At 39.5% G+C, this 62,933-nt stretch overlaps 1 protein-coding gene across 1 annotated transcript; it reads left to right on the top strand.

Annotated features, from left to right (window-relative positions):
- Positions 1-27,846: 27,846 nt before the first annotated feature.
- Positions 27,847-58,119, top strand: TMEM236 (transmembrane protein 236). The gene is made up of 4 exons (XM_004425449.3): positions 27,847-28,294; positions 40,663-40,735; positions 44,131-44,272; positions 57,517-58,119. The coding sequence occupies exons 1-4, from the start codon at positions 28,038-28,040 to the stop codon at positions 58,098-58,100; spliced, it is 1,056 nt and encodes a 351-aa protein (XP_004425506.1). The 5' UTR covers positions 27,847-28,037; the 3' UTR covers positions 58,101-58,119.
- The last annotated feature ends 4,814 nt before the right edge of the window (positions 58,120-62,933 follow it).

The following is a 62,933-nucleotide window of genomic DNA, read 5'->3' as shown; positions in this document are numbered from 1 at the left end:
ATCTACACTCTGGGTAGAAGTGCTTTCATTTAATAGTACTTTCACTTTCATTGGTGCTGATTTGGGGGAAAAAAGTAATTACTGCTCTGGGGGCATATACTATATTGGTATATTGCTTCAAACTAAAGGATATAGGTAGCATTGGACTGTATGAAATTTTATTGTTCTCAATGGTCTTGTAGGCAAAGTAGTACCCTTGTTCTTACTGACCTGAAAATCATGATGGAGGCAATGTACTACACTTGCCATCCTTGAGCTGTTTTGTTCACTAAGTAAGCAGATTGCCTGAGACGTTAGAGAACTATCCAAACTAGTTGTGTCCATCTTTGGTGCTGGCTAAGAGAGTCTTTTTCTAATATTCCAAATAAGGTGTAAAATCAGCAATAGCATATTTTTACATCACAAGTATTTGGTCTAGAAAAATGTCATATATTGTTTAGTTACAAGTTATTAATATAAAGAGACATTAGCTAGCCATTAATTTATAGAGAAGTTGGTGTTTTGCTAATCAACATGTTTTTGTGTCAGTCACATGTATCTATTATTTTATATAGTTATATAAAACAATTCCAAGAATAAAATATATTTGTTTTTGGTTTTTTTCTGCACTTTAGAAGATTAGATACCTTGCTGTCATTAAAAAACAAATTCTTTCCTATATTAGTTTATTTAGTGGAATCTGATATAGAAGGCTTATGTCAAGTATTGAATAAAGTAGATAAGCTTCTTATAGTTCTTTTTTGTAGAGGAAGACAAACTGTTTTCCAGTTGTTTATCACTTATTGTGTTCTATTCTGCCTTTGTAAGCAAGAATAGTCACTGCCTTTTTGCTGTCTCATTTAATTTTTTTAAGAGTGGTCCTAGGAGTGAATACTGGTTGGGTTTTACCAAAAAAAAAAAGAAAGTTCTTTATTTGTGTCATAGTAAAGACCAATTTTGGTTTGTACAGTTAATGCTTTTTTCTTCTTTTTAAAAGATTACTTAGATTCTAATTGGTCTTACTGAAATGTTTTAATATCAAGACATCAGGACAATTTCATTTCATTCGTATGGTTGCCAAATATTAATTTACATGGGGGGCAGGTAGGCCAATGGATTCTCTTCAGGTTAAGTTAAATACGTATTTGAAATAGGAATCTGGAATGGAATTACATTAGGCTGCAAGTTAAATTGTTGTGGATTTGCTTACTCCATTAAGCTAAGGAGTTATTTCCTTTCTGCATGCCTTTCATGTATTTGAAAGAGAGTAATTTCCTTAAGGTTTTTAGCATGATAGGATTTTATTTTAACTTTCATCCATCATTTGTATATATTTAACTATGCTGACTTGTATATTTGAAAGGCAAAAATACTCCCCAAATTTTTTTTTTTTTTTTTTTGCTGAAGAATACATATTGGAACATGATTCTATCTGTTCTTTCAGTGAGGAACATTAAAATTGAATAAGTGTCCGGTTTATACTAAATGTTTTATGTATAGTTCAAAACGGTCTACTGTACTGCATGTGTTCTAAAATTCACTGTGTTGTGCATAATTGTGCAATAAAAAAGCCTTAGGATTTATGGGGAAAGCAGGGTTAGAGGCACAACACTCCAAAACTTCAGCAATGACACCCTTAGGAATAAAACCAGGAACCTAATAAAAACAGTAGCCCAGCTTTACACATGTTAAATGGTTAATAAATACATGAATATTACAATAAGTATAGCACTTTATCTTGAAAAAAAACCTGAAGTGTGCCTATTTGGAAGTGGGTGTCGGAAGGGCTGTAGCTTGTAACTTAGCTGTGAAGGTGGAAGGAGGGCTGCTGAAATTGGAGGGCAAGTTGTGATACCAGATGTGGGTGAATGTGACTCAGCCCTGGTGGTGAACTGAGGGTGTGGGTGGTGGTGTGAGGCATGCACCTGTGTGTGGTGTCTGTGCTCCTGCACGGCTCAGTTCAGCTGGGTACAGTTTTCTGCATTTCACCTAATGTTTCTCCTGGATGAAATCATGCATAAGCAAACTGAAATTTCCATTTTGCACATATTGTTCCCTAGTGTATCAATCTCCTGCGACAAGTTTGTGTTTTCCAAACCGTCGTTATATCAAAACTGACTCTAAAAGTCGTATAAAGTGGCTAGTCACCATTTATTTCTAACTTTAGAAATGCCTTTTATAGAAAAATACTTTTTTATAGAGAAATGCCTTTTATACTTTTAAGTGATTATTAAGGATTGTGGACATCTAGGATACAAAACTCTTCCACTGCACAAGATCAGAAAGTATCCCAATTGAACATGTGAGCACGTTCAAATTCAAGAACTATGTGTTTTGCTTAAATATAGTCTATGAGAAATTATATGCCCTACAATCCTGCCCTCTCCCCCCAAAAAGGGGAAAGAAAAGAGAAAAATTAAGGATAACCATCATTTTCTGAGTTAAGTGGGCATAGCCATTATGTCATTATTTTTACTGATTTTTGTTTAACTTTTGTCCATCATTTGGTTGACTTTTGAGTGTGCACCAGGTTTTCAAGGTTTACTATCTCAATTTTTACATTTCATAGCACTAAATATGGTAGGTATTTAAATACCTTTACAAATCAGAAAATATGAATGTAGGTTTACACGTTCATTTTGATATCAACAGATAAATTTACTAAAAAATAAACAATAAAGAAACATAGAAATGGGTCCACTCTAGTGTCAAAATTTGATTGTTACACGGTATGTTATGAGGTCTTTTATACATGTCATTCCTAATTCACGTGTTCCCCGAGCTCATTTGTAACCTAGTACTGGGTAGCGTTTGAGGAACAATGTTGAGGCTGGTGATTAGGACGCCAGGCTAGGATCTAAAGCCAGTTTAATCCATGATGTAACCAAAGGGTAGCATTGTGTTATTGGAGTCGATACACCACAGACGCTTTTGTAGGAAGACACTCTCAAGAGTCCAGACTCAGGTTGCCGGGACCATATCTCCTAGTTCTGACCAGAGGGTTCTGTGACTTCCATCTGCCCATAGGCAGTGGGGCTTATCTCATTTCAACCCTGAGAACACCTCACGGAGGCCGGTAGTCCTGTCGCTTGTGTGAGCTCCAGAGAGTCTACCCTGTCTTCTTTCCTGCTGTCACAGCTTGAGCTTGATACCACGTTTTCTCTTGAGCTGATCCACTGGGGGACTAAAGACAGTCTCACAGCTCCTCCCTGTCTCTCCCCAAAGCAACTCTTTGTGCTTTTCCAACCACAGTTGGAAGCACCAAGGATGAACTGAAACAGATAGAGCTCCCAGGCAGGCTAGTTTGATGTCTGTTCAACATGATAATGTTAACTCTTTTTGCCTTTATTTTACAGAGAAGCTATAACTTGTATACTCACCCAGGGAAGTCCCAAGCCCTCTCCCGGTCTGTAGAAGGCAGTTTATCAACCATCTGTTGTTGGAGCATGGCCCTTGGTCAGGGAGCAGGGGAGTGGAAGGGGGTGGTCTTTCTCCTCAACCCCAAGCACCTTACCAAGCAGTCTTCCCATAAAACCCTCTGAGGGTTTCAAAATAAATATTATATTTTCATTTCCTTATGATTCCAGAAACTTTAGGACACGTTACATCTTTTTTTTTTTCCTTTTTTTTTTGTGAGGAAGATCAGCCCTGAGCTAACATCTGATGCCAATCCTCCTCTTTTTGCCGAGGAAGACTGGCCCTGGGCTAACATCCATGCTCATCTTCCTCTACTTTATAAGGGACGCCACCACAGCACGGCTTGACAAGCGGTGCGTTGGTGCGCGCCCGGGATCCGAATCTGCGAACCTCGGGCCGCCGCAGTGGAGCGTGCGCACTTAACCGCTAGGCCACCGAGCCGGCCCCAGGACATGTTACATCTTAATTCAGCTCTAGGAAGCACCAAAGTGAATTAGTTCCCATCTTTGCCCTTTCTTGCTTTTCATTCGTATTTGGGGAAAATGGCAAGTGATGTAGCTCCCCAAAACTTTGGAAGTAAAGGAAATAAGATTATTGGTTGCGATTAAAACTGAAAAATTAACAAGAATAAACCACAGTAGAAAGATAGGTGCCTTAAACAGAGGTTAAACATTGGTGGCTCAGCTGGATGCAGTCTGACATGTTTTATTTGCCCTGCATAGAGTTAAAAAAATTTTTAAAAATAGAGGTTATTTTATGACTAGGTGATTTCTCATGGAAAATATAGATTTTTGGCTTCCACACACAAAAAAAATCAGATGATCTAACAATGTGAGGCCTGCATTTCCACAGCTGGCCATGCCGTCTCTAGTTTGCCACTGAGCCCTCCATTTCTTCTAACTTTTCATGCTCCCACTGTCAAAGAGAAGCAGAGCCAGACGCTAGTTAATGCAATCAAGAGAGATTTTATTCAGAAACCATTGCAATGGAGGAAAAGAGACCTCAGTATGGAACTGGGCTCAATTCCGAATACAATACAGAACGGGATTTATAGCCAAGGAGCAGAGTAGGGAGGGTGGATGGAAAATTACTAAGAGGAGACATCACGGGCAGGGGGGTTTCCTGCTGAGGGCAGGCCAAGGAGGGGTAGATTCTCTCAAAACTGACTTAGCAGGATTCTCGCTAAAGCTGGATTATGCATGCCTGGCAAGGACGGGGGCCAGGTCAAGGCCTAGCTATGAAGAAGGCTAGAGAAGCCTGATTAAAGTTTGTTCAAGGACAGTGTCTTGTCACCACTTCATTCATCTTTGCCTGACCCCTGGAGATATTTGAGTCTTTGATTCCTGCTTTAAAGAGACAGTGGAGCTAAGGCTGTAGGTGTCCAGTTGGACTGTTGAGCACTTGTAATGAACTAGTGCAATTGAGAAACTGAATTTTAAATCTTATTTAATTTGAATTACTTTAAAACCCGTAGCAGTGTAAAATATTTTCCATTTAAACATAACTTTATTGTTTTAGTAGGACTATATTTCACTGGAACCGTTGCATCACTTCAAGTAGTATTGCAGTGTGTTCATGTACTTTTTCTTTTCTTCTTTTTTCAGTGAGGAAGATTGGCCCTGAGCTAACATCTGTTGCCAATCTTCCTCTATTTGTATGTAGGACGCTGCCACAGCATGGCTTGATGAGCAGTGTGTAGGTCTGTGCCCGGGATCCGAACCTGCAAACCCTGGGCCACCGAAGCAGAGCACGCAAACTTAACCACTGCGCCACTGGGCTGGCCCCACTTTTTTTTTTTTTTTAATGTAGCTACTAGAAAACATTACATACGTGGCTCACATTCTATTTCTATCGGGCAGTGCTGATCTAAAGCTTCTAGGACCTGACCATGTAATCCTCAAGAATGTGTTTAGGGTGATGTGGCAGATAGACTCTAGAGTGGATCCCCCATGGTCCCTTCCTCATGACGTTCATGCCTTTGTTTAATCCCCTCCCTTTGAGTGTGGGCAAGACTGTGACTTGCTGGTAACGGATAGACTGTGACAGAGGTGATATTATGTTATGTTAGACTCCATCTTGCTAGCGGCCTAAGCTTGGAAGCAGACCTTTCCCAAGTCGAGTCTCCAGACAAGAACCCAGCCCTGGCCAACATCTTGCATGCAGCCTTGAAGAGGACCCAACTAAGCCATGCCAGGCTCTTGACCCACAGAAACTGTGAGATAATAAGTGTGTGTTGTCCTAAGCCACTAAATGTGTGGTAAGTTGTTTTTTTTTTCAGCAATAGAAAACTGGGGAAAAGTATACAGCCTGGGGAAAAGGTGGGGAGGTAGGGGGGTGGGGGTTGGGCAGTGTAGAACTGTGGACCTCTAGGAAAAGGGGATCCCTGGGGAAAGTGAATCTTGGCCAGCGTTGTTTTGGGTGTCCCTGCCCCTTGAGTAAGCTGCTCTCCAGGTGGTAGTGCATAAGCCTTTGGTGCTGATTAGCCTAACTGCCCCTGTTTTGGTTTCATGCTCACAGAACAACTTGGTGATTATTGCATGCTTCCTTTGTAGGTCCACTTCAGGGAGAGGAAGTTCAGGTCCATCTGACGTTGGAAGGTGAACTCTGATGGCCTGTGGGACTCGTTTAACTGGCTGGGTCCTGGCCCTGGCACATGGTTGAAATCGCCCTCATCCTACTTCTTGGAGTCCTGTTGGCTGTTGGTTTAGTTAAATGCTGTATGAGACAAATTAAACAGATTTGATCCCAGCCACTGTCAGACAGGTTCATCAGACTGACTGACAGAATGTCGTATTCATGAAAATTTGCCGAAAACTAAGATGGTGTAGAAACGATGGCGTAGAAATTTTGGGGAGATAATTCTCCATAGCTCTTTCATGTTTCTGCATATCTTGCAAGCAGAGGCCCTGACTGTGCTTTTTCTAGACTATCTTTTCAAGGATGTTTGTATAGTGAACAGTCTTGAAAGAGAGAGATGGTGTCTCCCTTTAGAGCAGGGAGCAGGTTTGCTTACAGCCGTGGAAGACAGAGTCAGTGTCTCCCTTCGGAGCAATGGGCAGGTAGGCTTACCATTATAAAAGGTTGGAGTTCCCTAAACACAGAGTTCCTCTTTTGTTCTGCAGCTCACTGCATGCGCAGGTGTCACCTGACCCTCCTTTTATCTCCCTGTGCTCAGGGATCTGGCACAAGAAAATGCTGATATCTGGCTACTGCTACTGCTGTAAATAATATAGTCCTTTTTCTTGGACCCCTGCGTCTTGTGTCTTCTGTCAGCATTCATGAAATGATGCAGGCTAACTTGTTAGCTTGAAAGTAAGGTAAAATTTCAGAGCCTTCATAGGTCTTGACAGTTGTTGGATAATAATAATAAAATCAAGATGTTTCTTGTGGAACAGAAATTAATCCAATCATGACTAAACCTTTTTCAGCATAGATTGGATGCCTGCATGTTTTTGTACTCCCTGGAAAAAAACATTTTTATTTGTTTTGTTGGATAAAATTACTCCATTTATTTCTAAAGCATGCTGTACCAGTGAGTGGATCTTCCTAGGAGTGAGGTTATCTGGGACACTCAAATCATCTACACTAGCTTATTGCATTAACTTTTCCGGGGCCTCAGTTTTATCATCTGTAAAATGAGAGAATTATCTCTGTTAAGGTCCCTTCCAGCTACCATACCTCCAGGCAATATAAAAAACAGCATCACTTTAATTTTATTTATTTAACAAGCACTTACATTGTTCTTACTACGGGACAGGTACCATTCTAAGTGCTTTTTAAATAACTCATTTACACTAGAGTGATGTTATAGGTGAAGAAACTGAGGCAGAGAGTTTGGTGATTTACTCAAGGTCATCCAGCTAGAAGGTGGCATAGCTGGGTTCAAACCTGGGTAAAGTTTGTACTCTTATCCACCATGCTGAGCTGTCCCCTGCTCGTCATTGAAAAATTGATTCACTCTCTACTGTGTGAGAATTCTGGAAGCCACAGGGGAAAATGAGGCAGGTCCCAGCTCTCCAGAATCTTCACACTAAGGGAGAATATTGTTCTCTTCTGTGTGTGTGTGTGTGTGTGTGTGTGTGTGTGTGTGTATCCCACAGAACTCCAAGATAAGCATTTGTATCTGAGAATACCTCATTAGAATGTAAAAGTATACACTTTCAGACTAAGTAATTTGTTCCAGGTTTTTAACTGGCTTATTTAAGATTGTTGCTATAAACCTCAGGGTTCTAATTAGATGGTGGTAAACTAGATGAGACTCCTTTCAGGGAGCTATGGAGACATAATTGGCTAAAAGTCCTACTTATTCTATACCTAAGATTAATACAATTATATATAGAAATTAAAATAGTTATGTTGAATTTTTTTCCTTAAAAATTTTTAGTCAACCCAAATCCCCTTTATGTATGTTAATATGAGCTTCTTGAGGATAATAAGGCAATCTTTTTCATCTTTGTAGCTGTATGGTACCTTGTTACTGTTAGTGCCGTTAAGTCTATTCTGACACTTAGTGCCCTGTGGACAGCAGAGCAGAACCCTGCCCAGCCTTTCTGTGCCATCCTATCACCTTCCAGCGCTATATCAGACCATGCTCAGCTGCTATTCATAGGGTTTTCATGGCCAACTTTTTTGGAAGTGGGTGGCCAGTTCCTTCTTCCTCTTCTGTCTTAGTCTAGAAGCTCTGCTGAAACCTGTCCACCATGGGTGACCCTGCTGGTATTTGAAATCCTGGTGACAGAGCTTTCAGCATCCCAGCAACACACAGCCACCACAGTATGACACCCGACAGACAGGTGGTGGGGTTCCCTGACCAGGAAACGAACCTTGGCCTCAGTGGTGAGAGCACTGAATCTTATCCACTAGACCACCAGGGCTGGCTGCATTGTACCTAGCACAATATTTTTTTGCTGTATTAAGTGTTGAGTGAATGATCAATTCAATTTTACAGTATACAGGATCAGGATTCTCCAGAGAGTATCTGTCAGGGCCCTGGGAGGAAGTAGAATTACACTCGGGAGGTCAACTGAACAAGCTTTCGTGCAGGAGCTACTTACTGAAGACCAAGGGAACAAACAGGGATGCTGAGACACCCTCTGCTCTCAAGACCCCTAGGCCAAAAGGGGCGAGTATTATACAGCAACTGCATGGAGCCCAATGAGAGCTGGACTTATAGAGGAGGGACAGACTGACAGAGCTGTGACGCACAGCAGGCAGGAAAGAGGGACGCGGGGAATCAATACCCTCGCATCTCCTGCCAGTCCTCTCATTGAACCCAGCTGGAATACAGAATGATGGGGACTATGTCTTGGGGAGGGGGACAAGTGGAGAATAACCACGTGCTAGAAACATATCTGGATTTGTCTTAGTCCCTTCAGGCTGCTGTAACAGAATACCATAGACTGGGTGACTTATAAACAACAGACGTTTATTTCCCACAGTTCTGGAGGCTGGGAACTCCAAAGTTAAGACGCTGGCAGATTCAGTTTGTGAGGGCCACTTCCTGGTTCACAGAAGAACGTCTTACTATAACCTCACATGGTGGAAGGATGCGGGTACACAGCTCTCTAGGGTCTCTTGTATAAGGGTGCTAATCCCATTCATGAAAGCTCCACTCTCATGAACTAATCACCTCCTGAAGTCCCCACCATTACACTAGACGTTAGGGTTTCAACATGTGAATTTTGGGGGGACATAAACATTCAGTCTGTAGCATAATTGCAACAGGCATTGTTATGTATGCAATTTAATTCACCACTTGCAAAAATATTAAATTTTTCCTCTATCAATTATATTATCCTGCATATTTTATAAAAAGCCAAACATGTCCTAGGTGTTTTCCAGTTAATTGTTTAATATTCATCTTGCTAGGGATTTACATAAAGTACTAAATTTAAATTATCAGTAGGTGGTGCTGCTGAGGTTGAACCCTGAAAAATCTAACATAGACATTTAACTGAAGATTACCTAGGATTCAGACAGGTTATTTGGGAAGGAATTTTACGGGGCAGTCAATTTCCGACTCGTTTTTCATGACATCTGTAAAACATTGATTTTTAGAATTTTGATTTACTTAATATGTGGAATATTCTGGATTTGGTCAATAATCAAAGGAGCAGCAATGGATGTATCTGCAGAATCTGAAGGATGGGCATGTTCTAGAACATATATGATTGATAATTTTCTCGCATGCTGGACTGGGGGAGTAACTTTTGTCTTCTGGTTCTAATTTACTTTTAGAGATATAAGCAATGAATCATAATGTATATCAAGATTTAAATAATGATCCAGTTTGAATTTCCTGGAGAAGACAGTTACATACAAGGAACTTCACAGCTTCATCTTCTGACAGCATCATCTCGTGAGACAAATATGAGCAATGATTTGGTGACCGTCTAAGGTACCGTTTTCCTTTCATCCCTGAGGAAACAGAGCACTACAGGTCTTTACCAAGAGGAATAGATAACAGTCATGGAGTTGAAAATGTCTAGCCTGGCGTGGATTTCAAAGATGCTAAAGTCTTCCCCAAAGTACATCATGAGGATACTGGAGATCCTGTGTTAACCGATCTGGGGTAGGACTGAAAATCTTTAATTTAACAAGTGCCCCAAGTGATCCTCATGGTCACATTGGTTTGGGAAACACTGATACTATGCAGCCTTCTCTTTTGACCTAAGTTTCCTTAGACGCTTGGCCTGAGGCTTCACAAACATTCTGGGGTCATAATCACCTTTGAAAAGTTGAAGAAAGCAATGGACTCTTTCAGAATGAATGATCCTACCCAGAGTTTTACATATAATTTCAGGTTCTTCAGAGTCCCTTAGAGTCCATCTATGTAGCCTATCTTATGTCTTATGAACTCCCATCCTCTGAAATCATTTAAAGCTCCCCAGCCTTAGATTTCAAGGCTTCTCATAATCTTGGCCCACCCTGATTGAGCCTTTTGCCCCATTATTCTCATCATAGTCAAGAGCTGTGAAGATGAACAGATTTTATAGATTATATTCCCAAACACATGGAAAAATTAAAATCAAAGAAACCTGTATGGTTTCCTTAAGGCCTATATGAGTTCTTCAAAGTACAGAATATAGTCTATTAAGGAAATACTCTAGGCAGGATTTCATATCTGCAGTCATTGACATCTTCCAGAAAACAAAATTATAAAGGAGACTGTTGATCTGTCAAGCCACTTTCTTCTTTTCTCAAAGACAAGCCTCTTGTTTGGAGCACGACCTTAGGGCCCTGGTGTACCACAGCTGAATCACTCTGGCAACACGGTGGTGAAGCATGGGGGCTCACAGCAGACTTCGCCAATCTTTTACCAAAACGTCCTTTAGCATAACCAGGCCTGGATTCTACCAGCAGTCAGAGTTGTCAAGTCACTCACAGTTTTTTAATTATTGAGACGAATAGGTTTGTTACTAGTCTGAGTTAATTTATCAGCAGTCTGATACTGACTGTAATGTAAGTTTAAAGTAGTATTATCATTACAGAGGAAGGTCATATAGGTCAATTTAAATACCTTAGATCAGATCCCAAATAGACGTTAAAAACAGAAATCATGTCTGGGCCATTACCTCTGTGGTGGTGATTTAACCACAACATGTTGTTAACTTCCATATTTATTATAGTGGTTAGCTAGCTGTTTACATGAAATTGGTTTATCCAAGCTTAAGTAATATAGGAAAAAAATACAACTCATATAAAGTGGCAAGACACACAGTTTTTAAAGACACATGCAGGCATTTTTTTTTTTTTTTTTTTTGCTGAGGAAGATTAGCCCTGAGCTGACATCTGTGCCCGTCTTCCTCCACTTCATATGTGGGTCGCCACCACAGCATAGCTGATGAGTGGCATAGGTCCTTGCCTGGGGATCTGAACCTGCAAACTAGGGCTGCCAAAGGGGAGCACGCCAAACTAAACCACTATGCCATGGGGCTGGCCCCCGCATGCAGGTGTTTTTAAAATATAAACATAATTCTTTGTATGTGTGATGTTTTCATTTCTTTAATTCCCATTGTCTCATTTAAGCAAGGGTGTAACGTTGAAGGAGGAATTCAGCAGATGTTCGAGCACTAGTGGGATCTCATGATGACTAAGTGGGTGGAAAAGAGTTAGCATAGCAGGCCTGACTGCTATCTTCTGAAAGTCCTGTTTACAAGGCTGGCCCTTGGCTGGCATTTGGGAATCGGGTTTTGGGAGGATTCCCATCATTCACAGAACTGATAAGAGTGGCTCACTGTGCCCAAACTATTTGCACAAACGATGTGGTTTATGCTGAACACCTGCTTTCCTTCTGGGAGTCTGGAATTTGGGTACATGCCAGGCAGAGAGTGCTACACAATCAGCTCCTAATAAAAGCCCCAGGCACTGAGTCTAATGAGCTCTCCTGGTTGGCAGCATTTCACGAATGTTGTCACAAGTTGTTGACGGGGGAGTTAAACTCATTCTGTCTGATTCTATGGGAAAAGGACTCTTGCAAGCTTGTGCCTGGTTTTCCTCAGACTTTACCCCACACACCTTCTCCCTTGGCTGATATTTGCTTCACATCTTTTCGATGTAATAAATCATAGCCATGAGCACAGTATGCTGAGCCCTGTGAGTTCTCCTAGTGGATCATGGAAATGGGGTGGTATTGGGGTCCCTGCAACACAGCAAGATACAGTCGTTGCCTTTAAGGAGGTCGTAAATGTGTAAGGAAATAAAACATATACATTTAGAACTACAGCACAAGGTAGAATTGAGTAATGCATTAAGTACTACAAGAAGAGATACTGGCTAATATTGCTTGCAACTGGAAGTTAGATAAAGGCTTTATTCATTTCAGTGTTTTGAAGTAAAATTTTTTCCCTTCAGCTTTATTGAGGTAATTGGTATACAAAAAATTGCACATAATGTATAGCACTTTGTGAGTTTGGACATATGTATACATTTGTGTTACCATCACCACAATCAAGGTAATATACATCCATTACCTCCAAAAGTTTCCCTGTGTCCCTATGTTTTGTTTTTGTGGTATGAACACTTAACATGAGATTTACCCTCTTAAATTTTTAAGTGTGCAATACCTTATTGTTAACTATTGGCATAGTGTTGTACAGCAGATCTTTGGAACTTACTCATCTTGAATAACTGTAACTTTATACCTGTAACTCCCTGTATCTCCATCAGTCCCTTGGTAACCACCATTCTATTGTCTACGTCTTTATGATTGACTATTTTAGATGCGTCATATAAGAGGAATCATGCAGTGTTTGTCCTTCTGTGACTGACTTATTTCACTTAGCATCTCTTCCAGGTCCACCCGTGTTGTTGCAAAGAGTAGGATTTCCTTCTTTTTTAAGGCTGAATAATATTCCATTCAATGTATATACCACAATTTCCATATCCATTCATCTGTTAATAGACATCTGTGTTATCTTCATATTCGGTAGTTGTGAGTAATGCTGCAGTGAACACGGGAGTGCAGCTATCTCTTCGAGATCTTGATTTCAATTCATTTGGATGTAGACCAAATGAAGTGGGATTGCTGGGTCATATGGTAGTTCTATTTTTAATATTTTGAGGAACCTCAATACTATTTTCTATAGAGACTACACCATTTTACATTCCCACCAACAGTGTACAACAAAGGTTTCAATTTCTCCATATCATCACCATTTTTTATTTTTATTTTTGATAATAGCTATCTCAACAGGTGTTGCCTTTTTCCAGATTTTAGAGGAAAATATTTCAGTTTTTCACCATTGAGTATGATGTTAGCTGCGGGCTTTTCGTATGTGGCCTTTATTGTGTTGAAGCAAGTTCCTTCTATACTTTTTTTTTTTAGAGTATCATTAAAAGGTGTTGAATTTTGTCAAATACTTTTTTCTGCATTTATTGAAATGATCATGTAATTTTTGTCCTCCATTCCGTTAATGTGATGTGTCACATTGATTGATTTGCATATGTTGAATCAGCCTTACATCCCGTGGATAAATCCCACTTAGTCATAGTGTACGGTCCTTTTAATGTGCTGTTGAATTAAGTTTGCTAAACTTTGTTGAGGATTTTTACATCCATGTTCATCCAGGTTATTGGCCTGAAATTTTCTTTTCTTGTGGTGTTTTTGTCTGGCTTTGACATCAGGGTGACGCTGGCCTAATAAAAAGAGTTTGGAAGTGTTCCCTTTTCTAATTTTTGGAAGAGTTTGAGAAGGATTGGTATTAATTCTTCTTAAATGTTTGATAGAATTCACCTATGAAGCCATCTGGTCCTGAGGTTTTCTTTGTTGGGACCTTCTTGATTATTGATTCAATATTATTTGTTATTGATCTGTTCAGTCTTTCTATTTCTTCTTGATTCATCAGTCCTGGCAGGTTTTAAGTTTCTGCTAAGTTGTCCAGTTTGTTGATGTATGATTATTCATAATAGTCCCTTATGGTCTTTTTTATTTCTGTGGCATCGGTGGTAACGTCTCCTCTTTCATTTCTGATTTTATTTGTTTTCTCTCTTTTTTTCAGTTAGTCTAGCTAAGAGTTTGTCAATTTTGTTTGTTTTTTCAAAAAACCAACTCTTAGTTTTGTCTATTTTTTTGTATCATTTTTCTATTCTTTATTTCATCGATTTCTTTGTGAATTTCTTATTTTGATCTTTTTTCAGCTTTATTGAGACACAATTTTTTCCAGCTTTATTGAGTTACAATATAACATTGTGTAAGTTTAAGGTATACAATGTGATGATTTGATACATGTGTATGTTGCAAAAAGAACGATTACCATAATAAGTTTAGTTAGCACCTCCATCACCTCACATTATCACCATATTTTTTTGTGGTGATAACATTTAAGATCTACACTCTTAGCAACTTTCAAATATGTAATATGGTATTGTTTACTATAGTCACCACGCTGTCCATTAGATCTCCAGAGTTTATTCATCTTAACTAGAAGTTTGTACCCTTTGATCAACATCTGCCCATTTCTCACAACCCTCAGCATCTGGAAACTACCATTCTACTCTCTGTTTCTATGAGTTAGGCATTTTTAGATTCCAGAGATAAGAGAGAACATACTTTGTCTTTCTCTGTCTGACTCATTTCACTTGGCGTAATGCCCTCAAAGTCCATCTGTGTTGTTACAAAAGGCAGAATTTCCTTCTTTTTTATGATTGAATAATATTCTGTTGTACACATATATACCACATGTTCTTTATCCATTCATCCATCTGTGGGTGGAGACACTTAGGTTTTTCCATGTCTTGGCTATTGTGAATAATGCTGCGATGAACATGGAGGTGCAGATATCTCTTTGAGGTAATGATTTCATTTCCTTTGAATATATATCCAGAAGTGAGATTGCTGGATCATATGCTAGTTCTGTTTTTAATTTGTTGAGGAAATTCCGTATTGTTTTGTGTAGTGACTGTACCAATTTACATTCCCATCAACAGTGCACAAAAATTCCCTTTTCTCCACTTCCTTGCCAGCACTTATCTGTCTCTTTGATAATAGGCATTCTAATAAATGTGAGGTGATATCTCACTGTGGTTTTGATGTTAGGTGCATATATTTACCGTTGTTATATTTTCTTGTTGAATGACACCTTTATCATTATACAATGACCTTCTTTGTCTCTTGTTACAGTTTTTGACTTAAAGTCGATTTTTTCTGATATAAATATAGCTACCCCTCCTGTCTTTTAGTTTCCATTTGCATGGAATATCTTTTTTCCCTCTCTTTACTTTGAACCCATGTGTTTTCTTAAAGCTGAATTGAGTCTCTTGTAAATAGCATATAATTGGGTCTGGTTTTTTATCTATTCACCCACTCTATACCTTTTGATTGGAGAATTAAACCATTGACATTTAAAGTAATTATTATAGGTAAGGACTTATTAATGCTATCTTATTAATTGATTTCTTCCTGTTTTTTAGGTCTCTTGTTCCTTTCTTCTTATTTTGCTGTATTTTTTTGTGAATTGATGATTTTCCATAGTGGTATGATTGATTCCGTCTTCTTAATCTTTTGTGTATCTACTGTGGGATTTTGCTTTGTGGTTACCATGATGCTTATGTAAAACAATCTATTGTATATCTGACTGCTTATAGAAATTCTACCCTTTCACTGCTCCCCATTTTATATTTTTGATGTCACAATTTACCTCTTTTTATAGAATGTATACATTAACAAATTATTATAGCTATAGATATTTTTAATACTCTTGTCCTTTAACCTTTATACTAGAGTAAGTGATTAACTGGTGGTCTAGTGGTTAAGATTTGATGGTCTCACTGCCCCAGCCCAGCTTCGTTTCCTGGACAGGGAACCATACCACTTGTCTGTCGGTTGTCATACTGTGGTGGCTCTGTGTTGCTGTGATGCTGGAAGCTATGCCACAGGTATTTCAGATAGCAGCAGGGTCACTCATGGTGGTCAGGTTTCAGCAGAGCTTCCAGACTAAGACAGACTAGGAAGAAGGACCTGGCCACCACTTCCACAAAGATTGGCCACACAAACCCTATGAATAGCAGCGGAGCATTGTCTGATAGAGCACCAGAAGGTGAGAGGATGGCGCAAAGAGACGGAACAGTGTTCTGCTTTGCTGTACGCAAGGTGCTAGGAGTTGGAATCGACTTGATGGTACTAACAACAAAGTGAATAACACACCACCATATTACAGTACTGGGTATTTAGAATTTGACTATATGCTTATTTTTACCAGTATGTTTTGTATTTTCATGTTACTAATCAGCATCATTTTCTTGATGAAGGAAACTTGAAAAACTACTTTCAGTATTTTTTGTAAGGCAGGTCTAGTGGTGATGAACTCCTTCAGATTTTGGTTTTTGGGGAAAGTCTTTATCTCTCCTTTATTTCTGAAAGACAGTTTTGTTGAGTTAAGTATTCTTGTTTGGCGATTTTTTTCTTTCAGCGCTTTGAATATACCATCACACTCTCTTGGCTGACAAAGTTTCTGTTGAGAAATCTGCTGATTGCCTTATGTGGGTTCTCTTATATGTGAGGATTTTTTTTCTCTTGCTGCTTTTAAAATTGTCTTTGTCTTTGATTTTAGACAGGTTTATTATAATGTGTCATGGGAAAGATCTTTTTGGATTGAAATTTTGGGGTGACCTATTAGCTTCATGAACTTGGATGTCCAAATCTCTCTCTAGATTTGGGAAGTTCTCAGCCATTTGTTCTTATAATAAGCTTTCTACCCCTTTCTCCCTTTCTTCTCTTTCTGAGACTCCAATTAATGCTATCCAATAGTTCATGGAGACTTTGTTTACTCTTTTTCATCCCCCCCCCCTTTTTTTTTTTGCTCCTCTGATTGAAGGATTTCAAATGACCTGTATTCTAGTTCACTAATTCTTTCTTCTGTGTGGTTGAGTCTGTTGTTGAAACTCTCAATTGAATTCTTCAGTTCAGTCATTTTATTCTTCAACTCTAGGAATTTTTCAGTGGTCACCGTTTCTTTGTTGAACTTCTCATATTGTTCATACATTGTCTTCCTAATGTCATTTAGTTGTCTGTCTGTTTTCTTGTAATTTACTGAATTTTTTCAAGACGATTGTTCTAAATTCTTCGTCAGACAGTTCACAGACCTCCAATTTTTTAGGGTCAGGCATTGGAGCTTGTCTTGTTTCCTGGATTATTAATGATCCTTGTGGCTTTGTGTTGACTCTTATACCTTTGAGGAATTAGGCACCTCTTCCAATATTTACAGATTGGCTTCAGCAGGGAAAGCCCTTCACCAATCAGCCTGTCCAGACATTCTGGGTTTGCTGTCTGGTAGTGTCTATGGTCAGCCTTGCTGATGGAGTCCTTGGGCTGGTGGGTCTGGTGCCTGGGTCAGCAGATGGGCAGCCTTGGTGCTTGGGTTCATGGGGACCAGCTTGGTGCCTGAGTCCACAGGTTTGGGGCCAGAGCCTGGGTTCACTGAGGTAAGCCTGTTTCTCAACTCTGCAGTGATGGGCCTGAGATCTGGGTCTATCTGGGCAGGCCTGGGTCCTGTTCCACAGGGCTGACCAGGTGCTGGGCACCAGGGGCAGGCCTGGTGTCTGGGTCTGCGAGGGCTGGCCTGGTGCAGGGCTGGGAGCCTGGGTTCACGGGAGCCTAGCCGGAGCCTGGGTCCATGCTGGCCACTTTGGTGCCTGGGTCTGTGGGAGCCAGCAGTGCTGGGGTGGGCCAGGGGCCTGGGTTTGCAGGAGCCCGCCAGGAGCCTGGTAACACGGGAGCCATCTGGGGCTTTGAGAGCCGGCAGGTGCTGGGGTGAGGTGAGGCATGTGTTTGCAGGATCCCACTGGGAGCCCAGGGCTGTGGAAGCTGGTCTGGTGCTGGAGCAGGCCAGTGCTAGGGTCTACAGTGAAGTTGGGTGCTCACTTCACTTCTCCCATGGGGAGGGTATCTCTTTCTGTGCTGGGATGCCTGGGTTTGAAGGAGGGGGTCAGGGGGCATAATGTGAAGTTATATTTCCTACCCTCTTCAATGCCTGTTTTCTTATTTCTGTACTCCACCCAAGTGCTATAATCTCTCACCCAGAATCCTTAGCTTTTGTGAAGGTATTTTTGTGTGCGGATAGTTGTTCCAATTGATATTTCTGGGAAAGGATGGGCACTGGGGATCCTATACTGCCGTCTTGCTGATATTACTTCTTCTCATTTTGTTCATGTGTTGTTTTCCTGATTTTGTTTAGTTGTTTATCTGTGTTCTCTTGGCCACTGAGCTTCTTTAAGATGATTATTATTTTGAATTCTTTGTCAGGCAGTTTGTAAATCTCCATGTCTTTAAGGTCACTTACTAGAACTTTATTAGTTTCCTTTGGTGGTGTCATGTTTCCCTGATTCTTCGGGATCTTTGTATCCTCGCATTGGTGTCTGTGCATTTCAAGAAGTGGTCATGTCTTACAGTCTTAACAGGCTGGCTTCGGCAGGCAAAGACCCTCATCAGTCAGCCTGGCTTGGGCTCCCAGGATTCTGGATTCCGGTGGCATCCACAGGCAGGCAGGGTCCCCTGCCAGGGTGTTATGAGAGGTTCGGAGATTCGATCGGAGACGTAAAAGACACTCTCCACTCCAAACAAATGAACTGAAAGTATATTTTATTATATAGAGGATAGTAAAGGTGATAGTCTCCAAACAGATCCGAATAGGTCAAATATTAAGAGGGAAAAAACATCAGCTCGACTGGAAAGGGAAAACATCCACATCGACTGAAAAGAAATGACACAAATCAACCGGAAAGAGAAACACCAGGTTGACCGAAAAGAGAACACATCAGATCAATTACTTCACATCAAATCAATTACTCACAACATCCACGCCCCACTGCCGGGAGAGTCCTGTCAATCGACGCGGCTGGGCAAGGATCACACGTCCTGGGCAAGGTGTCCCTTCCACAGGTGGAACTCTCACCAGGTCTCAGTTTCCAGCAGTTTTTATACCATCAATAATTTTCAGAGTAAGCAATTACAGAGTTTGCAGCGCAAGAATTTAGTGTTTCCGTGCACAAATGGTTATCAGTGGCGTACGTGCACTGAGCCCCCTGGCTAACGTCCCAGCCCAGTAATTGTGTATGTGCATTGTTCTCTCTGGTTATCGTCCTAGCCCAGCACAGATGGCCAGTCCATCCCGTGCTACGACGCTCCAAGAGCCTTGAAATTTTTACACATTGCAACTATCTCCGTGGGAGAAGGGCCAGTTCCCACCAGGCAGAAAGCAGCTTTTATATTTCTTTTTGTGCTGGTGGCTGTAGGTCAATGGAGCAGCCAAACATGGCTGTACTCACGTCAAGACATAGGGTCCTTGTGGTCAGTAGCCCGACAGTGTCTGTGGGAGTCACAGTTGGGCAGGACTGGCTGGTGGGGTCCATGGTTGGGTTGGGCTGGCTGGTGGAGGTCTGTGGTCAGGTGGGGTTATTGGCAGGAGCTGCAGGGCTACCTCTGCGAACTGGGTGGACTGTTTGTGCACTGACCACTATGAAGCCCCTCACCAGTTTTTGTTCTTAATTGTCCCCAGGTGGTCTAGCTGTGCCAATTTCTTCAGTTTTCTGCATGAGGCAAATCAGAAGTGGGCCTCTTGAGCAGTGCCCTAAAATGCTAGGGAAGTTGGATGTCTGTCTCTGTCTCTCTTTCCTCCACTAGAGAAATCATGGGCCAAGGGGCTCCTTCTCAATGCTGTGCTGTGCCTGCTTGGGGGAGGGGCAGTGCCAACAAAGTGAAACTGTTCTTCTTATCATTTTTAACGTGATTTTCTCAGTTTTCATACTCTACTGGGACGCTGAACCTCTTTCCTGGGTTCTGGATTTCTCACAAAGGCATTCTTGCCCGTGGATAGTTGCTAAATAGGTGTTTCTGTTGGAGGTCTAGAGATGGGGACCTCCTGTTCTACCATCTTGCTCATGTCACACCTTGCAGCAAATTTAAAAGTGTTTTCAGTTAAGACCTTCGAAAGAGTATTGTATTTCTCAGGCTAGACTAATTTCTTGAGCTAGAGAATGTGCCTGATTTTATTCACGAAACTTTGCTGAACCTCTGGGTTGACCATGTCTCTCCTGTTTGCTCCTGTAATGGGCATACATCTCTCATTGCACTTCTGTTGAAATTACCCAGGGATATGTCTGTGTTTTCAACCAGACTGTAAGCCTGTAAAGGCAGAGTGATGTCTTGGTCATTTTTGTACCTCGGCATTAGCACAGTAGCCAGCATAGAGAGTCCACTCAGTGCATTTGTGAATTCATTCGGTCACTCACTCATTCAACACATATTTATTGAGATCTCACTATGTGCTAAGCACTGGTTTAGGTATGAGTATAAAACAGAGATTAAAACTGGTAAAAATTCCTGCCCTAAAGAAACTTATCTTCTAGTCGGGGGGGGGGGGGCAGAAAATTAATGTAATAAATAAGTCAAATAAACAGTATGTTATTGTTAAGTAATAAGAAGAAAAATAAATCAAGGAGAAAGATAGGAGATTGAGAAGGGGGATGTGTTGAAATCTGGATAAGCAGTCTCATTGAGAAAGTGTCATTTACGTAAAAACCTAAAGAAAGTGAGGAAGTTGATGTTTTGGATGGATCTGGAGGAAAAAGCAGCCAGGGCAAACACTAGGGTGAACCTTCATGCCTGATATGTTTGAAAAATATTGAGGAGGACAAATATCCACTTAAAAAAATCCACTTAAAAACTCTGATTAAAATAAAACAATAAACCTGCGCCACCCAGTGGAGCTAGGGAGCACTGGACGTAGACAAGCTCCTCGGAAATTTTATCTACATTAACCAAAATAACTGGATAATTGTCATTTTTGTACACTTTGTGAGGATATGGGCGTGTCTACTAACATTGCTTTCAAGTTATTTTATCTTAAGTAAGGAAAAGTTGGAGAGCTGTAAACTTATAAATCCTTAACAGTGAGGATTTGGGATATTTAGGTTGAATTATTCTTGTGAACTTTGGAATGAATATACACTATACTACATAATTAGGACTGCATCTATATTTGAATAGATTTGATTTCTTTGCTTAAATTTATTACTTTGGAATACTGAAAGGCCAACTAGATTATTGTAGTCCCTTGAAAAATAAAATCTGAGAAGCATCGTAAAGAATGAAACGACTTCCTGTTTGCTTTAATATTCTAAGTCTTAGCTCTCATTTATACACCACTATACACAATTTGTGTGATGGTTACATAGTGGGGTGGGAAATCTTAATTCATTTCTTTTCTTTCTTTTTTTTTTGACATCTGGACAATTATAATAGAAAAAACATATTACAAGGGAGCATCATTATTTTTAAAAAGTAAGGACATTCTATACCTTTTGTTAATTTCAAGAATAGAGTCACTAGATAAATACTGGATCTTAAGGGTTATAAAAGTGAATATGCTGTTGTCTTTGCCCTTGTGAAGTTATTTATTTAATAGCCACAGAGATGAAATTATTCTTTTTCCTATAATATAAATTTAGTGTAGTCTGGACTACGGTAGCATAATGTTGGTAAAAGGGGCACATAGAAGATGGTAATATAATCTCACTGAATTCACTTCAAGTGATTTTTTTGGTGACACCTGCTTAGGAGGATCAGTAGTGTATTTTGGAAATATTCTCTGGAAATTATAAATAATCAGTAAATTGGGCCCAGGGACACACTTTCACCTCTTCCCTAGGCTCTCCATGGATCCAGCTTGATCCTGACAGCCGTGTCACTGCCACTGGCTCCTGCCTTTTTGCACATCAACACCACACGATCACAGGAAACAAACCACGGATGTGCCAGAACATTCCTGGCAGTTTGTACATTTTGTTTCACAGACCCTACGCTGAAAACAATGAACAAACCTTGAGATTACAAATGATCTTACCAACAATTTAAAAGACTTTCAGTTTTTGACTTCCTGCCTTCAGGAAGGAAATGACAGTTGGAAGTGCAGGGAACAGGTGTTGCCCTGGACAGCGTGATATCTTCTGCTTACTAAAATAAAAAACACTGCATCAACACTCCTACATGGAAGTGAGTTCTAACCGCAAGGCTCAGTCTTTCCACCACAGACCCAGCTTCAGAAAACCAAATCTGTTTCCTACCAGGAAGTTGTTAAGCCCAGCATTAAAGAGCAGACTAAGGGACAGAGTTCTTCCAATCAGATTTGGATGAATCCAAGTAGAGAATTTAGGTGGTTTGAAAATGTCCCCCTCTGTGTCCTTCCAGTTACTGGCAGTGCAATTGCATTGCAAACTCATCAGGAGACTTAGAAGGGAAAGAAGCAGGATTGGAGTAAGCTGGTCCCAGCTGAAGGGTAGGTGATTTTAAACCCTCTGTCATCTCCCTTTTTCTTTGTTTCCAAGTCAGGGATCTGGCATTATTTCCTCCCAGTAGCTTACTGTTGGCAAGATGGCATAATGGCATTCTTTTTCTTTGCCAAACTAGCTAGTCGCTCTATCCCTCGTGAAAGAACCTTCCCTGCTTCCCAATCTGTTATGGAAAATTTAGGCGAGTGACACCTTAGAAGGGCTGTAGACTGAAATAATTGAAGCCTGTGCCTTGGACCAAATACTAGACAGTCTTCTCCAACCATCTTTGTTAATGGTTTGAATCCATTATGGAATATACGTTGTTGAGGGTGCACGGGTTGGAAAAAGTTGGGAAAGATATTGTAACACTGGACCTATAAAGTCTTTGTGAATGCTTGCAAAGGGCTGTAGTCTTTTCCTAACATGCATCCCAAGGCTACGAAGCTCTGCGATCCCCAGGGGTTTTGTCTTTTCTCTCTTACTTAGAATCCTTAAGGAGCCATGGCTGTGGAGGAAGGAGACCTGGTGGCTGTAATTGGGACCATGCAAGGAAACTGAAGCTTGTGGGCTGAGTGAACAGATTGTATTGGGACAGATAGTACATGATTTCTCCTTCTGAGAGGTCAGTATGAGGGACAACATTCCCTTGGAATGAAAGATGAGTTAGCCATTTTCAAAGTGTAGCACATTCCCTCTGCTGCTCACCACTTCTCTTACCCTTTATCCAGTCATTGATTCCTTCCACAAATATGTCTTAAGGGCCTAGTATGTGCTAGGCGCTGTGCTGAGAAATGATGAGACAGAGATGCAAGTAGACGTTCTCTGCCTTCAAGCAGCTTACGTTTCGTAGGGGACCCCGTGTGCAAACAGCATAGGGACAGAAGTGCGCCAGCAGAAGTAGTCAAAAGGTGTTTTGGCACAAAAGAGGAAAAGCTCACTTCTGCTTGGAGAAGGAGAGTAATGAAGGGTTTCACGGAGGAGAAAACCTTTAATCTGGGGGCAGAAGGATGAAGGCTACACTTTTTCATACCCTCCTATGAGATCAGGAGAATGCAATCAAGATCAACCCAAAATGCCTGGCCAGGAAACAGCTTTTCAGGGCTTTCCCCATCTCTGCTTTCCTCTTGGTTATTTCACTGCTGTTTAGTATTATCGATAAAGGGGTAAGGGAAGTGGAATTATTTTGTTTCTGCTGAGAAAAGAGGGAAAAAAATTGGTGGAGGAAAGATTAAAAAAATAGAGCACAAAATTTTTTTTAAGCCGGAGTTGCTTTGTTTAATTGATTTTTATTAGTCCCAAATTATTTTCTAACTTTTATGCTTCTGAAATATTACAACTATGCAAATTTTAATAAATAAAAAGTGAAAATCCTTTCCATTCCACCTCATCCATTCCCCAGGGACAGCACTGTTAATAGTTTGATGAGCATCTTTCTAGATTTTTAATTTACATTTAAATCTACAACTACTATACATATATATATTTTGTTTGTTTGTTTGTTTGTTTGTTTTTTTGTGAGGAAGATCAGCCCTGAGCTAACATCCATGCTAGTCCTCCTCTTTTTGCTGAGGAAGACCGACTCTGAGCTAACATCTATTGCCAATCCTCCTCCTTTTTTTCCCCAAAGCCCCAGTAGAGAGTTGTATGTCATAGTTGCACATCCTTCTAGTTGCTGTATGTGGGACGCCGCCTCAGCATGGCCGGAGAAGCGGTGCGTCGGTGCGCGCCCAGGATCTGAACCCGGGCCGCTAGTAGCGGAGCGCGAGCACTTAACCGCTAAACCACAGGGCCGGCCCGTACAACTACAATATTTTAAGACATAAATGAGATTGTGCCATCCATATTGTGATACACAGCATCTGCAACTTGCTTCTCTCTCCCACCCCTCCCCCCAACTCTCTACATCATGAACGTTCTTAGAACTATTCTTCAAAGAAAATGTCATTATGTGATACAGAGAAGATTGCTGTAGCAATAGAAAGATATTGCTTTGAGTCAATAGAAAAATTCGTACAGGCAAAAACTCACCTCCTCCGAGAAGTCTTCTCTGATCAACTCTGCTTTGATTCTTTTCAGTCCTCTCCTCTGAATCATCCAATAGTTTTATGTATTGTTTCTATATAATATTTGGCCCCTGCTCGTAAACATGTTCCTTTGTCTTATACTCAGGCCCTTTTGGTTGCAAAGAACAAAGACCCCGTTTTGTAAGAATATGCATGAACTGGAAAGTTCAGCAACAAAAGGACTGGTCTTTCTTGGTGTGCTTGCATCTTCCTTTAATCTGTTCCAGTCTTCTCACTTGCTCGGTTGGCTTCTTTCCTTTACTAATGCTTCTGTTCCCTCACCGTTTGGCTTCCATTCATTCATTCATTCAGCAAATCTGGATGTCGACTACATGCCAGGGTTGGTTCTAGCACATACAGTTTGGCTTGCTCTAATGCTGACTCCAAATCATGGCCTCCTTTAACTCCACTTATCAAATTCTCCCCACGTTTCTTAGTTCAAATTCCTAACAGTGAGAAAGTGATCGTCCCAGTTCATGCCAGGCCAAACCTAGAAGGCTGGACATACTGTCGCTCAGTGCCTGTTCATCCAGACAGATGTGGCTGGAGAAGAGGGATGGAGGACTGTGGGCAGGATAGCCCTTCACAGCCCTAACCTGTCCAGCTCACTCCATGAGTGTTCTCAGGTCTGACCTGTGCACTGGTGTCATCTCCCCAGCCAGAGCGTAAGTCAATGAGAACTGTCTCTACCGAGATCTGCACACTGTAAGTGATCAATAACCAATGTTAACACAATTAATCTTTCCTTTGCAAGGAGTTGGGCTCGCTGTGGGCAGAGGGCGAGAATCACAACCTCCCTCTCGCTCAAAGAAAGCACAGCCATTTATCACACATTCCAGAACAGCAGGGCACATCAAACGAGTTCTAACGCTCTTGGTGTTGTAAAGGTGAAGAGAGATTCAGAACCAGAGGAAAATTATAGGTGAGAAATATAAAGCGAGTGTCAGTTTTAAGTTCTTCTACGTGGAAATAAAAATTAAGCATTTCAAAGGGAATTCTAGACCTGGGCAAAAGTCCTTTTCCCTGGACTCAGGCTATTTTAATTCAACAACTATCCTTAAATGCTCAGGTCACAATTCCTATTAATACACAAAATTTGTAGAAGAAATTATAATACAACACAGCACTGATGATTCAGGAAAGAGAGTTAGGAGGTTAAAACATAATTTGTATCTAGTATCTTTTCAATAGAAACTTTTGTCAAGGGTGGTATAGAGAATTGATGTCAATTATATATGAGAAATAGTTGGTGGCAGGACTGCTGCTCGGATGGTTTTCTGCCCCATCTTTTCGTATTCTTGTCACCGTTCTTCCAAGTCTGTTCTTTTATTTCAGAGGACTTCGGCTAAACTTCAGTGGATTTGAAATTCCAGTTCAAATAAAATAACTAGGTGGCTTGAGGAAGTGGCTGACTAATTATCCTGTGGTGGGAGGGCAGGAGGCGTTAATCCTCAGAGCCACCACCAGAATCCTGGGTGCATCCCGAGAGCCAGGCAGCCACATGGTCCCTTCTGCAAAGGGCCTTGGGAGAGAGGAGCCTAGAGAAATATTAGCTTGCCTTAGCCTGACAGCGGGCACAGGGGAAGCCATCTAAAGAAGGAAGCACGGGGCTGGCTCCGTGGCTTGGTGGTTAAGTGCGTGCGCTCCGCTGCTGGCGGCCCGGGTTCGGATCCCGGGAGCGCACCGACGCACCGCTTCTCCGGCCATGCTGAGGCCGCATCCCACGTACAGCAACTGGAAGGATGTGCAGCTATGACATACAACAATCTACTGGGGCTTTGGGGGGAAAATAAATAAATAAATAAAATCTTTAAAAAAAAAAAAAAAAAAAAGAAGGAAGCATGTAGAAGGGATGAGAGTCAGTGTCTGCTCATCCGTGCTCTCCTCATCCCTCCTGCGCCATTTGTTTTAGCCGAGGCTCTCACCTCTTGCTCAGGCTCGTCAGTGGCTCCCAGCTGGCTTCCCTGCCTCCAGGGTAATGCCGCTGTCCTCCCTCCACACCAGCACTCACTCTTCTTTCAAATGATCAAGTGACTCCTCTGTTCAGAAAATGTTGCTTTCTCGTGGCCCCCCTCTCTACACACAAATACCCCAAATCCTTCACGGGACATTTGCATTCCGATCCCAGCGGATTTTTATAACATCGCCTTCCCCTACTGCCTGCCATGCCACACGAGCCTCCTAAACCATTCCAGCCTCCTTGTTTCTTTTTTCTACCTTCAATGTCACTGACACCCCAACATCCACATCCGTCCTCGTCATCCTTCTGTCCCTCCCCTTCCCACAGCCCAAAGAGGAAGTTCTCCTCCCTGTTACCATAGCACTTAGGTTATACTTCTGACCGCAGTTATTGTTGTTGTTCATAGCTTTCTTTCCTCCATTCACATGAGCATTTTCAGGGCAGGACCCTTCTGTCACTCATTCATCTTCCCCCCCATCACCTAGCAAAGTGCCCATCGCAGGTGCTTAAAAAGTGGTCTACCATATGATCCAGCCATCCCACTGCTGGGTATTTATCCAAAGAACTTGAAAACACCAATTTGTAGAGGTACATGCACCCGTGTGTTCATTGCAGCGTTATTCATAATAGCCAAGACTTGGAAGCAACCTAAGTGCCCATCAGGGGACGAATGGATAAAGAAGCTGTGGTATATATACACAATGGAATACTACTCACCCATAAGAAACGATGAAATCCAGGCATTTGTGACAACATGGATGGACATTGAGGGTATAATGCAAAGTGAAATAAGTCAGAGGGAGAAGGTCAAATACCGCATGATTTCCTTCATTAAGTAGTAGATAATAACGACAATAAACAAACACATAGGGACAGAGATTGGATTGGTGGTTACCAGAGGGGAAGGGGGGAGGGAGAAGGGTGAAAGGGATAATTCGGTACATGTGTGTGGTGATGGGTTGTAATTAGTATTTTGGTGGTGAACATGATGTAATCTATGCAGAAGTACAATGATGTACACCTGAAATTTTTACAATGTTATAAACCAATGTTACTGCAATAAACAAAAAATTAAAAAAAAAAAAGTGGTTTTCTAAAGAAGGATATCCATAGAGACAATTGTCTTTTAAATATTTGATGTGCTTTTGGACTAGATATAGATAGCTTCTAATGTGTTAATCCTGATAACAGGTTTCTAATATCACCATGTTAGTCACCTGAGCAGCAAAATAAAAATAACATTAATCTGTGTTACATAGCAATTAATGTGCAAGAACAAATAAATATTTCAAGTCCCAGGAAGAAGAATGGTTGGGAAGTTGGCAAAGTGAATCCAAACTCCCTTTTCAAGCACTTTGAAGAAAAATGAGGGGTAGTTCTCCAGTGTCAAGACTCAGGTCTTGGGTATCTCTCTTTGCCTGAATTTGCTTAGAAATAAAAATAGTGGATTGGATTATACCTATGCCTCCTCTTTTAACTCTAAAACTTGATTATTCCAATAGTTCTGTTTAACAAGTGTTAAATATTACATAAATGGTTTTTTTTTGTGCTCAACTTAGCAATAAAAGCTACATTAAAAGACCTGTTTTTACCAATGCTCCAAAGCATGTCCTGAAGTTCATTTGACTTCTAGTAACGGATGTACAAACACATTAAGTGATCACTTCCACAACTGTTCTGTTTCTTTAAGAGACCTCGGTTGTTAAGCTGGAAGATCATTGAACCATATGAGGGTCAATAAAAAGTCGCTGGTTAGTGATTTGAGTACAAGGAACTGGATCCTAGTTCAGTATCTGTGTCCGTATGCTGCTCGTGAACAAAGGGGGAGCGTTTGATCCTCATACTTCCTCGGAATGGCTTCTGGAAAACTAATTAAGCTCCTAGTTTTTGAGCTCCTTGAGTTTGCTGCTTTCTCCATTCCCACACTTGTGACTGTGGAACAGTTTGCCACTGCCTATCAAAGGACCACGAATATGCCTGGGAGAACTTATTATTGGCTGATTGTTTCCTGTTCGATTGCCTATGTGGCTTTAGTGACTCTGTTGATTTGGATTCCCATAAAAGTTCTCTTATACAAGAAGCGTCATCTTTACAAAAAAGTTAAAGGATGGTAAGTAAAAGAATTCTTTAGTGGGGAAATCCCTGTGATGCTTTCAAAGATATTTTCTCATGTACTATATGTAAGGATGTTAGCACAGCACAAATGTACAACATGCGAGATTATTGAGAAGTAATCATCACCATTTCTATAAATGTATTGATAATATGGTATCTTCCATATTTTTATAGGATCGTTTTTACTGACTGATAATAACAAATTACATGTGCTCATTAGATTGCAGTTAGCGTGAGTCTATGATACCCTGAGTAGTAAATGTTGGACCTGATTCCTCTATACACAAAACTGCATAAAGTTATCACAGTTAATTTACAGAAATCATAGTTGCAAGATTATAATATAGAATTTTACTTTTGTGCAAAACTGAAAGTACTGTCTATTTTTAAATTTTTACATTGTTTTGCAGGTCTAAGGTATCCTTTGACTATTAACCAACTTAGATTTTTAAGCAACTGGTTCCTTTACTTAGATTTTAAAAAATAATACTTTACTATGTTGGCAAATTCTATTACCCTGGTGGTGAGGAGGAAATACTTCAATAGTAATACAGAAATATTTTCAGTAAATTAAGATTTAATGTTGATTTAACTGACAGTTTACCTAATGACTGTATTGATCCATGTTAAGGCGTTGAGAACAAATAATCTCTGATACTAATTTGTTTTTCCTTATAGATCTTCAGATCTGATTCTTACTCATCTGGGATTTCTTTAATAAGTTAAATTTCCTTTTATATTGATCTTTTATTTTAAAGTCGACCAACATAGAACAAGTTTGAAAAGGAAGGAGCTGGGAATTTTAACACAAGCAAGGACAGAAATGTAAAAATAATAGATACAGCAGTATAGCTAGAAATACTGTTGGGAGGGTGCAGAAGGGGAGAGCTGAAGTGTGGCATTCACGAAGCACTCTTTAGGTACTGATACCAAATGCGACCCTGCCAACCTTGCCAGGGGACTTTCAGTTCCCCATGAGCAGAGCTCTTGAGGGGTTTCCAGAAATAAACCATTTGGTTGGCGCTCCTTTTATCAGCGGGATTTAGGGGTTTTCCAAACCTTCACCCAAAGCCTCAGGATCACCGAAGGGGTAGGTTTGGAGCTGTGCTGGGTCCTCCACCCCTCACACCCCCTAGGAGTTTCTCTGACTGTCCAGGACTCCTGGCTGGGCTAGGAAGTTTTGAGGGAACGGTGGGAGGTCTGGATGGCCACAGGGATAAACCACTGAGAAGCTGGCCCTTGCCAACCCGGGAAGGCACTCTTTGATCTTTTTTTACATTGGCTCAAATCCCTAGGACCCTAGGTTCTGACTGTCATTCAGGCAGCGAACCTTCCCATATCACTTATTATTATTATTAATATTTATTATTAAGCTATAATTGCTTTTTACTGATCACTTATTGTGTGTCATGAGACACATGTATGAATTTCATTTCATTCTGTACCACCTTGTGTAGTAGATATTTTCATGAGTTTATCATTATTTCTAAGAGGAAACTGATGATTAGAGAGGTTAAGTAACTTTCCCAGTCAGTTAACTAGTGAGTGGAAGGCCAGACTTTGGAGCTAGGTCTGTCTGACTCTGTAACTGGTACTTTCAACGACTACCATAAACTGCCTCTTTGAAGGGTGAGGTCCCAATCTCCTGCGGCAATCGAGAACAAGGAAGAGAGTAGTCTTTCATTTCCACTCCCCCGTGCACGTGTTTCCTTTCGTACGTCTGGTCCAGGTACTTCCCTGGTGCTAAAGCATCTTAGGCTGTCACAGCAATATATCTTTCAGTGATTTCTTTTGGGAAATACCCTTCCGGTCTTTTGTTTCTGTTTGTGGGTGTGTGTGTGGTCACAAGTGTTGGAAACAGTTTTAGATGTAGGACAGGTTATCTGTAATTTCACTGAAACTGAAACTATTTATCATGGCCTCATTCATGAGCACTATCATATCGTTATCTCTTAATGGCATAGAAGAGGAGAAGTCATTACTGAGCACTATTCTAGGAGCTTTATGCATTCTGTACTATTATATTTAAACTTTACAACAACCCAGTGAGGTACGTGCTAGTGTTCTCATTTTCTAGATGACAAAATGGAAATTGAAAGAAGTGATTAACTTTGGTGGGGCTGGGATTTGTGAGCCCAGATTGATCTGATTCTGTGCTATTTCCTTTATCTTGTGCAATTTTTCCTTTATTCTTTCTGACTTTGAATGCCAAGTGTGTTTCAAGAAAAATGCAGCTCTTTCAGTGTCAGCTATATTGTTGATGAGCCTGTATGAGTACCTCCCTGTAGGTCCACGTTAGCATCATGAGCCTTGTGGGGCTGGTCTTCAGGAGAAAGTGAGTCATCCAGCTAGCAAAGGGTGTGGCCTGGCAAAACAGCTGAGAGACGCAGACCTGAGTTCACATCTCAGCTTTGACACTGACTGTCAGACCTTGTGTGAGTTCTTTAAATTCTTTGAATTTTAGTTTTCTCATAGCAAAACAGGGACAACCTAGTTTCATCGTTGGAGTGTTGTTTTGAGAAACTGAATAAGATTGTACATGTTGAGTTACGAGCATTGTGCCTGGCACATAGTGAGGACTCAATGAGTTATTACTTCAGGCTGAATTTAGTATTTCTATTTAAAACATGATCTTGGGGCCAGCCTGGTGGTGTAGTGGTTAGATTCATGTGCTCCACTTCGGCACCCCGGGGTTCACAGGTTCAGATCCCAGGTGTGGACCTGCACACTGCTTGTCAGGACATGCTGTGGCAGCGTCCTACATGCAAAATAGAGGAAGATTGTCACCGATGTTAGCTCAGCGACAATCTCCCTCAGCAAAAAGAGCAGGACTGGCAACAGGTGTTAGCTCAGGGCCAATCTTCCTCACCAAAAAAAAACAAAAACAAAAAACGTAGTCATGTTTAATCCTCAGAATGACTCTGAGAAGTGGTAGAAGTGATGATAAAACTGAAGAAAATGGTATGCTATAAGTGATACTCTTTGAGTTTGAAGAATCTCCTATCTCTTTTATTCTTTGAGAATAATGAGGGCCAATATAGTGATATCACAAATATTTTATTTTATTTTTTTTGGTGAGGAAGATTAGCCCTGAGCTAACATCTGTTGCTAATCCTCCTCTTTTTGCTGAGGAAGATTGGCCCTGGGCTAACATCCATGCCCATCTTCCTCTACTTTATATGTGGGACGCCTGCCACAGCATGGCTTGATAAGCAGTGAGTGGGTCTGCGCCTGGGATCTGAATCTGCAAACCCCCGGCCACCAAAGCAGAGCATGCAAACTTAATCACTATGCCACCAGGCCATCCCCTACAAATATCTTATATTTTGCATATACACAGTGCTTTTGTGTTTCATTTTCGCTCTTGACCTGCACTCCAGTATTGTGAAGTTGACTGTGTGCATATAATTCCCATTTTATAAGGCAAGAAACAATGTCAGAGAGCTTGACATACATCTTAAGTCAACAGTAAAGTCTGAACTTTAATCCAGTGCTCTTTCCTTCACTCTTGTTAAACACTTACTCATTCTTTTAGAATGATTGTTTCTTTTTAGGGATGTTTGTCATAATTCATAATAGACTGGGGAGATGGCTCAAGGAATGAAGAAAAGCTATTCATACACACACCAAATTGTATATCCCCGTAAATAAGAGAAATCCTTTCCTGAGATATCAGCGAATGTGGGAAACCATTAAGCTACAAGCCTGGCCCGAAACTGGCGCAGATCTCCATGGAGAGGGTACCCTGGGGTGGGATAATCCTGGAGGACTTCTGGGGATTCCCAGACTGCCATGAGACCAAAGTCTATGTTTCAGGAATTCCCTGATGTCCTTCGGAATACAATTACTTTAGACCATGACATGTCAGGGATCCTGGGCAGTGCCAAGTTGGAAGGATGCCAACATTTTGGACTACATTCTACCTTTCGTAAGCCCTTGACATATTCAACAAGATTTTGCTGTTGATTACTTTAAGGGAGTGGTAGTGACAGTAATTGTGGTCATAGTCATAGTAAAATAAGAGCAAATGTTTACTGAGCAGTTACTGCCCACCAAGCATACTTGTAAACACGTTGCCTGTGTTATTTTAGTTAGTTGTCTGACTTTTACATGTCAGAACATCTACAGTGCCCATTTTACAAGTGAGGAAATCGGGGCAGAGAGGTGAAAAGTCCACACAGCCAGTGAGTGGTGGGGCCAACACTGACCCCAGGTCTGTCTCTAGAGCCTGGTGTCTTGAGCACCTTACCATTCCACAGCAGCAATAACATCTGGGCACCTCTGGACAGACTGGCTAACCTGGAGGAAATAGAGCTTGCTCTTTTCAGCACCTCTGAGAAGGTCATCGGCAAGTTATCACGAACTAAACATTGGTGCTTAACAGTTCCTCGTACCCAGAACACTCCCCCTTCTCTCAGTGGGTCTGTCATCTTCTTAAATACTCAGTAGCAAAAATTTGGTCGTACTTGACTGCAGGCTTTCTCTTCCTTACCCCTCCATGTCCAGTAGGCCAGCAAGAGCGTAACTCCTTTTGCCTTTCCCTCCCACCATATGCCATAAGTCACCAGATTCTGTCAGTTCTTCCTTTTTCATCATTTTTGCATCAGCCCCTTGTTCTCCATGACTGTTTACCCATTTCCTGGGCCACCACACACTTGAGTTTCTGGCATGGTTCCCTAAATTTTCAGATAGTCAGATCATTTGTCCTGGTTGTCTGCATTTAAGGAAACATGCAGAGCGTTTTATTAACTAACACTTGGGGCTCTGAAGGCCTTCACCAACTGATGTCTTGCCTTTCGCTTCTTCTGTTCTCCTCCTTCCCTCCCGGTCCTCATTGACAGAGTAATAATCTTCTTGAACAAAGTTTTCTGCACGCCAGTTCTACCCCTTAAAAATCTACTCCCTTTGCTTGTGGAATTCAGTGTTGACACTATACCACAGAATCCTAAAGCCAGAAGACACAGTAGAGTTTATCTACTACACTATTTCTCATGATACAGATGGACAGTCTGCTTCTGATTTCAAAGGGAACTCACTACTTTTTGTGTCTCTAATTATTAGAGTAGTCTTCCTTATTTCCTTATATTTAAATAAAATCTGCCACTGTGTAACTTCTTCCCCATCTCTCTTGTAGACTCGCCTCCTCTGCCCTCCCTTTATATGCCAGTGAATTTGGCCAGGAGCTCTACCCTGGCCCTTGATTTCCCCTTTTTATTGCTTTTCAAACACTCTCATTGGCTCTCATAACATAAACTGTCACTTGTATGATGGCAACTCCCAAAATTCTGTCTCCAGGGGTGACTTCTCCTCTGAGATCACTGTATCTATATTAAAGCTTTTCAAATATTTGAAGAGAGCCACGTCACTCTGCCATCTCAACCACATCACATCCCAGTCTGCTAAGCCTTCTCCTCTCCAGTGTCCAGGTTTCATTGGTTAATCTTGTCCTGCGGTTTCTGGACCTTTTACTCTTTTGTACGTCTCCTCGGGATGCTGGCTGACTTGTTAAGGTCTAGATGTGATCTCAGGGATACGCTGATGACCTGTTGATGCAGCTATTGACTTCAGCTATTGACATGATGCTATTGTCTTCAGTTGCAACTGTGTCACTTGTTTCATAACTGAGGGTGCGATTGACTAAAACTCCTGGAAAAAGTTGCTTTCAACGCAGGGTTTCCTCATCTTGTACTTAGGCAACTCCTGTGAGCCTGTAAGTGCCTTAAAGCCAGCCTGTGTCTTACGTGTCTTTCCTTAGAACAGAGTATATACACACATTTAACAACAGGTTAGATGAATGGGTGGATGGATAAATACTTGGCCTATTTTTTTAAACCCGAACTCAGTAATTTACTCTTATCCCTATTGGATATCATTATATTGATTTTAGCCATTTTTCTAATCAATTGCAATCTTCTGAATCCTGATTGTGTCATTCAAAATGCTAGCTGTCCCACTTGATTTTATGTCATCTGCAAATAAGATAAGCATATCTTTCTTATCTCCCTTGGAATTATTAGTAAATGTGTTAGATGGCGCAGTTTTACTAGAAATCCTCCTGGTTACCAGTGATCCACTAGGCACTCTCAGGGTTTGTTAGAATAGCTATGAATTTACCTATTTGAATTTCTTTCTGGTTCTCGTTTCTCCTACACTCAGTCACTCTTTTAATAAACATTTCTTGAGTGGCCGTTGTGTGTGGCAGACCTATCCACATGTGGACAGCAGGTATACTAGTTACCATATCCTAGGACATATTCAAGACCGTCCACTCCATGACCTTTATTTACTTTTCCAAACCATGGCCCTACACAGATTCTTCATTCTAACCAGCGTTATTCCCAGGCTACTGTAGGAGAATACCTGCCTACATTAGGTTTGGTCTCCTTCATCAGGGGGCTGTGGAGACTGTACAATTACACATGAAAAAATTAGAAAGTAATATAAAACTATATACACTAAACAGTGTGTGACCCACCACGAGTTCTTTATTAGCCTGGAGAAGAGAGTCATCAAAGCTTAATACTGACAGTAGGGAAGGTACACTTTTTGATTCATCCTCCCTTACCCCCATCTCACCCCATCAGCCCATCACAAAGGCCTGCACTCAGCAGGTGTTCCATACATGAGGTTTGTGGACTCAGGTTTATTAAGAGATCACTGTGCTTTGGAGTAGTCAGAGAAAGTCTCACAAGGAAAGCTGGATGTAAGCCGAGCTTGGAAAGATGGGAATGGGGAGACATTCCAGAGGCGGTGGTGAGTATGAGCAATGAGCTGATGTTAGGAATAAGCATGGATTCTTTATGGGGTGGGAGAGGACCAACTTTCTGAGAAAGTAGGGAGTAGAGAGAAATCGGGTAGGCAGTATTGCAGAGTGGATAGGAGCAGGAGTTTTGGAGTCAGAAAGACCTGGATTAGAACTCATCTTTTATCTTCTAGCTGTGGGATCTTGGGCAAATTAATTAAACTTTCATCATGAGTTTCTTCATCTATAAAATAGGGATGATACTTACTCAGAGGGTTGTTGTGGGGTTTGAGTAACATCTGTAAAATGCTTTCCTACAGTGCTTAGCAGGTAGTGAGCTCACTAGGGTTAGTAGAGAGTGGGAATGTTATTGTTACATGTTGGAGAGTTCAAGACAGGTGTGGGGAGCCTTGAAAGACAGGTGGCTTCTTCAAATTTTCCCTCTTGATAGGGGCACCAGTCATGTCGCATTAGGGCCCACCCTAACGGCCTTGTTTTAACTCATTATCTCTGTAAAGACCTTATTTCCAAATAAAGTCACATTTTGAGATACTGGAGGTTGGGACTTCAACATGTCTCTTTTGGGGGATATAATTCATCCAATAACAGTCTGCACTCTGGCCCCTCAAAATTCGCGTTCTTCCTTCATGCAAAATAGATTCCCTGCATCCCAACATCTCCAAAAGTTTTAATCATTCCAGTGTCAACTCTAAGTTTCAAAATCTCATCTAAATGTCATTAACTCAAAGTCTCCAAACTCATCATCTAAACCATCCAAATCAGTTGTGGATGAGAGTCTGAGAGTCAGGGTGTGAATCATCTTGGGGCAAAATTTGTCTCCATCTGTAAACCTGTGAAACCAGGCAACAAGTTATTTGCTTCTGACATAGAATGGTGGGACTGTCACAGGATAGACATTCCCATTCCAAAAGGGAGAAATTGGAAGGAAAAAAGGTTATGGGTCCAAGCAAGTTTGAAACCCATCAGAACAAATTTCATTAAATTTTAAGGCTTGAGAATAATCCTGTGTGTCTGGACGTTCTGTCCTCTGGGCTCAGCAGGGTGGGGGCTCCGGCCTCTTGGCCATGGGCAGCAGCCCTGCCCTCTGGATCTGAAGAGGGAACCTCTGGGCCTGCGGTGACAGTGGCAGCTTCCCTGGCCTCTGAAGTACTGTCAGAGTCATTGTTCCCTTTTCTAGAAGGATAATACCATTTTTGCAGCCAAAGAGCTCTATCAGCCCATTTCCTGCCTATTGTATCCCAGAAGTCTTGCAGCCTTCCTTCATTTTGTCCCATCTCTGTCCTCCTTCAGTGCAAGCTGTCAGTGTTTCTGCTGAGATGGTCGATTGGATTCACAAGCCACCACACCCTTAGTGTTCTCTCCAGCACATGCTGTCTCATTTTTTGCAATAAGGATAGGCTGAGAATTTTCCAAATCTTCAAGTTCTGGCCCCTTTTTGCTTAGCAATTCCTTCAATTTGTCTCTCTCCCTTGCATTTTACTATACTCGGCAAGAAGAATTCAGGCAGTGCCTTCAACATTTTGCTTAGAAATCTCCTCAGCTAAATATCTGAGTTCATCGCTTACGGGTTCTACTTTCTACCCAACAGAACACAATTCAGTCAAGTTCTCTGCCACTTTATAAAAAGGATCACCTTTCCTCCAGTTTCCAATAACATGGTCTTCATTTCTGTGTAAGACCTCACCAGGAGCACCTTTAACATTCATATTTCTAGCAACAGTCTGTTCATGACAATATATGTATTCTCTAGGGGGACAGAGGCTTTCTCTACCTCTCTTCCTTTTCTTTCTGAGCTCTCACCAGAATCTCTTTTTCTTTTTCTTTTTTTTCTTCTTTACTTTTTTCAATTATTTAATTAATTTTTTTGTTTATTGCAGGTAACATTGGTTTATAACTTTGTATAAATTTCAGGTATACATCATTATACTTCTATTTCTGCATGGATTACATCATATTCTCATGTTCACCACCCTAAAATTTATATGGAACAATGAAAGACCCTGAATAACTAAAGGAATCCTGAGAAAAAAGAACAAAGCTGGAGGTATCACACTCCCTGATTTCAGAATCTCTTTTAATGTCCATGTTTCCACTAACAATCTAGGCAATCTAGCCTTTTTCTATCTTGCATCTTCAAACTTTTCCAGACTCTATCCATTACCCAATTCCAAAGCCACTTCCACATTTTTAGGTATTTGTTACAACAGCCCCCCCACTTCCCTATCGCAAAATCTGTATTAGTCTCCTAGGACTGTGGTAACAAAGTACTTCTAATTGGGTGGCTTAAACAAGAGAAATTTATTGTGTCATAGAAGTCCAAGATCAAGGTGTTGGTGGTGTTGGTTCCTTTTGAGGGCTGTGAGGGAGAATTGTTCCAGGCCTCTCTCCTAGCTTTTGGTAGTTTGCTGGCACTCTTTGGCATTCCTTGGCTTGTAGATGCATCACCCTGATCTCTGCCTTCTCTTCACATGGCATCTTCCTGTGTTTCTTCACGTAGTCTTCCCTCCATACATATCTGTCTCCACATTTTCGCTTTTTTCTAAGGACACCAGTCTCATTGGATCAGGGCCCATCCTAATGACCTCATTTTAACTTATTACCTGTGTAAAGACCCTATTCCCAAATAAGGTTACATTCCTAGGTACTGGGGGTTGGGACTCCAACATATCTTCTTTGGGGGACACAATTCAACCCACAACACTCATTAATAAATTGCAAGCATATGCTTGTAGTAAGTCAAGATTTTCAAATACAGGTTATCATTATTTCCGGTTAAAACACAGACTTGGATTGGTATTCATTTATAACTATTCTCTCCATTCAGTTTGTATTTATTGAATTCCTACTATGTGCCAGACATTCTCTAACATTATGGGGTACTTGAACTTGAAGGGATGAAAAACAAGTTACATCTCTATTTTCACTAACCTCTAATTGAAAGCTAGCATTTCTTTCCAATATGAATGTTGGTAACAAACCATAGTAGTATTAGCAGGACCTGTAACTTTATTACGTAGATTTTTCATATCATGTATCATAAATCTTTTCATGTCACATTGCAGTTGTTGCAGATACTTCAGAATATGGTTTGTAATCTTCACTATCTTGAAATTATGAATAATTACAGTTTTCCCTAGATCTTGAGTACTCCAAAGAAAATAAGAAGACAGTGTGTTCTTAGATAGGCATATATATTACTATACCAAAATTTTAAAAGAATTTTGATAACTGTATTCAACATAATTGCTTTGTTTTGTAAGTCTGTGTATTTTATGCATTTAAAAATTCTATTCTGAGATGGGTCTATAGGATTTACCAGATTCCCAGAAGGTTTGTGGCACAAAAAAAGGTTCAGAGACCTTGTTCTAGATGCTAGAGATAAAGTAATGAACAACTCAGATAAGGTCCCTGCTCCCATGGAACTTACCTTGGGGATGGGCAAAGAGAGATGTGACAAACAATAAACAAGAAATCATCAGCAGAATTTCAAGTAGTCATTGGGCTGTAAAAAAATATATATATCTATATATCTATATTTATTTGGATGACAACAGGAGCCAGACATGGATGATCCAAGAGTAGAGAGTCCCTGGCAGAGAGAATAGCCAGCGTATGACTCAAAGGTGGGGCAAGCTTGGCGTGGTCATAAAATAACCAGAAGGCCAGTATAGCTGGAGTTAAGTGAGTGTCGGAGGGGAGGCAGGTCATTCTGAGTGAGGAGGAGAGTAGGAGGAAACAAGAGAAACCACATCACGTAGAGCATGTACTGTAGGGTAATAGGTTTCAATTACTCATCCATTACAGATTTTTAAAAATCTCTAAAAATACACAAATATACGTATTTTGTGGTAAAATACACATAACATAAAATTTATCATCTTAACCATTTTTAAGTGTACAGATCATTGGCATTAAGTACATTTACATCAGTGTGCTTCCATCACCACCACCCATCCACAGAACCCGTTTCATCTTGCAAGACTTCAACTTTGTACCCATTAAACAATAACTACCCATTCCCCATTCCTCCCGGCATTGGAGATTTTTGAGCAGGGCAGAAACAAGATGTGTTTTACATTTAAAAGATATGATGTTTTGCTCTGTGGAGAAAATGTTGCTAGACACGAATAGAAGCACTAAGAGGAAACTGGGTAGGAAAAACTGCAAATGAGAGATGAACCACGGTGTTAGCAGAGGATAGATTCGAAACGCATTTTGGCAGTAAATCAGACAGGATTTCATGATGATTGGAACAGGTATGGAGAAGGACATGGGTTCTTTCTCAGGCTTGTTAAGTCTGAGTTGCCTGTTAGACATCCAAGTGGAGATGCCAAGTAGACAGGTGTACAAGTCCAGAGCTCAAGACAGAGGCTAGTACATATAAATACATGATGTATATATTATGATATATTTGGAAGTTATGGGTAAGTGGATACTTTTAAAGATGTGGGATTGGCTGAGATAATCAAAGGAGATAATATAGATAATGAAGAGGAGCAGGAATAATCTCTGGGTACACTCATCTTTTAGAGGTCAAGCCAAGAAGATGACCCTATGAATGCTCTAGTCAGTCTCACAGAGCTGGGTGCTAAAGGAATCTGGATATGGGCTCAGAAAAGGAGGCAAAGCTACCAGTTCTAAATCCTGTCATACTTCTGGTTTAGCAGGTTGTACCGGGTCTGGCTATGAGAGAGGGGCTATCCCACCTCCTATATTATATCTGTACCTACAACATCTACCAGGGGGCTGGGATAGAGGGAGGCGTGGCAAGACCAAGGAGAAATTCTCGGTAATTTGAAAGACTCCAGCAATTTTTGTACTTAGACACACACTATCCTATAAACGTAATTAATATAATATGTATTTAATTAAGGAAAGAGGAGGTAAATATTTTGTTATAGAAAAACTTTGAGTATATTTTGTCTTCCCATAAATTGATGATGCTAAACATATATTTTAATTCTCTCTGTCATAAGATAGAATATTATATATATATCTCAATAACTATGTGATTAATTGATCATGCAAGGTTTAAGAAGTGGTCCAAAAACAAATTTAAAAAATGATATGATTTTCATGTATATATGATTTTTTTTGGTTCAAGTAAAAAAATATCCAAATGTTTTCACTTTGTCATCCCTAAGTATCTAATAGTATATCATCTCTAAAGGTATTTTTCGAGCAATTAATTTTACATCATGGAGCTTAATATAACTTGAGAAAGTCAGGCTGTTCTTTTCTTCAGTGGGTCATCAGATCCTGAACTCTTGGGCAGGATTCTGATTCATGAATTATGAAAATGTTGAATGTCATTTGTCTTGCACTGTGATGCTTTTGTGATGCTTTTGTTAACAGATGCACTGTTATCTCTGGTCTGTTAATTACTTGGAAATCTCTCATCCTGTTGTTCTAGAAAAGCGTTCTGGTTTCTGCACGTGTTCCCCTTTGCCATACTCAAACATTGGGAAATGGAAATAGGGAAGCAGTAGCTTCTTAGAAAAACTATAGATGAATGAAACAGGAAGTGCGAAATTAGCAAAATGACAGGAACTGTTGATCTTGTACATTACGGCTTTTGCTTATTTTTTCTCTTTTGCTAGGAGACCTGTTATGATGATGTGTGTAGTGCTCACCACACTTCCCAGCTTCAGCTTTTCTGTAGCAGTAACTGAGGTATGGAATTTTCATTTCCTCTGCGGCAAGATTTTAAAATTTCCTCTGTTATTGGAGTTTGATAGAGCCGTAAGCCAAACAAATACCTGAAAGTTTATTTTATCCAGTCTTCTTCCGTGTTGTAGTGTGTAGATGTAAAGTACTAAAATCATCGTCACCTCTGCGATGGTGGAGGAAGGTCTAGCAGCCAATTTGAAAAAAATCGCGTCTGTGTTGGTGTGTGAGAGACAGGAACGTCACTTCAAAATAATAAAAAAGCAAGGAATTTGAGAGTAGGTCCACATTTGTTTCTTCTACTCTGATGTTATGCATGAGTGTCCTCAGTTCTAAATGGAGGGGAGCAGTATCCAAGGGAGCAACCACTCCCACTCTAAGACCTTTAGTAATATGTCCATTGACAAATAATTTGCACATGATATCTATTTGAAAATAACTGGGAGTTTATGTTTCAAGTAAATGTAGCTTCAAAAGGACTCTAATGGATGGATGTCTGCAGCTCAGGAATATTACAGGCAGAACTTTCAGGCTGTAAGAACTTTATTATCCAAGAAGTTCAAAGAAGAATGCCCTACTCATCTTATTAATTTGCAAGGTGCTGTGAAAGATATAATTTTCACTTCCCCGAGTGCACAACTTCAATTACTTTGTGATATTTCATTTCTTTGTTGTGTAGATATTCATTAAGAGCATATTACATGCTAGGCACTGTGGACAGAGAGCAGACACTGGGGATAGAGTGCTCAGAAAATTTATGACCTTCAGTAATTATTTATTGACAGTAGAGAGAAAAATAAAGTCAATTAGAACAGGTGTGATAAGTGTTGTGAGAGAGGTGGATACCAGATAATATATAATATCATTAGAAATTACGTGATTGTTAGAATATCTCCTAGGAGCTACATTAGGACAATGTATGAATGCATAGAATAACCTTGGAAGGCCACACATGTGTACTTTGTATCAAGCTGCAATACATGAATATTTTACTCTAGATTTATCATTTTCTCCTCCTTCTCCCTAAACACCTTGCAAAGCACTTGGGAAGTTCCCAAGAGCCTTAAAAAATCAGTTTACAACCTTTAAGGAACACTGCTATCATAAAATGATGATATATCTGTAGTTTGATCACCCATTCTTTTCCATCACATCTCACCCTCTGTTGTGTATATTTATTTCCTTTTTTAATTTAATTTTTCACTAAATTGTAACACACAAACAGAAAAGTGCACAAAACATAAAATATACAATATGAATGGAATACTACCAAGCAAATCCCTGTGTAAACACTACTCAGGTCAAAAAAATGAAACTTTACCAGTACCTTAAAAGCTGCCCCCATGCTCCTTGCAGTGACTACATTTCCCTACTCCCCAAAGCTAACTTCTACCTTAACTTCCAGTACCACAGATTAGTTTGTCTGTTTTTTTGAAACTTTTGTAAAGGCAAATAGAATTATATATAGTATGTCTCTATCTATCTATCTAATCTGTGTCTGACTTCTTTTATTCAAAAGTGTGGTTCCTTCATGTTTTTGTGTACAACTGCAATCCATTCATTTTCATTCCTGTGGAGTATTTCATTTTACGAATATATCACAATTTATTTATCAGCTCTCCCTTTTATGGCCTTTTCAGTTGTTTCCATTTTTGACTATTGCAACTAATGCTGCTGTGAACATCCTGGAATGTGTCTCTCAAGGCACATGTCAAGCATTTCAGTTGGTTAAATATGCAGGAGTAGAATTGACAGGTCATAAGGTATTCAAATGTTCAGTTGTGAAAGAAAATGCCAGTTTTCCAAAGAGATGATACTGATTTAGATTTCCTCTAGCAGAGAATGAGCATTCCTGCTGCTCCACATCCTCACCAGCACTTCCATTGTAAGTCTTTTTATTTTAGCTATTCTGGTGGGTATAGTCTTGAATTTCATTGTAGTTTTAAATTGTATTTCCCCAATAATTAATGAGATGGAGCCTTCTTTCATCTTGATCATTTTTTCTATTGTGTTGCTTATTTTTGAAAAATTGATTTGGGAAGAGTTCTTTATATATTCAAATTTCAAGCCTTTTGTTGATTATATGTATTACAGATATCTTTGTGATTTAATACTCTTAATGGTTTCTTTTGATGAAGAGAAGTTCTTAATTTAAAAATAGTCCCATTTATCAATTTCTTTCCTTTATGGATAGTGCTTTCAGAAACTTGTTGGAGAAGATTTTGTAATATTGTGAATCTGAACCTCAAAGTCCTGAAGATATTCTCCTATATTATTCTTTGGAGCAGATATTGTTTTACCGTTCTCTTTTAGATTCACAATCCATCTGGAACTAAGTTTTGTGTGTGTTGTGCAGTAGGGAGTCAAATTTTATTTTTTTCCCCCAAATAATATCCAATGGATCAAGCACCATTTATTAAAAAGTCTGTTTTCCCATATTTCTCTGCAGTGCTATCTTTTTTATAAATCAGGTGTTCATGGTCTGTTTCTAAGTTCTGTTCTATTCTATTGTCTACTTTTCTATTCCTGTGCCAACACCACACCATCTTAATTCTTGTAGCCTTATAATAGCTTTTTACATCCAGAAGAGTATATCTTCATATTTTTCATATACATTTTAGAATCAGCTTGTCATTTTCCACGAAAACTTGGAATTTTGAGTTTGCAATAATAATAATGGTATCATTTTTTAAAATCTCATTTTCTCTTATTGGTATGTAGAAATAATGTATCAGATTTTCTTCATATGCAATCATATAGTCTATAAATAATGATATTTTGTTTTTCTTTCTTTCTAATACATATACTGTTTATTTCTTTTTCTTGCCTTATTACACTGGCTAGGACCTCTAGTACAATGTTGAATAGAAATGGTCATGGTGGCACCTTTGTCTTGTTCCTGATCTCAGAGGGAAAACTCTCAACATATCACCATTAACATGATGCTTGCCATAGGTTTTTCTGTAGATACCTTATCAGTTGAAGGAGGTACTTGAAAGCCTAGCTGGGTTTACCCAGGCTCTCCCTTCTTGGAAGACCCTAAACTCCAATATTTGTCCCCCTAGCTCTTTGAGCTGGGACTCTCAGAGGCTCTGCTCAGCAGCAGGATTGGAAGGAATTCCCCATTCCACCATTCCAAGAGCATCCTGTCATACTTTTACACACATTTACCAAGCTCTATCTTTAGGTGAAAGCTCTTCCATTGATGTGAATCTTTATTATATCTTTAGAAATAGTTCAAAACCTTGTGGGGAAGAACACCTGAGAAACTGAAAACCAAGCTTCTAGTCTTTTAGTAAATGTATTGATAATTAATTTAGTGCCACTTTCACACTATTAGAAGAATTTCGAACAAAGAAAAGACAAAAATTTAATGCTTCTGAATGACTTTCTGAAAACAGGTTCAAAAGAATATTAATGGTTCCGCTGATGTCTTACCTGATACTTTACCTGACCTGGCAGTCTCTCTGGTTCTGACTTCCTTGTTCCTGGTTGATATTATTGAAAAACTGAGGATATATCCTCTTAGAGGAAGGCAAAAGAGTAAGTATTCTTTTAAATATAGATATTTTTAAAAGTTTGACATATCGTTCACCTTTCTGCCACTCTATCTGTTGACATGTTTAATGATAGTTTTTCTTAGAGCTAACATTAGAGATAGAAGGCCACAAATGAAGATACCTAAATATAATTATTTTTAAACCTACTTTGATATCTAGACAGTTGTTCTTATTTCTTATTTGCATTTTGATAGTATGATAAATGAATGAAGGTACCAAATATTTAATACCAAAAACTTTAATGTTTACTCTAGCAAGAAAATTATTTAAGTAAATTATTATAGATTTGTATCTTTAGTCTCTTAAAACCTTAAGTTTAGATAAATAAATAAAGAGTTTAGTTTGGATACCTTTGATACAGGAATTAATATGACTACTGCTGTTATGTTCTAGAGAATTATGTGTTTTTAATTGTGAATTGTCAAAAAGCTAACAATCATGCTAATAAAACCAAGATACACCACATTCCTTCAGGTGAATCAATCAAAACTAAATATAGGCTGGCCTTAAAAAAAAAAGCATTTTGTTAACTGAATATTTTGTTTGTTCAGTCATCAGTTCCCTCAACTTTCGTTTCATTTCATGTGATGGTATCTGTGTTTAATTTACAATATTTGCATGCTATAGTTATTGTATGTATGGCTAAGATTTTGTGTTTAAGATGAGTAGGTTTTGTCTAATCACTTCCTAATGGAGTGGATGGGATGTATTGAGTGAGTCGTAGGAGGATGCTTTGGAGTAATAGGGATGACTCCTAGAGCCAGGAAGGAAAGCACCAGAGAAGCATTTATGGATCATGAGCTGCCACCCTTCCAGTCACCATTGCTCCTCAGATTGAAAAGCAAAACTGAGTGGGAGGCCACCAGTTACTCTGAGATTCTGAGCTTCATATTTTGCACTTTGTCCTTGGGTGGGAGATGATGAACTGTTATTTTTAGCATAACACAGATGACAAGGTAGATAAGATGGCAGCCAATGACCATCCATTGAGGAAAAGACACTCCCAAGTTAATTACCTCTGCCCTCCAGAGCCGAGTGTATTTGTCTTTAACTGAGGAGATTTGGGGATCGTTAGACCCTGTGCTACTTCTCTAGACACTTTAGTGACGCAAACCTACTTTGAAATTGGACTGTTTTTAATGAGTCTGTATTTTCCATGTTAATGTGAACTTTCTGTCCAAGTTTTTAGTGAAAGCTCTCTCTCTCTTTTTTTTTTTGTGAGGAAGATTGGCCCTGAGCTAACATCTGTTGCCAATCTTCCTCTTTTTACTGAGGAAGATTAGCCCTGAGCTAACATCTGTGCCAATCTTCCTCTTTATTTTGTATATGGGATGCATATGAGCCGTGTGTAGGTCCACACCCGGAATCTGAACTTGCGAACCCCGGGCCACAGAAATGGAGTGCGCAAACTTAACCACTACGCCACCGGGCCAGCCCGAAAACTCTCTTTTTTAAGAAATGCACACATATATTTTTGGGAATAAGTTATTGGCATTTTATATTTTGAGTGATTAGTTGGATTTTTAAAGAGGAATTTTTCCCTATATCCAGAAGTGATGATGACACTGAGAATCAAAATAAGAGAATTCCGAAGAAGTCAGTCTTGAGGAAAAGACTCTAGAACATCTTGTACAACTACTTCTTCTTGGTCAAAGAGCCTCCTTCTTGAGCTCTTCTCTGCCCAAACTTAGGAGGGTTAATGCCTGGTTTAATAGCTCCACCATTAATAAAATCACACTTTAGAAAACTGGCATTCACTCAGAATACCTTTGTAAATATTAATTATACATGCAGTTAATTTTATGCAAATTTGAACTCAAATAGTCTCCTATACTCATTTTAACATGTATGTGTTAAATTCTGTGAATTTTAAATCCATGGGGTATTCTTATTTATCCTCTGGAACTTAATGCATAAATTCATAAACATATACATTGCCATACATAAATCTGAACAGAAGCAAGTATGCTATAAATATGGTTTCATTGCATGTGGTACCTCAGAATCAAAGAGGTCAGGTAGGAGTGGGTGATGAACAAGGTTTAGAATAATTTGGCTCCCTTTAGAAAATGTTGGGAAAGAGAATATATTCTGTTCTGTGCTCTGTCCAGATAGTTTGAAATGCATACACATCTGTTGGTTTGTAGCAGTTTTGACCTTATGCTAGATGTAATCTACAATGCTTGAATTTATGGATTCTCTTGCGCTGTCCTAGCCATCCTAATGCCAAGCTACCAAAGTCTGATCTTTGTGTAGCTTTTCCTTTACTAAATTTTTAAATAAAATTTATTCTATATGTGACATATGCTTATGCTTAAAGCAGTCTTCACTGGACCGAGGAATCCTTTCTGCTAACGTCCTATTACCAGTTGAAATACCTCCTTAGCAAGTGATTACCCTGCCATACGCCTAAGTGCATCATTTCACGTAGACTGAGCCTCGCTTGGAAATACTTTCTGGTGCAGAGATCTCTGAGGCATGGCAGTCTCACAGATGTACGTAGTGCATAATGATGTCAAGCCCCAGTCAGGTGAGCAGAAGATATGAATACAATATTCTTATTATTGTAAGGGGCTGAGTGTCCCTAGCTCTTTCTAGTATGAGGGTACAGATGAGCACGCTTTAACATTGCTGTCTGGATTTTGCCAGCTCAATGCCAACCTATTAATGACTGGACCTCCATCTCTCTTCCACTCCCATATCGTTCCCTCTCCTGTTTTTAAACCAGACCCAAGGTGGATTTCCTATGGTCTCATTTGTTGGTCGAGACTGTTGAATATCTTGTTGCTCCTGCTTTCTTCTCAGTCCTCATTATCATGGACAAACAACTCGGCATTCCCCACCACTCCCTCTAGACTCTGTGCTCTCAACACCCTTAGTAATGCTGTTACTTGCCTCTGGGTTATTGCTTGATGTTCTGCTAACGCTTTAGACTGATGACCTTCCTTCTGCCAGTTGGAACACTGACTTCACTCCACTGAGTTCTACTTTTCTAGAGAGGTCCTGAACAGAGTGTTGGAACAGCTGTTTTCATTTGGAAAACAAGCCTTTTCTCCCCAGAATGTATATGTACTTACAGATCGGCTGGGCTTTAGTGATTTCAAGTAATGGCCAATCTACTTCACTGGAAACCATCACTTCCCCTCCTACTACTAGATCTTGTGGCTAATTCTGGTAGAGCCAGACTCTCTCTTCTTTTGAAGTAGCTTTTTTCCATGTGGTCTCTTGGTTTCTCCTTACATCAGCCTTACCTATATTATCTGAACCCCAAATCATGGTCACCATTAGATTCCCCTCCCTGCCCCCGCCTAGATTCCTTAACCCTCATATAAAAACAGTGAAAGCAAACAGACACATAAGGAAGGCCATGGTTAGGGTGTGAGTGTTCAGTCCTACCTGCAGGACTCATTTGAATCACATGAGCCTGGCTGGGGCACCATGTTACAAAGTGGTATAATAGAGTGTAATAGTCAAAGTATGATGGGGCCACAGATGAAGGAAAACTTCATTTTATCTAAGGTGTTGAAGGTCAGAAAAGACTAAAGGGAATATGTGGAATTTGTGAACGTTTGTAGGCAGACATGATGAAGACAGCTCTCTACAGAGAAGGAAGGTTGGGCCTCAGGGACCTCAGGTACACATGTAATAAATGGGCGTGTTTGGGAAGTCAAAATAACTTCAGTTGGATTTCACACCCAGAATGGACAAACCTATTTCTGGAATGGAAGTTGCCTTCTTAAAACTAACTACTGTTTGTTTCTCGAGTAATCAGTCTGGAAACATACAAAGCTGCTTCAAGAGGTACTGTGAAAACTTCTGGGGGTGGGGAGGGCAGGAAGGGGAGGTTGAATTGGGGTCTTTTGGTGCCCCAATTCCTACTTCAACCAGATCAACACAATTTTTTTTGCTTAGGAGTTAGTATTTTATGTAAGGTTTTATTAGAAAAAATGATTCTTCTGCTAAATGTCTGAAAATCATTAATCTAGGAACTTGTTTAGGATCATAGGCTGTACCTATTTCTAGGGCAGTACTATAACTCAGGTGGCCAATTCTCAACCTTTCCAGTCCCTGACTTCCTAGGAATTCTGACACCTCACCACCTAGAGACAAAGTGTGCCCAAGGTCTTATGACTGCTGCTGCTCTGGGATATGATACGATACGATACGGTGCTATCCGATACGATACAATATGATATGATACGATACACTACAATACAACTGAGCTTTGCAGGGGCAGCAGGCCCATCCTGGTGGAGTCCACACAGGTTTGAGGCCCAGCACGTCCAAAAACCAGACAACATTTATAACATTCCATTTTGAATTGTTTTATTTCTCCTGTTTTCCGTTTTGCCAAAATAATACATATTTATTTCAAAAGGTTATCAAATCCACATAAGCAAAAAGGAAGAAAATGGAAATCAACCATAATCCTACACACTAGAGATTTATAATTGATAGCATCTTGATGGGCATTCTTCACTTTAAAAAAAAACCTGTTCTGTAACTTTTTTTTTCTTAACAATATATAGTGGGTATCATTCTTGTTTTTACATCTTCTTCTGCTGCATCATTTTTATTTGAATAATATTCCATTATAATAATGGATTTTGTTTTATTAATGAGCCCCCTGTTGTTGGACAACTAGATGTTTTTTCTAGTTTTTAACTACTGTAAACCCTGCTGTTCGGACTCTTGATCAGAAGTGAAAAGAGCTGTGAAGAAAAGGGCAAGGATGCGGTTAGAATGGGGAAGGCGATGTGTGTTTGAGTTGGGTGGGGACACAAGCTATGGTTTGAGCGCAGGTGGATGATGCAGGTGCTCTGTGTTTAGGGGGACCCTGTGCTGTGTATGAGAGGCAGAAGCCACTCTGTGAGGTGACTAGCCAAGCAGGGCTGGGGACAGAGAGAGTTAACTGCCACTGGATGACAGCCGAATGATATCAGGGTGATGACTGCAGAGTGTCCTCAGAAGACCCTGAGCATCTGCACATACCCGGACTCTTTGGCAATAGCACTTGCCAGAAGAAAGGGACTATTATGGACGGGCTGCACATGCAGACAAACACAGAGGGGGTCACGGGGGATTGTACAAACGGGGTGGCAAGACGGTTTGGCTACATTAGGGATATCTGCGTAGTCAGAGATGACTTGCTAGAAGTGAGATCAACAGGCTATTTGAGTGGAAAATATCAGAGCTCTGCAGAGGAGGTGGTTTCCACTGTCACATCAGTATGAGGTGCCAGGTATGATGTTGGCAGCGTAAGCTTTTCAAATAAATCTGCTCTCGGTGGCCCTAGTCCAGTTCCTTCCGTGTAGTCTCTTTAATACCCAGAGACTTGGGCCAAATGCTGCAAGAGCCCCAGCAGCGTAGATGATTATTTCTTTGGGTTAAATGCCTGGATGGGCAATTTCTGGCTCAAAGTATATGCAAGGTTTTAAGGCCTGGCATCTGCAGTATTTTTAAAGTTCTGCAAGTAATTCTGATGCCCACCCTGACTGAGAGCCTCTGATTACAGGAAGTCTTAGGAACAGAGACAAATAGCAAGTTAGAAGCTGAGAGACCAAGTCCAAATTCCCAAAGGAACTTGCTCTCCAGCTTTCCTTGAGATGGAGCTCATCACACCTTAGCCAAATAGAATGTAAGAGATGTCACAGAAGGTAAAAGGAAAAAAGGGACACTGCTTTTCTCTGAATAAAATGAATGGCATTTTGAGTTCCCCTTTGTTTCTTTTTAAGAAAAAGCTTATTATACAAGATGAGCCTGTGTGTGAGCTGGGTTTCCATATTGTGTTTTGCAATGGGTCATAGAGTACGTGAGAGGAACACGGTGTTTGGAGCCATGCCAAGAAGGGGGGTTATTTCCTTTCATAACCTCCCTTTGCTATTGACCAGAAGGAAGTTTCAGAAAAGTATGTCAGTTCTAGGATTTTTTCGCCTTCTCAAGAAATAAGTAGCCATTTACTAGCCTGGAGTGGGAGAGGGGTAGAATTTCTGATTTATACCTTCTAATGAAGTCCCAGCTGTCAGGGTTAGGTCAGCATGGACTGGGCCAGAAACTACAGTGCAGTGTTCTTGTTGCCAAAAGACAGGACATTAAGTGCTATCAAATCTTGAATTAGGACTCCCTTTGATTAGAATGACTTGACGTGATTTTAACAATCTGGCATTTAATGGTTAATTTTTTTCCTGTGTGGGAAAATTTTAGTATATAAAGGGAGACTCTTGTGAGTTGCAAGATATTTTCAAAATAAATATTTCAGGGAGACTGATAGGAATAAGGGAACATAAAGGATTCAGCGTGCATTACTTTATAATACCAAGCCTTGTTCTCCATATCATTATTAACCAGCAAAAGTTTATGACCCCAGTTGGAAAGTAAAGGCGTAGGTCATTGATTTTTAATAACTAGATTTTCTTGTGTAGGAGTGAAGAGTGTGAAATAGGTTGTTGAGCCGATGGCATGCATAATGTACAGACATTCTTGGTCATTTTCTGTTTACATCGTGTGTATATTAGTAGTGGGGTCCTCTGCATAGGAACACCAGTATGCTCAGACTCTGATTCCACATGCTACCAGTCCCCCCATTTCTAGATGGGGGCCGTGTTCTAAGGCTGTTTCTTGTGAACTCACAAACGCCATCTTCTCGGAACCACACATCTGCACTTTGTTCCCTAACTGGTGACTCCAGACGCGGCGGTGCCGGGGGAGACTTTGAAATGCCCCCAACCACTGCTGCTGCTGTTGGTGCGTCTGGTTGATGTCTGCCCGAGTCCTGCTGGGCTAGGCCAGGGCCGCCCGCGCTGGCAGCTTTGCTGGGCCCAAAGCCATGTTATGTCTTCTCTCACCGTTGAGCTAAGCAGGTCCCCGGCCTGTGCAGCCAAGAGCTCTTGATGCCTTCCAGGGCTTGTTAGCTGAATCAGCCCTACGGTCTTGCTTAAAGGGCTCTCTCCAGGACCCAGGCCAGACGGCAGTCTGAGTGGTGGACCCTGTCCAGGACTCCACAGTCCTTGCTGTGGAGTGGGGGCGAGGGTGGGGACAGGAGTGCAGTGCTACCTGGCCTGCTTTCAGGCTTTGGCTTACTTGCCTTAGTGCAGATTTGCCTCCAGGATGCCCATTGCTCCCTCATGCTAATAGACTCCAGAACAGGAATTCCTCTCATCTTTTATTCGGCAGATCTTTTCGGAGGATCTGTTCCATACCAGACACACTACTAGGTACTGGGGGTACAATGGCGAGTGAAAACAGGCAGAGTCGCCCTTTCGTGGAGCTCCAGGTCTAGTGGGCTTAACAGCACGTTAAAAAACTGCACTCTATATGTAATTAAAGCCGAGGTAACTGCTCTGAAGACAATGAATCAGGCTCCTTCCCATATGTGTCCATTTCCGTCGCCCAGCTTGGGTTCATGCTCGGACTCCCAGCTCTGGTCTGTATCTGGGCACACACTAGTAGAGGCGTTTCAAACCATTGCAAAGTCTAGAATTACTTATATTTGGAAATAAGATAACGATATGCTTTGTAACATTTTACATTACCATTTATGTTATTTAAATATTCAATATTATATTATTACATTATATATAATATATAATTATATATAATACATTAATACATATATATAATTATATGTATAATGAACACATGTATAATACAATATATTAGCACATATATAACACATACATATATTATATGTAACACACTATAATATAACTTAGATAATATATTAACACATATCTAACATATAAACACACACATATAACACCTATATAATAATTATATATGTAATTATGTATTATATATAATATGTATATGTAACATAATATATGTATTATATGTGTAATATAATTATATAATTATAATCATTATTAATAATTATATGCAATATAACTATATTATTTAATTAATTTTAATTTGTTTAATATTAATTGATATTGATATAACTATATTTTGTATAAAATAGTATGTCATTATATATAAAATAATATAAATATATAAAATAATTTTTCCATTTATATGTTGTTAATTAAATTACATTCTCTAGTCTAAATATATCTCAACTGAGGAGAAGAGCCTTGGAATATCCTAAATAAAAAGCTGAAGATTAGAAAATTTAGATTAGGAAGTCTTCTCAGACCAACTTCAAAAATGGAATATTTTATTATTGATAATATTATCAGTTTTTAGGAATTCTTGTTCAGTGTTAGATGACTCTATAAACTAACAGTGGAGGAGAAGGTGGCCTTTAAACTATCTAGCCTTCCAGTTGTGTCAGACAAAAGAATTCTCTTGATATTTTAATGTTGCCTAAAATCCAGAAATGATACATTTATTTATTGTCATATTTATGCGATGGCTGGCAGGGAACTGAAACCGAGTAGGCTTTCCAATTTACTGCATAACAACGTAACGCCTTTCGTAAAGAACATTGCCAAAATTATCTTACAGCTGTGGATGTATGCCCACAAGCTCTCCCGGAACTGATGATGGGTCGAATATTTGTCCTGTACTCATTATTATTATTAATTATTATTATTTGCTGAAGACTTACGTACTGTTTGGAACACAGGCAGTTGGATGCAGGCCAGTGTTTAAGCAGCTGTCTGTCCAGGAGGGCGGGGGGGAAAGCCCTGATTTGTAGCATTGGCCAGTTTCTCTCATGTAAATACTCCTACCATGACAATTTTCCAGCTACCAAGGTGACGTCACTGCACGCTGAGCGTGGAATTGGGAAGAGATGCACATGACAGGCTCTTGTCAGCTGGTGCAAGCTGTCTCTGCCTGCACAGGATATATCTGTGGGGTAGTATTTTTCTTCGTGATGTGAACGAGCAACTATGAGAATTCAACTCATGACCTTAAAACTCTGTAGTGTGACATTATTTCTCAAACTTTTTGAGCCCCCTCAATATATGGGATAATGGATAACAGTAACTATAACCAAAGTTTGGCAAACTGTAATCGCTTTTACTATTTACTGCATTCTGATATTTTCTATTCTATTCGAATTCATTTAAAACAATAAATTGTTTAGCGATTGCTACTTTTGTTTATTTCACACACATGTGGCTGTTTCTATGTGTCAGGCACTATTTTAAATGCTTTGCAAATATTGACTCATTCCTTCATCATAACCACCTGTCAGGTAGGTGCTGGGTTTCATCATTCATTACTTGGTAGTGATCTCACTTGTCTTCCCCATCCCAAATATGCTTCTCAAAGGAGAGAAACTTGACATAGTACGGGGAGTTTAGTCAGTAGATAGTGTCACAGTAATAATGTATGTAATTTGCCCTGGTGTATATTTTAATTTGCTACATTTTTTCTCTTATTCTCTATGAGTATTATGGCTAAAAGTGCTTTGTGTGCTTCAGATGTTTTAAAAAATTTTAATGAGACTGCTAATTTTCTTCTTTTCCAGATTTTTTTCTCAGAATCTAAAGCATTAGCATTTTGCTTTCTCTAGAATATTTTCCTCTCAGGAAAAACAGATTTTACGGACTGTTAATCAAGACTAGTCATACGTTTTCTGAATAATTCTTTAATTTGATCTTCTTGTTGCTATGAATTGAGTCACACACAGTCTCATCTTGCATCAGCTGCCTTGTGGCCTCAAAAGCCTCTTGGCTGATGTCTCCATGTCCTCTCTGGCTCCTCTGCCTTTCATTCTCCTCATCTTCAGTAGCTTTCCATTGAACTTAGAATAAAATCTAAAACCTTTATCATGGCCAACAGCTTCTACATAATCTGACTTGGCCACAGGCAGTGTGTCTAATGGGTAAGGGTTTGAGGTTCAAGTTCTGGTCTCTCTCCTTGCTAGCTGCATGACCTTGGAAACAATTGTTAATCTCGCCATACCTCAGTTTACTCATCTTTAAAATGGGAAAATAATAATACTGACATCATAGAGTTTTTCTAAGGATTAAGTGAATTAATGCATAGAAAGGGCTTAGAACAGTGCCTGGTATACAGAAAGTGCTTAATAAATATTACCTCCTCTGCCCTTCTTCCCTCTCTGCCTCCCCAACCCCTCACCAAACTCTCCTTCTTTCAATTCATTCTAGCTGAAGGATCTTTACACACGCTCTTCCTACTACCTGCAAACTTCCTTTTTCCACTCCTCACCTAATTCTTTCCTACTTATTCTTCAGGTTTCTTGCTTAACTGTCACTTCTCAGATGACCCTTCCTTGACTCCTAGTCTGAGTCAGATCCCCTGTGATAGTCTCTTATCACAGAACTTACCTTCCCTGCCCAATTTATTCTTCTACATTTATTAATGTGATCACAGGAGACTTAGAGTGGTGAAGGCGGGGACTGTGTCCACATGATTGGCTACACCATTCTCAATGTTCAGACTAAGCTTGGTACAGCATTCTAAAATTTGTCTGCTCATATCAGACAGTTGAGACCCTAAATAGTGAATTTTTATCATCTTCATTCCTGTCTTGTTTTTAGATGCCTCTGTTTGTGACTCTTCTCTCTTTTTCTTTGAATAACTTTTATTGCTTTCTTTTTCTTTTTTCAAGAGGAATACATGCTCACTCTAGAAAATTCCTCACTACTGATTTATGATGTACTTATGTTTTCCCTGTAAGCTATCTAAAACTTTTGGGGGAACAAGTTAGAGATAGAAATACATCAATATAAAGAAATGATAAAGTAAAATAGGTATGAGTTACCTACTTAAATATTTAACTGTGATCAAAATTACATTTCCTTAATTATTTAGCTTGCACAGTGAAGACAAAAAGTTGCTTTGGCAACTGGCTTCAGATGTGGGGAACTACACAGAATAGCTGCTATTTTTACTTTTTACAGGGCGATCTGAACCTCTAAGGAAGTGAGTAGATCTCTCTCTTCATGCTTATGTCTTTTATGAATTTTGCACAAATAAATATTGTTCTACCCAAATAGAACACTAACAATTAACAACAACAAAAAGAATTCCAGTTGTAAGTGGAAATTTAAGAAATAAAATTGGAGGGAAACTGATCATACAGCCATGAAATTTAACGTTGCTCAGGGATTAATTTGCTGGTCCATTCTAATGACCAAATGATCTCTTGACATCTTCAACTCTATTTTGCCCTCTGGGAGGTCAGCAGAGCTTTCCGGCTAATAGTTCTAGTGCTTCTCACTTGGAAAGAGGATGGCAAAGTTCCTGTACCCCCAGATCTAAACTAGTCTCTACTGAGCTGTGAAGAGAGATGAAGCTTCCAGCCCTGATTTCACCAAACGCATGTGGATTGGAGCCTTAGTATTTCATTAAAAACAAACCCTAGCTAAGAATTCATTGTTCATCCCACAGCTCTGATCCACAGATATTAAGATTCTTACTGACTGTTTAAAAATGTTAGTGTGTCACTTCTTAGATTGCTACTTCCTGGCGTTGAAACCATGCTGAATTTGCAATCATCTTTGAAAGCCCAAATTATACACTGTGTTCTTCGTGTTGACAAAGGACTTTGGATTTTGATTCAAACAGTTTTATCTACCAAGGGAGGTGAAGGAGTGTTTTCTAGGACATGACATACTCTAAGAAACATATTTTCTATATTGTTTTTTTTTTTTTGTAAAATGGGAGATATAATTGATCAGTGAGCATCTGAGTTTAAAAAGAGATGATTTTTATCAATATTAAAATAATAGCAATTAGTGTATAATTTTCTCTCTTACTTGAGTATTATTTATTAAAATGATATTCATTCATGCCATTATGACATGTAAGGTTGGTAAAGAAGTTTCTAAGGGTCATAGGTCCTACCTTTTATTTATGAATGATTCATACCAGCAGTAAGTAATATTTCATCAAGAATTTATATTACCTTTTTAGTTTCTAAATATACTTAATTCACACTTAAAACTTCAAAATAGTTAATTGTATAAAAAGAAAAGTGAGTTTTATTTATCTTTTAAATAACTCCTAGTTATAGTAATGAAACATTTTATTAGTCATTAATCATACTAACTTATTTATTTCAAAATGCTTTCACTTCAGCTCAATAAAGTTCAACAAATTTTTATTGATGTTGTGTCTTTAACCTTTAGAGCCATTCAGTCTAATGACTCTCTTTAAATTTTGTCTTATCAAGTAATATGGCAGCTCAGCATGTTTGCTGCATAAACTTTGTCAAGGACTGATAAATTCTTAGCAACCGAAATGGTGCCTAAGTGAATAAATGTTTGAAACATAATGTGCTATACCTTTCACATACAAAAACTATACCATCAATACCATTAGTAAGTCATGAGATTTGAGGGTTCCTTCATAATTCCCAATCTCAACACCCATGTGTACTTGGAGAGGGACACACATACATTGTCTCTCTCACACATACACACACACACACACACACCACACCACATTGACGAGAAAATGCCCTACTCATTCAGATGATTGGCATGTTGACCAGGCATAACGTCGTGACCATGAACAAGAGGCTAACCAATCGCACTGACCAGTTCAAAAACTTTGGGGAAAGAATAGCTTAAAAATCTTGGGTTCAGAGTGACCCTTCACTAAGACTCATGGTCAAGTAGATTTCATCTTAGCACCAAACTCCAGTCTTAGAGGTCTAGGTTGTAGTGATCCTTGTGGGCGTCTGCTTCTGATAAAAATGACAAGATCGGACAATTGAACTCTTAGATTGATTTAATTTTATGATATTCATATGTTTTATAATTAACACGTTACATTGCCTCCAGACAGGTAATAGCAGCCATAAAGTTAAGAGATTGTCAATTAGGGTCAAACAAATCTGGGTGTGAATTCCAGCTCTGCCCGTTACTAACTGTCGATTTGAATTTGGGTGTCATTTAATCTCTTGGGTTTCAGTTTCCATATTTATATAATAGGATAGTAATCCTTATCTCTCAACTCTTTTCTGAGGATTAAATATAATAATGTGTGATACTGCTCAGCTCAGTAACCAATAGTGGCTATTACTATGAAATGGTAAAAATGACTTAGGATCTGTATCCAGGAAAATAGAAAGACATAAAGAGCCTCCTCTGCCTGTGTATTTTTTTCAGTATGCTACCCATTGTTATCTTGAAGTTCCATGTGTAAAATAGACATCAAATAGAAAACACAATTTTATTTTTAAACTAAAACATAATTAAACACTTTTTAAATTTGAAAAAAATTTCAAAATTTTAAATTTCAATAAAATTAAAAAAAATTTAAATGTGAATAAAATTTATAAAATGTAAATAAATCATTTTATTGCAGGTAATGAAGATGCGCATATGCATAAGACCACTTTGCAACAGATAAGAACTGTGACAGACCAAGTGAAGCAAAATGAAGAAAATCCTGTGCCTCCGCAGCCAGCGGGGAGGACAGAGGTGTCATGGCCATCAGAAGCCATGACATGGAGCCCTGCTCCTGTGCTGGCGGGACCCCTGGAGCCCTCCTTTCACTCGAGGATCCTGAGGACACTCTCCCAGCGGGACGTTCGCGCCCAGATCTTCCTTTGGACCTTTGTCCACTGGTCTGACACCATAGAAATGGTGCGCGTGGCCGGCCACGCCGCCGTGTACAAGTCACGCTGGCTATACCCGCTCTACATATTCAGTTATATTTCTCTCCTTCGAATTGTATTCACTCCCCAGAACCCTCTTCTGGGTTTCCTGGGCGTCCTGCTTCAGGATCTACCCTTTATTTTTGTTCGACTTAGTTTAATCCTTGTCCTGGGCACCATCACACCCGTATTGGGCCTTTTTAAAAACATACTAGTGACTCTTTCTTATGTTTACTTCAATTACTTAACCAAATTCAGGGTTTTCTCTATCTTTGAAACATCTTCATTTTAAAAGAAAAATGTAAGACAGTCAAACCTCTTTATTATGCATGTGTGAACGTTTTTAATTGTTTCTTGCTGGTGCATAAGTTTTTGCACTATATAAAGAAATGAAGAATATAGATGGTAGAGAGTCACTATTTTAAATAATTTGTTGCATATAAGTTTTTTTTAATGTACACAAATGGTGCTAAATCTAAGCAAAGTTATAGTCTTACAAGTTGGATCCCCTGGATCTCTAGAAAATGTTAGTAGTTAATTTTAGGAAGTTATGTATACTGTACTTTTTCTAAGAAAACTCTTCAAAAAAGCCTTTAAAAGAAATGAGAATGTGTTTTCCCATTAAGTTAGTCCAAGAATGAGATTTTTATCATTTATATAAATTAAAGAGCATTATAAGAATTAATTAGTTAAAATTAATTTTTAGGAAATACACCTGAAGTTATTGAATAATTTTTAGATTGATTATACTTTTAAAAATTTGAATTGTAGTTTTAGGGTTTCCTTCAAACATGGAATTATGTGCTTTATTCCACTGTGGCAAGTGACCTTTATGTAATCAACTGATTTTAGCATAAAGAGCAATTCAGTTTAACAGATATTTGGCTCAGTTTAAGGTTTAAACTGAAGTTAAGGCTTAAACAGAAGTATTAACATAAATATTAATATAATGAAGTCAAGGTCCATCATTAATACCTAAGTAAAATTTTATAATAGGAAGCCACAAATTGAAGCTGTAGATTTCAAAGTAAAAGATTATTTTATTTGTGGAATTTGAAACCATCATAAAAATAATCATGTACAAGCCCTGTTTCAAATTAGAGGTTATACTTATAAATATAACAGCAAATGCATTAGTATCTTACATGATAATATATAATGGATATCTTGATGTTAAATAATTAGCTACCTAATTATGTAATTTGCCTTTACTATGTGGGGACATTCTCAGATATGCATAGTAGGGGCTTTCCATTTTATGTGAATTTTTAGATGCTAGAAAGATTTGTGAGAGGCTTATTGTGTGCAGAGTAATGTTTTACACAGTTAGTCTCTTCAGTGATCTGTGGTAACAAATAGCTTAAGAATGGATAACTGAGAGTCAACCCTGATGGCCTAGGGGTTAAAGTTTGGTGCATTCCACTTTGGTGGCCCTGGGTTTGGTTCCCTGGTGCAGAAACACACCGCTCCTCTGTCAGTAGCCATGCTGTGGTGGCGGCTCACATAGAAGAACTAGAAGAACTTCCAACTATACACAACTATCTACTGGGGCTGTCGAGGGGAGAAAAAAGGAGGAAGATTGGCACAGATTTTGGTGGAGGGCAAAAAACAAAAAAAAGAATGGATAACTGAACTTGCCTGCCACCCCTACTGTCCACCAAATCCAGCCATGTCACTCACACCCTGTGCTTTATGGTTTTTCCTTACACTGTAAGAGAAGGTCTGTTTGCAGTTGTTAAAAGCTTAGCTTCTGGGCCGGCCCTGTGGCTTAGCGGTTAAGTGCATGCGCTCCGCTGCTGGCGGCCCGGGTTCGGATCCCAGGTGCGCACCGATGCACCGCTTCTCCGGCCATGCTGAGGCCGCGTCCCACATACAGCAACTAGAAGGATGTGCAGCTATGACATACAACTATCTACTGGGGCTTTGGGGGAAAAAATAAATAAATAAATAAAATTATAAAAAACAAAATAAAAGCTTAGCTTTTGGCTCTATGACTTGGGGCAAGTTCTTTGACACTATAAGCCCTAGTTTCCACATCTAAAAGATGAGCATCACAGTAGTACTTTAATAGGGTTAAATCACACTTTAATAGGGTTGAGAGGATTAAATGAGATAGGGAATGTTCTCATCCCTTTGTCTGGCAAACAATAATAACTTGATAAATGGTAAGTCTTTTAATTGCACCAAATCCCAGAGAAACAAGTAGCTAAACGCATTGTTTTAATTCTCCAGTTTTATTCTTTTCTGTGCCCTGCTTATCCTCTGAGAATAATCATTTAAACCATGCATTTGTGAAAAATAATATGTAAAATCTTAAAGTTATCTCAGACTATAATTTTTCATCAAGTAGCATTATGTTCAAAAGTGAGCAATCTACTGAATATAGAGATTAAAGTTGATGTGAGTATTCATTCATCAGAAATTTGAGTGTCCCTACTATGAGTTCTCAGAGAACCCTAATCATAGCACTTTATGAAGGCTTCATTATATATTTACTTTTCTTATTTCCCCATTAGTCTTTAAATTCCTTAAAGGAAGGCCTGAGGGTATCTTGTTATGCATCTTTATCTTCATCTGTCAATCCAACAGGAATTTACGATACTTATAACTCTAAAAAAATATAATACAAATAATTTCTTTCAAATTATGCCATGATAATGTTTTTTATTAAGAAAAACCTATAAACAAGTAGTTGATGTGTAATATTTCTCAATGTGAAAATATTTTACATACATTTATATTTATCTTTATTTTGGAATTTATAGAATGAACAGTGCTCAGATAAATTGAAAAGTATTACTTATTTGAGTTTAGAATGCATTATGTATCTAATATTTGAATATGAACATGCCTGATATTTTGGAAAGTCAAAATACTTTATGCAAATAATGAAGGCATGTATAAAAGATTACATGTAGGAGGAAAATTATTGAGTACCTAATTTAATTTAATATTTTATTTTAAGAATGTACACATGTTTATCAAGTTCAAGTGGTGGATATTTAATAGGCATTGCAGCAAATTATGCTAATGAAACATTGATGGTTCTACACTGTGTGATTAAAAGTTATGGTATTAAGATCATATTGCAATTCTTACGGCTTCTAACGGTTGTTGGTACTAAGGCCAAGATAGCTTTTGTGTCCTTATAAAAAGTTTGCTTTTCTGCTATATGAAAGTATACAAGCAAAAAAATGACAGGATAGGTAGTAGGCTATATGGTATTTTATTCCAAGTAAAATTTGGAGTCCAGCTGATAATTATGTCTTGGTGTAATGTGAGGCTCAAATAAAGTTAGTTGTAGGAAAGATACGTTTTTAAAAGTTAACCTATGTTCAGACTATTATTGTAAAGTCTAATAATTTTAAATAAAATTCTAATACCTTTAATAGACTTTTTATTGTCTTTTCTTTCTAAAAGTTGATGTTTGAAATTAAAATGTGTGAAAGTTACAGTTTTAGTTTTCTTATTAGGGCTCAATTTCACAGAATGACAGTTGTAAATAAGGCATAAGAAAGGAAAGGGAAGGAAATCGTCTGTTGAAGGCCTACTGTGTGCTCTGTGCTGTTTGCTTAACAAATGATTATCTTGTGCAGTGGACCTGTGGGCAGGACTTGACTTAGTGAATATGCCAATAGCATTTCCTATTCATAAACATTAAAAAATATATTGAATTAAATTTACAAAGAGAACAATATACTATTTCGAAGCTATACTACTTAAAATAGCTACTTACCCTCCATAGAGAAGGATGTAGTAAATAATAAATGAAAAAAAACCCATTAAATACATACAGCTGAAGCCATTTTATTTTGCAAAGTGGCTATATTTACATGTTAATTGAAATTCTATGTTTAAGTATATCTTGTTGTGATGCCTTTTTCATTGTGGGAGGCTGTGTTGACTCAGTTTTCAGCTTCTTGACTGTCTATCTCTCAACCACCTCACAGCTCTTTAGTAATCTGATCTGAGCACACAAACAGCAGAGCCAAGAGGTGAAAAAATAGAGAAACACAGAGATATGCACACCTGCACACACGGAAATATTCAAAACCAAATCCACCTGCATTAGAAAGGTGTTCCAGTGCCTCACAAAGAGACATTAGTTCGTGGACTCTAACTCATGCTGCCCCATGTATTGGTCAGGATTGCTGTGCATGATTGTGGTAGCCTATGGGAAGGGTACCCCTCAGGTTCAGCAGTGCACAACCTGCACAACCTTATGAGTGGCATAAGGATAATGAAACCAAAGTGCCTGTGGTTAATAGTTTTAGTAACACTAAAGTTTTGTAAATAATTGACTATTTATAAGAGCTTTTACATATATTCCCATATTCTGAAGGTTATATTTTTTTGAACATTTCATTAATTCACTCATTCAACAAATTTGAGTATCTGTTATAGACTAGGTATGATTTTTTTGATTAAGTAGTCCACAAAAAAAGTCTTGGTAAAACTGGCAAAATTACTTTAAAAAGTAATTTAGGTACTTCTTGTTTCCAGTTTTGCATGCAAGGAGCTTAGAAGTCACCACTCTGTCCTAACAACAAGTAAAAAGCTAAACAGACTGAAAAATCAACTCTTTTGGGATCCACACGAGAGGGAAGGACACAGAGCAAACTGCTACCCCCAAGACTGGATAGACAGGTGAACACAGCGAGTTACAACTTCCCAGAGCACAGACTTACCAGCTGAAGCCTCCATGGAACCAACACCCAGGTAGGAAACCCTCAACTGTGACTGATGAATTGCTGGAGGCTCTGTGTGTACAACTCTGAGTTAAAAGCTCTAGAGGGACCCGGTCATAGGGGTTCCCCACAATATTGTGAGATTAACCTCCAGGAGCTCAACCAGGTTTCCACAGTAAACATAGGAGAAAAATTCCCCCAGGCTGCCACCAGGGAGAGGGGAAAAGGAGCTATTTTGAAATATGCCAGAGCACTCAGTCCTCAACAAAGCCTGCCCTCAGGGGAAACTAGTTATCCAGAGCCTACCGTGCTGGGGTATTATCAGAGCCGAACCAACCTGGGGGAAGGGAAATACCCAATTCCAGCCCATTCTAGCCATCCTGTCCCACCTAAGCTGGGGAGGAGAAAAAAGCTGAGAAACTCTGGTGAAGTTCACA

The sequence above is a fragment of the Ceratotherium simum genome, chromosome 32, assembly GCF_057802395.1.
Source record: "Ceratotherium simum simum isolate JZ-2026a chromosome 32, ASM5780239v1, whole genome shotgun sequence".
In the NCBI taxonomy this organism is placed as follows: Eukaryota; Metazoa; Chordata; class Mammalia; order Perissodactyla; family Rhinocerotidae; genus Ceratotherium; species Ceratotherium simum.
Note: the sequence above shows the minus strand (reverse complement) of the source record. Positions and strands in the feature narration are given on the sequence as shown.

Bases quoted from the DNA above. Each gene is read 5' to 3' on its own strand.
- TMEM236 (XM_004425449.3), top strand. From the start codon at position 28,038: ATGGCTTCTGGAAAACTAATTAAGCTCCTAGTTTTTGAGCTCCTTGAG. The intron at 40,736-44,130 runs GTATGGAATTTT...TTCTGAAAACAG, and splicing joins TTTCTGTAGCAGTAACTGAG to GTTCAAAAGAATATTAATGG. The intron at 44,273-57,516 runs GTAAGTATTCTT...ATTTTATTGCAG, and splicing joins TCTTAGAGGAAGGCAAAAGA to GTAATGAAGATGCGCATATG.